At 43.1% G+C, this 72089-nt stretch overlaps 1 protein-coding gene across 1 annotated transcript; it reads right to left on the bottom strand.

Annotated features, from left to right (window-relative positions):
• Positions 1-38516: 38516 nt before the first annotated feature.
• On the bottom strand, positions 38517-39977 carry LOC147618322 (TLC domain-containing protein At5g14285-like). The gene has a single exon (XM_086774790.1). The coding sequence runs from the start codon at positions 39711-39713 to the stop codon at positions 38958-38960; it is 756 nt and encodes a 251-aa protein (XP_086630916.1). The 5' UTR covers positions 39714-39977; the 3' UTR covers positions 38517-38957.
• Positions 39978-72089: the final 32112 nt, after the last annotated feature.

Consider the following 72089-nt stretch of genomic DNA (forward strand, 5'->3'; position numbering starts at 1 on the left):
TCACCCATGAAGATTTTCTCATGGAATGTACAGGGGTTAGGCAAGTGAGACAGGTCGTGAGGAACCACTCCACATTGCACTTGGCCCGCTTGACATTTTGCTCATGCAATAGCACAAATTAGATGACAGCCAATGCAATCGTTCTCGCTCCTCCCAATCTATAGTCTTTCTCTTGGAGAAAGTGATACCTCCTCCCTGGCTATCCTTGGAGGACCCAATCATGTTGAAGTCGCCACCCATGTCTCAAGTGTCCGCTTGAAGGAGCCTGTGCCTCACTTGGATCTAGAAGACCGTCCCCTCATGAGGCCGTTAGGGGCATGTGTGGCTCTCCCTAACCAAGATCGCCCTAATGGAACAAGGAAGTCACTTGGGGTAAAAGCTAGCTTCTGACGAATATGGCAGAACCTGCCATAGTTCTTGAGGGGGCCTGTGGCAGCAGACCGAAAAGTGTGGCTACATCCTAGAATAATCTTCTTGCATTGCTGTGTGCGGCCTGCGGTGAGATTGTGCTCCCGGATCCCCCCACCAGATCTCTTTACAACTTCTCTTGGCCACGCTTCAGGAGTTGGAGAAGACCACCCCTCTCCCGACACCTTAGTGAGTGGAACTGGAGACCATGCAGGTGTTGAAAGGAGGTGCTGTCTCGGTGTATGAGAACGCCTCTATGGGCAGGAATCTAAGAAAGGCCAGCGGGAGGATGGGTGGTGATGTATGAAGGAAAGGCAGCAGAGGCTGCCACCACGCGGCGGCGCTGTGGGGGGTTGTTGATCCTGAGGTATATGCTCATAACAGTTCTGTGAGGTGGCAGGTGTCTCGGCTCACTGCCTAGGGCTGGTGATGGGGCCAGGACTCTGCCAACTTTGCTCTTGAAGGGGGGCGGGGGGGGGATTGATTCTGTTGCTGATGCTAATCCAGCTTGGAAAGGCACACCCTGCTTGGCAAGAAGTGTAGTTGCATATGGTCTTGAAGTTGGTCGTGGGCTGTTTTGCTGTAACAGATCCTGCACATAAGAGTGATGGTCTTGATGGTCTTGATCATAGTCACAAAAAAACCCGTTTCTAACTTTTGAAACCTCGAAACTTCGAAATAGTTGTTGCCCTCTTGGTCCAAACATGCCCTTGGAACTTGCCAACAGCCGGCTACAAGGGAAAATCATGTCCATGTACAACTTCCCTTGGTCTAAAAAACCTCAAAATTGAAAGAAAATCATGTCCATGTGCAACTCACATACATACCCTAAATTGATGATTCTCCTGTCCCATTAAAATACACTTTAGAGAACAACCTTCTAATGACCCACAACTTGCCCTTCTTGTGTATGGACCATGCTTAGAATGACATTCAGACTTGCTCTTATGAAGGTGTCTATAGGACTAGTTAGCCAACTTACCAACTAGGTCAAATGAACATGACCATAAAAGGATGTGCCCAGACTGTCCACACCTCTCTGGACCATGGGTGCCTAGTTGCCCACTATCCCGTGTCAGGGCAAAAGGAAGAAAGAACCAGATGTACGAGAGATCAGAGCAAATCAACACAGCATGAAATGGGTGAGTGTATGTATGATGGTGAATGAAATCATGTACAAGAGGCCCTTTGATGTGAGGTGACTCTAAGTAGTAGACCGGTGAAGTAGCAGAGACGAGGTTAGATCTGAAGCACAGTTGGTGGCTAAGGCTCGCGTCGATGTGAGGCGAAGGCACTCTGAGAGGTGGTCGGCGATGAAGGCTCGCGTCAGTGGATGCAGAGGCGCTCCGAGGTGATAGATGTTTGTAGTGGGTAGCGGAAGGTGAAGTGGTGCAGGCTTTGGTGATAAGGGTGCTGCAGTACTTGAGGGGTGGTAAATAGCAGAGAGGGCTGCTGTCTTGAGTCGTTTAGGCCCTGGTGACGAGGGTGCTACAATACCTGAGGGGTGGTGAAGAGCAGAGAGGATTGCCGTTCCAAGTGGTGCAGGCTCTGGTGACGAGGGTGCTACAATCCTGAGGGGTGGTGAGGAGTAGAGAGGGCTGTTGCCCGAGTCGATACCGAATGAAGATAAGCAAAGAGGGTTGCTGTCCCAACAATGTGATGATGATGAAGCAGAGAGCGGGTTGCTATCCCGAGGCGAGCTGCAGAAAAAAACGCTGATGTGATGGAGTAGAGAGTGGGTTGCTGTCTCAAGATGTGTTGAATGTAGCTGAGCAGAGAGTGGGCTGCTGTCCCAAGGTGACCTGCATGAGAAAAACGCTGAAGTGATGAGGATCCACGGTGCTGCAAAGGTAGGCTGGCAGTAGATCTAGAATATGATGTGGTGAATGCTGAATAGGAAATGATGCATATATATATGCTATTGTGCTACTGGTCGGTCCAGGAACAACTATCGGTCACAGTAGGAAGAGACCAAAAACCCAAATGAAATCAGATAAAATCCCCTTTTAGGGCTGGGAAAAATACCATTTTCACACCCCCCTCTCAGGCCAAATGGGGACCATGAGAGAAGATGACAAATACTAGGGTCCAACACTGATACACTCGCAGAAGGAATGTATCCCTCTCTGGAAGCGAAGTCTGAGAAGTTCCGAGAGGAAGATCGTGATGGCAAAGGTGTATAGGGTGAGTACATGTAGATGGGCTGATCGTCTCTCAATGTAAGACCTTGAACGGGGCTCTCCATTGAGTAAGAATCCCATTCCCTGTGTGGTCCAGATGATCAGAGAAAGGAGAATCAACTTCTGGTGAGAAAAGCTTGTCCTCCGAAATCGTGGGTAGACGATTTGTGCTGTGTGCTCTCGAGGTCTTCAATCCCTTGGCTCACGATAGCTCTGATACCATGTGAGGGCAAAAGGACGAAAGGACCGGATGTACGAGAGATCAGAGCAAATCAACACAACATGAAATGGGTGAGTGAGTGTATGTATGATGGTGAATGAATTCATGTACAAGATGCCCTTTGATGTGAGGTGACTCTAAGTAGTAGACCGGCGAAGAAGTAGAGACAAGGTCGGAGCTGAAGCATGGTCGGTGACGAAGGCTCGCGTCAATGTGAGACAAAGGCACTCCGAGAGGTGGTCGGTCCCAAGACTCGCGTCGGTGGATGCGGAGGCACTCCGAGGTGGTAGATGTCTGTAGTGGGCGGCGAAAGGCGAGGTGGTGCAGGCTTTGGTGACAAGGGTGTTGCAATACTTGAGGGGTGGTGAAGAGCAGAAAGGGCTGCCGTCCTGAGTGGTGCAAGCTCTGGTGATGAGGGTGCTGCAATACGTGAAGGGTGGTGAGGAGCAGAGAGGGTTGCCGTCCCGAGTTGATGTTGAATGAAGATAAGCAGAGAGGGATGATGTCCCAATGATGTGATGATGAGTAGAGAGGGCTACTGTCCCAACGATGTGATGATGATGAAGCAGAGAGTGTGGGCTGTTGTCCCGAGGTGAGCTGCAAAAAAAACGCTGATGTGATGAGCAGAGAGTGGGCTTCTGTCCCAAGATGCGCTGAATGAAGATGAGCAGAGAGTGGGTTGCTGTCCCAAGGTGAGCTGCATGAGAAAAACGCTGAAGTGATGAGGATCCACGCTACTGCATAGGTAGGCCAGCAGCAACAACAGAAGATCCAGAATATGATGTGCTGAATGCTGAATAGGAAACGATGCATATATATATGCTGTTGTGTTGCTGGTCGGTCCAGAGATAGCTGTTGGCCAGCAGCAAGAGACCAAAAACCCAAATAAAATCAGATAAAATTCCCTTTTAGGGCTAGGAAAAATACCATTTTCACACATCCCGGTGCACAAAACGTTGCCCTCTGGGTCCAAACATGCCCTTGGAACTTGTCAACGGGCGGCTGCAAGGGAAAATCATGTCCATGTCCAACTCCTCCTTTGTCTAAAAAACCTCAAAACCTCGAGTTTTTTTCATCATCATACTAGGTTTTTAGGTGGCTTTTATGTGTTTTTTTTAAGTATTTATAATTAATAAAAATATTGATTTTTCGAAACCTCAAAATATTGAGGCTGAGGCAAGAAACCTTTCAAAACAAAACCTCCAAAACCTCGAAATGTTTCTTGTGACTAAAGTCTCCATTGGCGTGGAAAAGAGTTGGGGGTCCAGTTCAGAAAAGGGTGGCCATCATGGAGATTATCGAAACCGCCTCCCCCCTTGCTGCGCGTTCTAGTCCCTGCCTCCCTCCACCCTATCTTCCTTCATGCAGCCTCCCCCCGCCCCCCCGGCCTCTGTGCCGATTCATGCAGCCCCTCCCTTTGCCATCTGCTTTTGCCTTCGCACTTCCCCCCTCCTGCCACCTCTTCTTCGTGCTCCCCCCTTTTTCCCCTTTTTAAACACCCCCCTTGCCGCCGCCTCGGCTTTTTCCTCCCGCTTCCAGTCTTCTCCCGTATCTCTCAATTGCACTTCATTTGGTGTTGGTTCACGGTTTCCGGTTCCACCCCTTCTGAGGACTCAAGCTCCATCTTGACCACTCTCCATTGTTGCCAGTTATCCAACAACGGATCTCCAGCTCCTGTCAATCAATGTTGCCGGTGTCTTCCCTGGTATGCAAGCTCGTTGGTAGCCACCTGGCCAGGGGCTTGATTCAAAACCTCCTGCAAGCCGCTTTGATCAGCGAGCAGGGCGGATCTCCGAGAACAGCTACATCTAGGTGGAGTTCAACTTTGCCTCTGGCGGGCGGGGCCTTGCTACAGAGTCCCATTGTGTTACACAGTGCTCATGCATATTTTGCTCGATGGCATCACGGTTTCTCACCCGATCCAGATCCCCTGGCGACTACATCAAGATTCTCAGTGATAGTTTGCTCCCCAGGTCTTTCCACAGTGTACCAGAACCTCCATGCACTCGGTAGTACCCTTGGAAAGGGCCTTGAGACCCCCCACACGACAGCTTTGATGGTCGCCAAGGGAGCAGGTGTCATGTGCAAGCATTGCCATGGACATTCCCTGGAGCTAGTCCAGAAGGGGGCAACCAGAAAAAGATCATTAGAACCAGGACTTGGAGCATAAAGTGCAGAAGTGGCAAGTGTGGACTAGGAGAAGGACATGAGGGATGCTGTCGGCTGAACCAAAGTGCTGTCGGCTGCACCAGAAGGAAGGCGGCTGCAGGCGCATCCATATCTATGATTTAAGACCAGTCGGCTGGCCGACCAGTAGTCGGCCAGCACTCCAATGGTCCAAGGGTCTATAAATAGGAATAGTTGTTTATTCACTCCACTAGGGAGTGGGTCCTTTTGTGTAGGATTGTTTTGGGTGATTACACCTTTTTATGAAGGCAGCCCATGGCTGTAGATTTAGGGTACCTTTTTGTACCATATGAATATATTGAATTTCCAGCTATCTCTGTCTCTCTACTTTCCCTTCAATCTGCGTTTCTGCATCAGCGTGTTCTAAGTGGTGTTTAGGGCTGAAAGAAGACTCTCAGAGCTTCCGCGTGTTACATTGGTATCAGAGCATCAGGCTCAGCAAGGCTAAACGTTGTTTCAGTCCCATATGATGGTGTACAGGTCCAAGGTATTGGAAAGTGCACGGATACGAAGCCCAAGGCAAGGAACACATGATTGGGAAGAGCTCCCAGGAGGTTTGTTGGTGGTGTTTCACAAAGCCAGAGGGGATGGTAGTCCTGTGAGCCATATAGGTTCTCGGGCAACAGTCCCAAGGGAGGATTATCCTCCAAGGGGTGGAGTGAGAGTGCCAGACTCATTTCTCAGGAATGAAGACCAAGATGGTGTTTAGAGTCAGGGCAGGAACGGATTGGGGACTGGATGGAACAGGTGCATAGATCTTATTTAGAGTCAAAGTGGTTTTGGAGACCGGGCCTGGTTTTCAATGAAAAGGGTTGCCAGAGATGGATGGATGATAGAGGGGTTCAGGGAACAAAATGGGATGATGACAGTCATGCAAGAACAGGTTAGAATCCCGTCATCAAGATTAGCAGAGGGGGATGTCATGTGCAAGCATTGCCATGGACGTTCTCTGGAGCTAGTCCAGAAGGGGGCAGCCAGAAAAAGATCATTAGAACCAAGACTTGGAGCATAAAGTGCACAAGTGGCAAGTGTGGACTAGGAGATGGACATGAGGGATGCTGTCGGCTGCATCAAAGAGGTCTGTCGGCTGAACCAAAGTGCTGTCGGCTATACCAGAAGGAAGGTGGTTGCAGGCGCATCCATATCTATGATTTATGACCAGTCGGCTGGCCGACCAGCAGTCGGCCAACATTCCAATGGTCCAAGGGCCTATAAATAGGCATAGTGCTCATTGAGTTGTTTATTCACTCCACTAGGGAGTGGATCCTTTTGTGTAGGACTGTTTTGGGTGATTACATCTTTTTATGAAGGCAGCCCATGGCTGTAGATTTAGGGTACCTTTTTGTACCATATGAATATACTGAATTTCTAGCTATCTCTCTCTCTCTACTCTTCCTTTTTGTCTGCGTTTTTGCATCAGCATGTTCTAAGTGGTGTTTAGGGTTGTAAGAAGACTCTCAGAGCTTCCGCGTGTTCCAGCGGGTATCCCATCCATCAGGGTGCCCCCTCCCCACCCCCCCTCCTCCCCCCGATAGTGGGTGAAGTTCTCTCGACTTGTTGGACAATGTTTCATATGCCATCCGATGGGAAACTTCACGAAGGCCTACCCATGCCAGGATTCCAGTGACGGTTGGCCACCCTCACACGACTCAACTTTGGACTGCTGCCCATACCACGGCGACCAGTCAAGTGATCGTTCTCGCCCTTCCGCTCCAGCCCAAGGCACTATCACCCCCATCCGCAATTAGGCTATCGACTTCTCTTATCATGTTGGTGACCTTCGCCTCACCAATACCATTAGCTAGTGCTAGCTGCTGGCCAGGATGGAGCTAGATGGCTCTGGCTACAAATTTGAGGATGAGGCGGACGGGATTGAGGTGCATCTCTTTGTCTTCCTTCATGTCACCTTCTCTGTCACTCAAGAGTACATGTACTTGTATTGCGAGGAGGTTTGCGATCAATCCGTGGGACGCTCCATTTTGTAGAACGATCTCTTTGTGGAAATATAGCTATTAGCTAAGTTTTATATCAAGAATGTTTAGATTTGTGCCTATTTCACTTAGTAGCGAGCTTCTAGCTCAGGTGGTGGATTCTGGTACGTTTCTCCTGGTGGACGGGCATAGTGGGTGGTCTTATCTCTTGGGAAGGCCCGTGTTGGTCTCCTCAACATTTATGTCCCCAATGGCTCCCAATGGGGCTACCGACTTCGCTACTTGTTGGAAGGAAACCTTGCCCTCCTCTCATGACACGTGGCAAGCTGGCTAGATTTATCCCATATGCTTGGCTTGGATAACTAATCCCTAGTACATAAGGCAGGATGCACCATTGGCCCCTCATCCCTCCACCTTTATGGTGGATGAAAGGGATTGAGGTGAGAGGGGGGCTTGGCCTCAGGTTGGCCTGCTCCTGCTGGGGTTTGTGCTTTGTGCATTGTTACATGCACTAAGGTTGATCGTGGTAACGCACAACATGGCCTTCTTTATACCTTTGTTCATAGTTGTTTCTCGTACCAGTACGAATGGGTTTGTACCGTACGGTACGAGTTCCCCCCCCCCTCCTCCTCCCCCTCCTCCCAAAAAATGTTTTTCCTTGAAAAAAAAAAATCCAAATGCTTTAAAAAAATATAGAAACCCTGCTTAACGAAGATGCCAAATGCTCACAATACTTCGCAACTTTCGTGTCCACTCAGTATTCCATATGGGGTTGTTGATAGACCTAAAAATCTGGCGAGGTAGACTGGTAGTGTACACTTGATTGGTACGATGACAAAGCACCAATTTTGGTCAAAAGCAAGAAAAAGTAGAAAAGTCAAACTTATTTGCTGTACTAATTCTTTCTATTTGCTACTTCCCTTAGTGCTAGGCTTCATTATGGCTGAGTCTACCTTGCATCTCCGGAGGTTTGACAGAAACTCAGTACGAAGGGCTTTGTGTGAATATATGCTCTTATGTGTGTGTGTGTGTGGAGTACCATGCCTTTTCGGGTGTACTTTTTCTTGTGAAACATAATTTGCAGCCAGTCATGGCATTTAATGACTTCCAAGGCAGATGGATGGTTATGCAGTGCTTTATTCAGGGTGAAATCATTGAATTTGCATCGATATATGCACCTCAATCCTCTCAGGCTAGAGGACAGATATGGCAACAAATGAAATTGTACCCTTGGAGACAGAAAGCATTCATATGTGGAGATTTCAATAATGCCCCTCAACCTGGTGATAATACATCCGGTCGTACACATATATAGGTTATTGAGAGGTCTTCGTGGGCAGATTTTGTAGCAACGCTTAATCTGATTGATATTTGGAAAGAATCTCAGCCTCTGATGCCTGGGTATACCTTCCAACATAATGCTCAATCCACTTACAAAGCTCGATTGGATCGATGGTATTAGCTTGATCCGTTTCATTATGATACTCTCACAACCAAATTGTGGCTAGATTATACATTTACATATTCAGATCATGTACCCTTATGGCTCAGAGTTCATCTGCATGACATGCCCGATGACAGATTGCCACTTCGAAGGTTGCTTATCATCAATAATAGTTACTTGGAGCATGATGCATTCAAAACACTGATACTTGAGGCCTGTCAGCCACTCTTTCCTCTATCTTTCATTGACTTGGATTATGCATGGACAGCTTTTATTGCTCGCATGCAATCAGTCATCCGTGATTATGGTAAACAATATCTGAAAGGTTGGAGACAGACTGTTGCTTATGCTAAGCAAACATGCCAATCGTTAATTGAGCTTAGTCATCTTCGCTCTCTAACTTTGGCTGAAGCCACTTCTTTATGTCAAGCTCGTCACTGTATTCAGGTAAATGATCATCGAAAGCTTGTCAAATGGGAGATACGGGCACGACAACAGGCGCTTTTGGACAAAGGCTGCTCTTCCAAATTTTTTTTCAAGAGTTTACATTCCAGAAAACAAGCTGCATCTATATGTCGCACTTTAATTTCAGATGACACGTGGACCTCCACCCGAGCACAATTGGCTGCGACTTGTGTTGCCCATTTCTCCTCTCAATTTGATGAGGATGATTCTCACGCCATGGAAGTGTATGATGCACGTCATCAGTTATTATAGCATGTATCCCCCATCCTTTCTGCTACTCAAGCGCAACAACTAGAAACAAAATTCTCTGAACAAGAACTGTCTGATGCAATCAGGTCTTGTGGCCGATGGAAAGCTCCAGGATGGGATGGCCTTACAGTTGAATTTTTTCTTGCATATTGGGACACCCTCAAATTACCTTTGCTGCGTATGGTAAACATTGCCTGGGAGACAAGGCAAATGCCAGCTTCCTGGAAAAAAGGATTAGTGAAGCTGTTGCCTAAAAAACACTTATGTCAGTCCTTGGCAGACTGGAGACCAATTACCCTTATGCCGGTGATTTACAAGATTATCAGTAAAATGGTTGTCGATCGCATTAAGGGTTACTTGAATGATGGACTTCATTCTGCACAGTATGGATTTATTCCTCGCAGGCACATTACAGATAACATTGCAAATGCTTATATCGGCATCGAATATGCCAAATACACGCAGCAGGATGTCTTATTATTGCAAGTGGATATTGCTAAGGCTTTTGATACTATTAAATGGGGGTTCATTCAAGAAACCATGCGTGCTCTGGGATTTGGAGAAAAAATGCAGAATATCATTTACTGGCTTTATGCTGATAGTCAGGCGGCTTGTATATTGTCAGGAGATCTCTCAGAATCATGGACTTTGCATCGTTCAGTTAGGCAGGGATGCCCTTTAAGTGCTCTTTTGTATGCTATAGCGACGCATCCCATGCTTCTTTATATGGATCATTTGGTTGATACTGGCAGTCTTCATGGATTGGACATTCAGAATAGACGTCAGTTGGTTGCTCAAGCTTATGCTGACGATTCTTTTTTTCTTCCTCGCAATACACATCAGGATCTCTCTACTTTGATGCAGGCTCTTTCTTTGTTTGCACTTGCGGCTGGCCTACAAATCAATTTTCAGAAATCTAAATTGTTGCCTTTGCATTCAAAACAGTGGCATAATTTGCTATGGCCAGGGGAAATAGTTCACTCCACTCATTTGATTCGGCATTTGGGATATCCTTTGGGATGGACAGTAACTCGCCGTCAACAAACAGATTGGGTCTTGGCAAAGCTCAAGAAAAAGTTGGAATACTGGAAACTTGCAACATGGCCTTTGCATGTTCGTTTACGGATTCTCCAATCCATCTTGGTTGCCTATATTCAGTTCTACCTTCCTCTCATCAGGTTTTCTCAGGGAGAGCTGAAATTATTTATGTCCACCATCTTGGAGATATTCTGGAGATCGAAGCAGGGGAAAAAGAGTGTGCGTTTGCTTTTGGCAAATCGTTTGTGTACCCCTAAAATGCATGGAGGCTTGAATATCCTTAATTTACAGGTGCATATTCTTGCCCACAGAGGTAAACTGATGCTTCAATTTCTGGAAGGCACTCAGCCTTGGACAGCGATGATCCGTCATTTATTACTTCATCTGACGACTTCGGCTTTTGGCCATTGGCAACCTACTCATTGGGAATTTATTCTTGGTTACATTACTGGCAAAATTAAGGGCTGTCCTCTCATTTCTGGCTTACTTGCTGATTGGAAGCTTGTCCTTTCAAATTTAAAATGGAATGGTCGTGACTCCTTACAAGGCAACTCTCTCCGCGCTGAGAGCATCCATTGGTCCAAAGCATTTTCAGTTCCCCTGGCGGTGCAAGAACCCCGGCGTTCATATTTTCTCCACTCAAAGGGTGTTACCTCTGTGGGAGATGTCATCCATCCTGATGGCTCCCCTCTTTCTTTTCCACAGGCTGCTGCACATTATGGCTTGGGACCTCACTATCCTCGTCTTTGGCGTGATATAATTCAGATGCTTCAGCCTTTTTTGCCGATTCCACAGTTGGAAATTCGAGATCGCCTACAGGATTGGACTATCTCCTCTTTTGATTCTTCATGCCATCCCTTGAGGCTATCTGATATTACAGTTGCTGGTCTGTATAAACATTTGTTGCCATTGCCTTGGGTTTCTGAACGGGCAAATCTCTCCTGGCATATGCATCGGTCGTCTTTGTGGTGGAAAAGACGATTGCGATCTCTTTGGCATTCGAAGCTTCCTCTTCGACAACAGCTTTTTTTGTGGCGCGTTCTTTTGGTTGTTATTCCCTCAGGACAGTTTCTGGCACGCAGACATATATCCTCATCCACTTGCCATAGATGCTCTGCTTCCAGGGAGACAGTCATTCATATTTTCTGGAACTGTCCTTCTTCTCGTCAGTTTTTCTTCCTATCATCCAGCTTCTGCGGGCTAGATTTCCAAATATGAAATTTGGAAAGTTTTTCTGGCTATTTGGTCTTCATTTGCCCAGACCAGAATTCACTCTTTTCTTCTCATGGGTGCGCTACTGGGCTTTATGGACACTATGGAAAGTTCGCAACCATGGAGTTTTCGGTGATGCGGCTTTTTCTCCTTTTTCTTTCTTTCGGTACTCCCTGCATCAATCTTTCTTCGATTGCATGCAGGTTGACCAAATAGATCATGATGTATATTTGTCTTATATTGACATCTTCAGTTGATGTACTTTGAGACTATCTACTTTGGATAGTCATCTTGTTGTAAATCTAATATACTTATGATTCCACAAAAAAAAAAAAGTGTGTGTATGTGGAGTGCGTGTGTGAGAGCATATCTTGATGCAGAGTTCTACACCCACTATTGGGCACTGATGACGTTAGTGGGGATGTCGTATTATCTAGTCCATACTATGCATAATGGAGTTCATAGTTATATAGTCTTGTGGATTGACTATCACGAGTACATAACATGCACGTTCTTAAAAGGTGAATTTGGGCATGTTCCTGGATTTATCTAGGTATATAAGTCAAACTAAGTTGACTGCGAGCCAAGGGCACCATTGGAAAGAGGAGACTGAGCCGAACCAAAAAGCTAAATGCCGCTTTTCCAAAAAGTAGCTCCAGGGCCAAAAAGCAAGGCCCTAAAGCTAGAAAAGCATAAATCAGGAACTTTGGCAAAAGATGAGCAATATTTTATTATTAAAGCAAAAGAGAAAAGCAAAGCATAAGGTATCGCCTTTGGTGGCAAAAAGCAAGGCCCTCCCCGAGTATAAAAGAAGCTAGAGCCCTCTTGTTTTGGGCATCAAGCTTGTGGAGATCAAAAAGACCCTCATCTTCATCATCTCGTTGCCGTTGCCGCCACCACTCAGCGTGGCCGCCGCCCAGCTCAACCAACTAGCCACCGCCCATCTCAGCCTCGCTGCCTCCCGCCACTGCGCTCATCTTTGAGATTCGAGATTTGGATTTGGACTTGGAACTTGGACTTGGAGTTTGGACTTGGGATTTGGACTTGGAACTTGGACTTGGGATTTGGACTGGGAGCTTAGACTTACAGAGTTTGGACTTGGGATTTGGACTTGGAGCTTAGACTTAGAGTTTGGACTTGGGATTTGGACTTGGAGTTTGGACTTGGGATTTGACTTGGAACTTGGACTTGGGATTTGGACCTGGAACTTGGACTTTGGATTTGGAGTTGGATTTGGATCTAGACTTGGATTTCTCTTGAAGAAAATTTCTTGGGGTGATAGAGCCATGTCGAGAGCAGAGGGATAAAAGAAAGTGAAGCAAATAGAAAACACAGATGTAGGCCCAGGTACAAGACCTGTAAATGCTAGAAACTGATGTTTATTATTGAAAACTGAGCACGAGGGAAGCCCGTAGGTGCTGTACAATGATAAGAAGCAGAAGCAGTTGCTAATGACCTCAACAGGATGCAAAGAATGAGATGAAATGGGGAAAAGGGGGAGAGCCCTTATATACTCCCCATGATAGCTAGTCGGCTAGCTGTAGCAGGCCGACAACACCACAATAGCATAAAAATGCTATAGAAGCATCAAAAAATAGAGAAAAATAGCTAAATAAATATGCACATGTAGGGCCTCATAAATGGCTAGTACAAGCATGAAAATGATGCAGTAGACCCTTTGGAGATGATATATAATCCAACACCTCCTCTTCAGCGTTAGAGGGGCGGTCCAATACGAATCTGCCGGTACTCTGTGGAATCCACCAAGGGTGTATCATCCTCCTTGGATAACTTGGCATTGGGATCCATGGGACAAGAGAGAGGTGTACAATCTGACAACCCATAAAGTGAGAGTAGCTTCTTCACATACTTCTGTTGAGAAATGAAGATACAGTCATCTTTCTGCCAAATCTCCAGTCCAAGAAAATAACGTAGAAGCCAAGATCAGTCATCTCAAATATCTCTAAAAGCTTGGACTGAACCTGTGTGACCAACCCAGTATCTGAGCTAGAAAGAATGAGGTCATCAACATACAAAACAATGACACAAATATCTCCATTAGAAAGAAGCACATAGAGATTGTTGTCAGCATATGTCCTCTCAAAGCCAAGAGATAATAAGAAGGCATCAATCTTCTGATACCAGTCACTCACGGGGTGCTTGTTTGAGACCATAAAGAGCCTTCTGTAGAAGATACACATGGGTGTCATGTCCTTGAATCACAAAACTAGGAGGTTGCTCAACATAAACTTCCTCCTCTAAATCTCCAGTCAGAAAAGCGGATTTGACATCCATCTGGAACACGGGCCATCTGAAGTGTGCAGCTAGAGCCAAAACAATCCTGATGGTGGTATACTTGGCTGTAGGAGCAAATGTCTCATCAAAGTCTTCACTTGCTGTCTAAGCATATCCTCGAGCAACAAGGCGGGCTTTGTACTTGTCCAAAGTAACATCTGCATGAAACTTGACTTTGAAAATCCATTTCACATCAATAACGTGACGATGCAAAGGCCGTGGCACCAAAGACCAAGTGTTATTCCTCTCAATAGAGGCCATCTCTGCTTCCATGGCTTGCCACCACTGCGACTGTGAAAGAGCCTCCTCTGGACTCTCTAGCACATCGATCTCCTGGAGAGAACTGATGAGAGCATAATTTGAGAGGTGAAAGCCCGAGATGAACGGCGAGGTCCAGAGGTGGTGGTAGAGATCTGGTTATGGAGCTGTGCATCAATGAGACCAGAATTTGTCATCATTCATGCATGATTGCATCTTTCAGGCTTCAGCATGCTTGACTTTGTATATTTCAGACTTTAGTTTACTTTTTTTGTATCAGCTCAGGATTCAATTTGTGATCACTTTGAGTGCCATTATTGAGTAGTTGCCATTATTGATGATGAAATCCAGATCTTGATTCTCGATGTTGCCAATTTATTTATGCCAATTGGTCATTGACTCAGTTGGGTGCCCACTGTAACTGGGTCATCCAGATTCTTTAGTTTTAGCTTGTAAACATGTTTTAATGTGTAAATGATGCATGTTTAATATTGTTTTGCAAGGAAGGCAACATATTTTTAACATATTATAAACCTGTATATAAATTTTGAGGCCTGTACCCCCCCTTTTTGTATGAAACGTTTTTGAAACTTCTGGAAAATAAATGAAACGTTTATGAAACACGTTTCATGAAACACCTGGCAACTTTGAGGGGGACATCCCCAAGACAACCGTCCATACGGAACGGGCCCACTATGAATTTGTTGTCATGCCTTTTGGCTTGACGAACGTCCCAGTCACATTCAACTGCATGATGAGGCGTGTGTTCAGGGACTTAATAGGAAAGTGTGTGTTCATTTTTCTAGACGACATACTAGTATTTTCAGCTACCGTTGAGCATCATGACATTGATGTGGAGAAATTCCTAAAGTTGCTGGAAAGCAACAAGCTTTACGTCAATGAGAAGTCGTCGGAATTTTATTTGTTCGAGGTTCACTACCTTGGATACATTATCAGTGCTGAGAGCATCCGACTTGATCCGGCCAAGGTGGCCGAGATTGTCAATTGGGAAGTACCACAGATTGCTTTTGACATCAAATCCTTTGTGGGTATATGCTAGGTATACTCCACCTACATAGACAAGACCTCTCGGTGCCGAGCGGATCTCACTAATCTGCTAAAGGGTATCAAGACTAGAAGGCAGCGGATTCGAATGACTCCACGGGCGTTGGAGGCATTTAAGAACCTCAAGGTGGCTTTGTCAGAAGTGCCTTGTCTAGCGCTTGGCTTGTGGGACGAGCTGTTCCAAGTGATCACTGATGCGAGTAACATCGCAATTAGAGGCGTATTACAACAGAATGGCTATCCAATAGCTTACATGTTTGGTAAGTTACTACCCGCAGAAAAGAATTACTCGGTCTACGATCGGGAACTCCTAGCAGTCATTTAGGCCTTAAAAAATTGGAAATAATTCCTTTATGGCCGAGACTTTGAGGTTCTCACTGACCATCAGGCTATGCTGGATTCAGACAATGCCAAGTGCACAGTGGAGTGACCAACAGCACCGCTAGAGCCAGATCTTCCAGCAATTTGGCAGCATGATTGAGTACCTTCCAGGAAAGGCCAACCTAGTGGCCGATGCTTTGAGCAGGAAGCGACAAGTGACTTTGATTTAGACCACTAGACTCGACCTCATTGGTACGGGACTAGATGACATGAAGCACACGTACGCGGATTCTGAGGAATTCAGTACACGGTGGGAATATGCATTGGATGCCACAGGACCATGCCTTTTTTTGATACATGATGGTTGGCTTTTCTACAAAGGCTGACTTTGTGTCATGAAGTCGTTCAGGGCAACTCTTCTCCATGATGACCATGATACCATCACTGGTGGTCATCGGGGCATGAATTCGACTTTGAAGAAGTTAGAAAGGCAATATTATCGGCCAAGAATGAGGTGAGATGTGTTTGCACATGTGCAACAGTGTGACATTTGTCGAAAAGTGAAAGTTCCTCGTGGGAGAAAGATAGGGTTGTTACAACCTTTATCAATTCCTAAGGGACCTTTCCAAGATATCTCGATGGATTTTGTCACGAATCTGCCTCCTAGTCCGGGTAAGCGTAGTACTCAGTGCTTGACTATTGTTGATAGATTTAGCAAATTTGTTATGCTTATCCCATGCATGGCCAATGTGACTACCAAAGATGTTGCCCATTTGTTCATTCGGCATTGATACCCGATTGGCGGGATCCCTAGGACCATAGTGTCAGACCGAGATGCCAAGTTTACCAATCATTTTTGGAGGGCATTGTTTGACAACTTTGGTACTAAATTGAGTTTTTCCAGTGCATTTCACCCACCACAGACTGATAGCCAGACAGAAATCTACAACCAGTTGGCCTTTGATGTGTTGAAGTGTTATGTCCATGATTAGCAAGGTAAGTGGGAATCGGATTGGCCTTTAGTTCAAGCTGTTTTGAATGATTCCTTTTCTTTAGCTATTGGCAAGACTCCATATGAAAACCGCATTTGGAAGACCATTCCAGTCACTATTGACCAGAACCTCGTCTTCAGTACCTGAAGCAAAGAGAATGACGGAGTCTTACCAGGAGATTTTGGAGTCAATGGATCATGAAGCAAAGGCTGAAACAAGTGGGAAAGCGATACCCTAAGCTATCATTCAAGAGCTTCGGACCTTTTCCCATCCAGAGAAAGATTAACGAGGTTTCAATGAGGTTGAAGCTACCTCCAGGATGGACTATGCATGATGTGTTTCATGTCATTTGGCTAAAACCGTATGCAAGTCCAATCCCTTCAGAAGTGAAAGACGAAGCGAAACCAGATATAGTTGACGAAGCTGAACTGATGGTTCCAGAACAGATCCTTTTGCACCGCTTCAAGCATGGCTCTGGCCGAAGGCAAACACAGTTCCTCACGAAGTTTCAGGACCGAGGGACCCACGAAGCGGTATGGCTTGACAAAGAGTTCTTCGTTGACTATCCGGCTTTATTGACGGACTATTTGGAGGCTATGTAACTTCCGTCAAGTTAAGCAGAAGGGGATGCCACGTGCATCCCGCACTTGGATGCCACGTAGACATATCTGAACAAGGTGCAGGACCTGGAGTGGAAAACTGGTCCCATGTGAGCCCAGTCCAGGACGAGTCAGCTAGGGTTCCACTCTATGCGTCCGAGGTCAGGTGTGCATTGTCCTGCACATGAAGCAGTGCCAGTCCGTACTGTGAGTCTCCCTTTGGAATGATGTTAGATGATCTGTGTATCTGGTCTGCGACCCTGTGCCGGACATCTGTAGAGCATGTAGGATTTGCATAAAGAGCTAGCCCATAAGGCTACCCTCGAACCGAGCCCAAGGCTCATGTAGTGGGGCATGACCATCGCATAGAGTTGGTTCTTGGTTCAAAGCCTCCCAGTAAGTCCCCCTTACCACCTTTCTAAGGCATTGGAGAGCAAGCTAGAGCAGCAGTTATCCCAGCTACTCCGGTCTGGATTTATCTGGCCTTCCTCCTCCCCATTTTCCGCTCCCATCCCGTTTGTCCAAGAGAAGGATAAGACCGCTAGCGACTCGATGGTGCTAAAATATTCTCTAAGATAGATCATAAGAGTGGCTACCATCAGGTTTGGATCTTTGAGGCCAACATTCCAAAAACTGCCTTCAGGACCAAGGGCAACCACTATGAATTTGTAGTGATGCCTTTTGGCCAATTGACTAGTGACGTTCAACAAGATGATGTCTCAGGTTTTTCGGGATCTCATTGGCAAATGCGTCTTTATCTTTCTAGATGATATCCTTATCTTCTCAAGGACTGCAGAGCAATATGAGCGAGATGTGGCAAAAGTTTTGCAACTCTTGCAGGACAACGAGTTGCTTATCAATTGCCAAGAAGAGTGAGTTTGGAGTACTGGAAATACATTACCTGGGGTACATCATTAGCTCATCAGGTATTAGCCTCTATCTTGAAAAGGCACAAGCCGTACTCAATTGGGATATTCCCAAGATAGCCCAGGAAATCCGCTCATTTGTGGGTCTTTGTCAGAACTAAAACACACATTTGGACAAGTTTTCTGACCTTGCAACACCTCTCATAGACTTGCTCAAGGGCGTGAAGACTCATCGCCAGAAACTGTTTGTTTTACGGGCAAGGCTTTAGAGGCATTCCAGGCATTGAAGAAAGTTGCCTCTGAGTCACCAGTCTTAAAGTTGGTATCATGGGATGATCCTTTTGAGGTGATTCAGTAACCTAGCCATTAGAGCTGTTCTACAGCAAGATGGTAGACCAGTGGCTTATTATAGCCACAAGTTGAATACATCCGAAAAGAATTACTCGGGTATATGACAAAGAGCTATTGGGGGTGATGACAATGCTTAAACATTGGAAACAATTCCTTTACAGGAGAGATTTCATAGTTAAGCCAGATCACCAGGCACTTAAATGGTTGCAAACCATGCCCAGTGCCCAATGGAGTGACAGGCAATCCAGATTGAGTCAATTGTTCCAACAGTTTGAGGGAATGATTGAATACATCCCTGGTGAGCATAACCCCATTGCCAATGCTCTCAGTCGTAAAGGCACAATTCAAACATTGCAAGAGTCCATTGTGTTGGAAATTCTAGGAAAAGACTTGAAAAGCATGAAGGCACAATATCCAAATTCGGAAGAATTCGTGTAACATGTGGAAGCTTCTGTTAGAAGTCATCTCCTGTCTAGATTTATACACCAGGGCCTTTGTTGTGGGTGTGCCCGCCCTTATGAGGTGTTTTCCCATTTTTCCCCACTCTCCGTATTTTTTCCCTATTTTTTCCCATTTTTCTGAGACTTGGGAGGGCTGCCAGAGGGTGCCAAGAGCAGTACAGTGCTGGCCGACTGGATGTTTATCAGTCGTGGGCACTCTTGCTACTGGCCGACTGGTTTTGATCAGTTTTGGGCACCAGATTGCTAGCCGACTGCATTTATGCAGTCGTGGGCTTTTCCTTATGCTGGCCGTAGGGGGGTATATATAGGTCCTCAGCCCCCATACCTCATTTGTATCATTCCTCGGGATCTTCTTGTGTATATAGAGCAGAGTTACACGCCTACATCTGTCTCTCTCTTGTGCTGTTTTTTCTGCCTGCGTTTTTGCTTTTGCTCCTGTGTTCCCAGATTTGGTCATCATCTCCACTGCATATTCTGACATGGTATCAGAGCCCTAGGCTCTAGATAGGTCTTGGGATTTGTGTGAGCAAGAGGGACTGTTTTGTGGCTGATTGGTGGACTGTTTTGGACTGTTTGGGAAGAGGAGAAGCAAGAGGAAGGCGGGCTGATTTGCTGGACAGCCACTTGCAAGTTTCATTTCTTCTTTGTTCCCACCTACCCACCCTTTTCAGAGTACATCCCCGCTATGGCAGATCTGTTTGAGATGGCCGAGAGACATGTGAAGATCCCGACACTCCCCACGTTCCCGGTGGACCGTCAGTTGGACAGGAGCAACTACGGCATATGGAAGGTGATGATGGAATCCGTTCTGGAGTCTTACGACCTCGCCGATTTCGTCGTTGTTGGTGTTCCACGGCCGGAAGTAGAGGAAGGGGAGTTACCGTCAACCCGAAAGGACCGGGAGGCTCAGACACAGATGTGGGATCGTGTCAACGCCAGGGTCCGTTCGTTTATTTTCCTCAACTGCACACCACAGGTAATCAACCATGTAAAGCGCACGACGCTGGCTAGAGGTATTTGGCAGCATTTGGCCTCACTTTACAACAGGGTATCGCCCATGAAGAGGATTTCCTTGGAAGTACAGATGCGGGTTATGAGCCTTGCAAAGTCGTCGACGATGCGGGAGCATATTAACAAGCTGCAGGCTCTTCAGCAGGAAGTTCTCCAAGCTGGGAAGGAGATATCGTCAGAGGACATGGCCATAACGTTGCTGTCACATTTGCCCTCTTCGTACTCAGCATTTTACTCCTCTTTGATTACCAGTGGGCAGGCTCAGCACCATCACGTGGGAGGAGCTTGTGCCCATGGTCCTGGACCAAGAGGAACGATTCACGAACCCTCCTCAGGGTGGAGGTTCGGAGGCCTTAACTGGCCAACGGTCGAAAGGCCATAACTCGGGCAAAGTGAAGGCTTCATCGAAGAAGTCTTCTGAGAAAAAGTCCGACGCTGACCGCGAGAAGCTGAAGGCAGAGAGGACCTGTAATGATTGTGGCGAGAAAGGCCACTACTGGAGGCAATGTCCCAAGCGGAAGACCGAGAAGGGTGAAGACTCCTCAGCAATCATGAAGACTCCGGCTTTTGTGCACCTGGAGGTGATGGACACCAATGCTTCATTTTCTTCAGGCAGGGAGGAGATTGGAGGACTCTCCGCAACGGATACTCGGGAGTGGATTCTCGATAGTGGTGCTTCCAGGCACATGACTCCTTCCCGTTCCGGTTTACAGGATCTCTGCAGGTGTTCTGGTCATATTCTTACTGGGGATACGTCCACTATCCCAGTTCACAGTGAGAGCAGGATGGAGATAGTTCCCAATGGCAGAGGGGGGAAGCATTCCTCCCAGGTGTTGTATGTTCCGGCACTTGGTTTTCATCTGTTGTCAGTGCATCAGGTTTGCAAGACTGGCGTACGGGTGGAGTTTGATGAGCATTTTGTTGCTCTCCAGGACAAAGCAACAGGCCAAGTGGTTTGGGAAGGCGGAGTGGAGAATGGAGTTTACAAGCTTTCAGCACTCTCTCCCCCAGGTCCTCAGGATTGTGATGAGTGCCAGTCTGGTAATGGCTACTCAAGTGTGGATACGTTGCAAGTGCGCGCTTTCCGAGACCAGGTGGTGGATAGCTTGCCAGTAGATGGCAGCAGTTGGCAGGAACTTTCCAGTACTGATGTTGGTAGTTCTTGTGTTTGTGAGTCAGAGGAAGCTGAACAGGTCACTTATGCTCTGATGTCTCGTAGTGTTCGGGACATAGAACTTCCAGTAGTTAAGGATGTTCTTTCCACGGGGACCTTTCGGAAAGCCAGGCAGGTGACAGGTGCTTACTTGTAGAAGGAGGTGGTTTCTCCAGGCTTTGTGGTTCCGGATTCAGAGGGGGTGGTTGACAGGTTTCAGAAGGCCTTGCGTGGTCTTCAGAAGGTTTCCAGGACTTGTTTGTGCACCGTAACAGGTGCTGATCCTTGTGAGCAGTATGATGTCTTTTTGACTCAGAAGCTGTATGGTTCATTGATCTGGTTGATAGACACCAGATTGGACGGGAGCTTCCTAATGAGGCAGTTGAGCTCATGGTTGCAGATGTCTCTTTGAGAGGCAGGATTGCGTTTCCTGTGGTTTCTGCAGCATGCGAAGGATCATGGACTCTTGTACACAGGAGGGGGATTGTTGGATGAAGTCCGACTCCACGGTTGGAGTGACTCGGTTTGGGGAGGAGATCTGGACACGAGGAGATCTATTTATGGCCCAAGAGCAGTTTTACGGAGCAGTTGGAGGTTACATTGCAGGTTTGGGCTTCCACAGGAGGAACCCATGGTCATCCAGAGGCACTTTGTTCGTGAACAGATCGTTGCTGATGACATCTTGCTGGGTTCGACGGAGGATAGTACGGTGGACCTCTTCACGAAGTCGCTCTCTCAGGACTTGCTCAGGCGGCACCCCAGCTCCCAGTGGTTGGTTACATAGCCAAGAGCTGAGAGGGGGTGTTAGAAGTCATCTCCTGTCTAGATTTATACACCAGGGCCTTTGTTGTGGGTGTGCCTGCCCTTATGAGGTGTTTTCCCATTTTTCCCCACTCTCCGTATTTTTCCCCTATTTTTTCCCATTTTTCTGAGGTTTGGGAGGGCTGCCAGAGGGTGCCAAGAGCAGTACAGTGCTGGCCGACTGGATGTTTATCAGTCGTGGGCACTCTTGCTACTGGCCGACTGGTTTTGATCAGTTTTGGGCACCAGATTGCTGGCCGACTGCATTTATGCAGTCGTGGGCTTTTCCTTATGCTGGCCGACTGCCCTCTAGGGGGGTATATATAGGTCCTCAGCCCCCATACCTCATTCGTATCATTCCTCGGGATCTTCTTGTGTATATAGAGCAGAGTTACATGCCTACATCTGTCTCTCTTGTGTTGTTTTTTCTGCCTGCGTTTTTGCTTTTGCTCTTGTGTTCCCAGATTTGGTCATCATCTCCGCTGCATATTCTGACAGCTTCGTGGTCGAATCAGTAACTTCAATGCTCAGAATTCAGCAATCTTTCAGGACGAATATAATGCACACAACTAAAGTAGATGTGCGAAAAATAGAGAGAGAGAGAGAGAGAGAGAGAGAGGGAGGGAGGGAGAAGAGAACACGGTATGCGTCCCAAATACCCTCTGTAGGGCCCCCACCACGAATGGTGTATTGCTTTATTAGAATGATGTAAATCAGAAAATAAAGAGAGAATCTTGACCAGCACTTTTCACCTTGATTGAAGCTTTCCCCTTGGCTATCCTAGCCCTTGGAAGCAGCAATCCCTTGTGAAGTATGAGATGCTTCTATTGATTTCTTGGCTGGGCTTTTATACTCTCTCAGGATGCTGGTCGGCCAGTAGCAAATTCTCCACGACTTGATTTAATAAGCATTAAATGCTCATAAAATCCCTCATTTTCACACCTCTCCAATGTTGTCCAGCCTGCGCATGCCTTGGCTGGGCAGCCAATTGCAACTAGTGTGGGGCTTCCCCACACACATCCGACTGGCTGGGCAGGGCCTTGGGCCCTGTCGGCTACCTAGCTAGAGCCCCTAGGGCGGGCTGACAGCCTGCCCAGCCCACACTAGCATAGGGCCCTCCTGGTCCCTTTGGGGTGGTTCTAAACCTCCCCCAAAAGGACCAAAAGAAAAATTCTCAAGGTCAATCAGGCAAATAAAAAGATCCCATGCCCAAGAAGACTCCTGAGGAAAAAGCTAAGGAGGGCATCACTGGTGGCTACCTCCAGCCGGATGAACAGACACGGTAAAAGGCAGAGAACCATTGTTTGCACTAAGTGGCAAGCTGAAAAGTCTGCCAAGGCATCCACTTCCACGGTAGCAACCGTAGCATCCCCATCCACACCTCCACCATCAGCCTTTAATGTCGTTCAGCTATTGCCCACTTTGAATTCGGTGCCACCCGTGGTATTTGATGATAAGCAGGAGGGTGAGGCTGGGGGACAGAAGAAGGCTCTCATTCATGCCTATGGCATTGCGACGAGGGGACGAGTTCATTGTTCTCTTTGACATGGGAAGTTCTAAGGATGCCATCTCTCCGCAGTTGCAAACCAAATGAGTTGTACCTTGGTTTCTTATCATTTAGATGTGGACGGGTTTACACCTAGTCTAAGTACACACACCTCTTAGAAAGCTTAACAGTTTGAGTTTCAGGTTCAGAAGGCAACATTCCAATGGGATTTCATTGTCTCCCGTCTTTTAGGGTGTGACATGATCCTCCAGATCCAGTGGTTCAGACAGTATGCACCCATTCCTAGTTGGAGGCAAGACACTTTCACTATTGCTGAAGGTTTTCATGAGCCCATCATGATTCGCGAGGATCAGAGCATTCATGGAATACCACCCATTTCCCACATTCAAGCCCAATGAGCCATAAGAAAAGGAGTAGAGTGTGCGTTGATTTATGCCCGCTCTCAGTCTAATGTAGTTTAGGCATCACCCACAGTAGAGCAGAGGTTGGCTGGTCTCCTGTCAATACAGCAACATTATTTTGCGAGACGACCTCCCACCCAATAGACATGAGGTCTTTGTTGTTCTGAGCCGCCTTTCCCTGGGTAGATGATTGCTCCTCAGGCTTATGACTGGACTGTACTTGCTTGGGCTTATCTTCGTTCAGCATCATTTGTTGATTTTGAGCAAGGGTTAGTGCTCGTGCATAAGTCTGAGGCTCAAAATTCTTGGCTGGGTACCTAATGTTTGTGTCTAAACCTCTAATGAATTGTTTTAGCTTGTCTTCTTCTGATATACCCATGGTAATGACCTTGTTGGAATAGGTCAAAACAGGAGAACCATTTTGAGTGAGTTTGTAAACTCGTCCTCAAGATTGGTCATATACTGCGGAGGAAGAAAACGGGCCTTGAGGTCAATCACAAAAGTAGTCCAATCAAAATGAAATTGGCTTGTGTGAAGTTGAGTCCAATGCTGCCACCAAGTAATAGCTTCCCAAGTGAGTTGAGGTGCTACTGTTGTAGATCTGTAATTTTAGCTAAAGGAAAATGTGCTTCGAATTAATGAATGAACTAAGTAACAACAGCATGGTCACTCTTACCATCATACTTACTAAAGTTTGGAGAAGTTTGTATGACGGTGGTGGTATGGGGGGTGGTGGAAGATGAGGTATTTGGAGCCATCTTGGGGAGGGATGCCAGAACCTGTGCCATCGTTTGCTAGTGTTGGATCTGCATAGCCTCCCAGTTGAGTCTTTGCTGGAACTCTCAGTCAGCTTCTTCTCGACGGCGCTATTCTTCCTCATACTTGCGTGTGGCTTCCTTATCCCTTTGTTCCTCCGCATGTCTCTATTCTTCTTTATTTTTCTCTTCTTCCTTCTTCACGTCTTTCGTTGTCTTTTCTTCTTTGTTCCTCTAGACCAAAGAACATTTTTGCTAGATCTGAGAGGCCTTCTTTGGGCTTCTCTTTTTCCGCGGCACGTTGTATCTTCAATGAGTTAATTTGCTCCATCATTATTCTTAGGAGCTCTTCTGTGCTTGGCAGAAGCGTACTTTCTTTTGGTGTGTACCTTTGGAGGCTTTGTCCCTCCATAACTTCCTGTTGGCTTTCTTCTTGGTGCGATGTCGACATCTCACGACATGGTGGAGGCCTAGGTGGTTTTTCAAGACCGCAGTATTACCATCCACCGGATGCTCTCACTTCTTTAGGTAGCCGAGTCGGGTCACCAACTTGATGATCTGATACCAATGTTACATGCATTGCGGTTGATCATGGTTGATCGTGGTAATACACAACAGGGCTTTTTTTATACCTTTATTTGGTGAGATCTTTAGCATCCATTCAATCACAGAGTAGAGAGAGAGAAGAGAAGAGAAGAGAAAGTAGATGACACAATATTGGGTCCCAATTACCCATTGAAGCAACACCCCCCCCCCCCCCCCCCCCTTGCAACAAGCAGGAGTATTTGCTTATATTGCTTCTTTGGAGAACTGCTCTACAGTGATTGAGAACATGCGATATGGCTGCCCAATGCAAGGACGAGGAAGACCATACGTCGGTTGAGTATCCACCAATCCAAGGGCACTGCAAAAGACTCTTCGAAAGTCCAGGATAGCTGTAGGACTGCACGTATGCTAGCTGATATGGAAAAGAAGCTTCAATATCTGCGTGGAGGGGAAGGAGAATATTTGCTGACTGATGCTTGAAATCTACTTGTAGACTTTGCTGATTATTGAATGATTTATGCTGAAAATTAGGCACGTGCCTATATATGCACACCTGATGCAGGTCGGCTAGATGATGCCGTCAGTCGGATCCTATTTGGACATAAAATGTTTATACAAACATTAAATGTAGGCGCTTTGCTTCTACTACTGCCTAGCCAGTTGGTTGACTGCCCATGGGCCTTGACATGCTGCTGTAAGCCCCTAATGCAGACACCGTTGCGGAATCGCTCATCTCATCCTCAATGTATTTGGAGAGAAAGGTCTAAAATTCACTTGATGATGACTTTTTGTCCTCGAAAACTGGAATGGACTCTGGGATGGGTTGTTCTCCTCCATCTTTATGAATCGCCTCCAAGCTTGGTAGTGTCTCATCCTCCAAAATCTACTCCTTTCTTGGGAACTCTGTCACCAATACCACTATTAGCATTCATGGTGCCAGGATGGAGCATGTGCAAAGAGAGAGATGGAGGTTCAACCCATGAAGAGTCGGTGCACGAAGATAGAGAGATAGTGAGAGTAAGAGGGAGAGAGAGCTAGAGATAGAGATGAAATAGCAAACAAGAGAAAAAGATTGCACGACTCAAATGATGCTCAATGTTTTTAGCATAGATTCTGAGGACAAGGAGTCGTCATCAAGTGAGTTTTAGACTTTTCTCTCCAAATCCATTGACAAGGAGGATGAGAAGAGTGATTCCGTACCATGGTAGCTGAGCATCCAGAGGCAAAGGGGCTAGTTCCAGTGCTGACAATTCCCAAGGTGGCAATGGCAGAGACATCAGTGTAGACAGCAAGTATAGTAGCCACTCTATTGGAGTTAGGACTAGTGTATGGAGAAGAGAGCGAGTTTGCCAGAAGATCCATACCGGGTTGAAGAGATGGAGCATCATTTGCACCTGTGCCCCAAGTTAGCAAGTGGGGATGTCACATGCACACTCTCACGAGTGTGACGTGGACATGCTTCTACCCATTGGCTAGCTAAGAGGTCGAGTATGTGGCCGGATTCAAGTGTTTGTAAGGGCTATTGTGCCAGTTCATTGTAATATTGTCCAAGTGCCCAATGAGCATCCAAATGTGGACACAATTATTGGGTTATTGTGTGAACACACTTAGTTGGACATTATTATAGGGTTGGTAGCCAACTCACCAACATTAGATGCTATAAATAGGATTTGTTCATATTCATTCATTGATAAAATCAATCATCATTGAGTCATTGAGAGCTCAGGAGCAGTGCTACCATTGAGTTTCTCTATTCAGCATTGTATAACTCCATGTTAGTAATACATGGTAGATTAGATCATCTCTCTTTAGAAGCACTTTGTTGTGCATGGGTTTAAGTCTCAGATTAGGCAACTCTGATTAGGCGCTAATTGCAATCAATCAATCATAGACACGCTTTTGCAAGCACCCATGTTACACAACACTGAGGAGGCCTGGGAGTCTTATGCTTTTCACTCGAGTGCCACTACCCTCCTTGATTTGGATAGGGCTCTCAAGAGGTTAGTCAAATTCTGCAGACCCACCCAGGACAGACTCCAAGCTTTCAGAGAGAAGGAGAGAGGCCTTTTCCGCAGCCTTGCCCCTCGTCAACATCTTGAGGAGCAGACCAAAGACAGTCCTTGGATTGGAGCACTCATTACAACAGCCTTGGAGGACAGGAGATTGGGGTACAAATATCATGCTAGAGATTCATTCTGGACCCAGACAGGGGATCAGGTCACAGGGGATTTCTTTTCGACCATTGGACCACACCATCAATGGGACCGCCTCAGGGGACCTGACAGGACCTCGGGTCTGGGCTATAGCCTCAGACTTTTACAAATCGCTTCTAACCGTGAATCCTAACCCCAGCACCACAAAGCATGGTAGAGCATATGGCAGCACACGAGGGTAGTTGTGCCAATAGCTGTGAGCACTTTCTTAGGTTCTCCCTTCTCCACCAATGAGTTGCAAGGAGCATTGCAGGCCCTGCCCTGTGGGAAGTGTCCAGGTGAGGGCTGCCTACCGGTTTCCCTCTTCCTGTGGCACTGGTATCTCATTAAGGCTGGCTTGTAGAGTGCCTTCAATGAGATCACGGCATGTGGAATTAAGCCAAAGCGGCTTTTAGAGGGGTTGATCCATTTCATCCCCAAGGAGGGGGGAACTGACTGGGGGTGCGCCAGTGGAGACCCATAACTCTCTTGGGTACTACACCTACAAAATCCTAGCGAAAGCCATCAATAGACGCTTGCAGCAGCCATACCTCCCGGTCTTCATCCATGGTACACAGACGAGTTTCATCCAGGATAGGACTATGTTGGATAACATTTTTACCTTCTAGGAGGCATAAATGTTAGTGTCAACGTCAACCAGGATCCGCCACAAGTCAATGACTTGGCGGTGTTGGGTAGGAGGGCAACTAGCTTGCACACACACACACACACACAAGCTCAAGCACAGAGAAACGTGAGTGTTGGAAAATATGTACTCAATAATGATATAATGAAAGTACAATGAGAGTACTAAAAAGCCTAGGGCCAAGTCCCAACACACAAGAGTGTGTTCACACGGGAAAAAACCTGTGTTTAGCCATAGGGAAAAAGTGCCCGTGAGTAAGCTGGGTTCACACTTGAACTAGCCGGGAGTGGCCGAGTGGACATGACCAACAAACCCCCCTCAAGTGAATGGTGTGAATGGGTAGCAGGGTGATAGAGCTGTGAATGTTGCCCTGCACTATGCTCCACAGTAAGAGTGATCAAGAGATCACAATGGAAAAGATGAACTGCAGTGCCAATGGGAAAAGCAAGCAGTATATGACGGGGAAGATGAGAAACCCCAATGTCATAGTGCTAAAGCTAGAGCACAGTAGTACATAAACGCATCACCGGAAATGCATGTCAAAGATCATGTGTACATCAATTGCATCAAATCAAGAGGCATCGCATAAGCTGCATTGGGAGAAGGTGTGTTATAATATCCTCTAGTAAGGAAAGTAAATATAATACCCCCCTCAAGGTAAGTATCCAAAATGCCAAACTGAATTGCATGTAATCCACATCAATGACAACAAGAGAGCAAAGCATAGCTCTGTAACGGCACTAGTGACAAGCATAAGAAGATGGAGCAGGTATACGCATGTGTAAAGGCAACAGGATCCAGAAGTCATGCCTGTGAGACATGCAATGTAAGCTGCAAGAGGTAAACTCATCAATGGAGGGTCCGATGAGGTAAAAATCAGCAATGGTTGGGCTGATAAAAATAAAAGTTCAGCAATGGGGGAAAGCTGAAATTGGGAGAAAAAGTGGGGGCTCGGGGCGGGCATTAGCCAATGCTATGAGAGGATGGGTAAACTCTCAGTGATGCCATGATCAGTGGCATGTATGGCAAGTGTAAAGTTGCATAATCCCACAATGAATAATATACATGTGACATGTCAAAACCATGAGGGAAAGCCAACACTGGCCAAGTGTGTAGAAGGCACTCCTATTAAACATCACATGTGAGAAAGTGACAATGTCAACACTGTAGAAACAATCCCGCTGCAAGGGAAAGCAGCATAAAAGGCATCTCCAGTAGACATCACATAAGAGAAAGCATCTAGCATAGACAAGCATAAGGGTTAACAAGCATAAGTTACCATGAGGCATCACCAATTGCATGTGGGCAAGTAAAATCTGTTAGAAGTCATCTCTTGTCTTTATGTAGACACCAGGGCCTTTGTTGTGGGTGTGCCCGCCCTTGTAGGTGTTGTTATCATTTTTCCTCACTCCCCGTATTTTTTTCCCATTTTTCCTATTTGCATGATAATGCAAATCTGTCTAAGTGTCCACAATGGCATATGTATATTGCAGCAAACCACAAATGTATACATGTGCCATTGAAAACACGATCAATTGACACATGTAAGATCTGCAAGTGTGCAAATCCCAGCAAAATCAAAGGTAAATGGGTTGAATGCTACAAAAATGGGCTCAATGTAGAAAAGCTCCAATTTTTAGGTAGCCAATTAGACCAAATCTGAACCGGCACTTGTAAATCTGCACTTGTAAATCTGCTAAAGTTTCCAAATGTGCAATTGTCACTTGTACCAATGCTGTAATGCCCCAATGCCAAGTGAATGTGCCTGTAACACCCAAAATGCCTACAAATGTCTACAATAGACCTGCAAATAGTGTCAATTTCTACAAAATCCTGAAATTTCTAGTGCAATTACGCACCAAATCTACTGAAATCAATGCCAGTGTGTGCCAATGTTGCAATTGCAGGCTCAATGGTGAAAAGCCCCAAATTTTAATTGACAAAATGTGCAATTTCAGGTCAAAATCTGCAAATCCCACAAACCTGTAAATCTGTAAACATGTGGGGGCTGAAGTGTTTGAAAAATTTCAAATGCCCCAAATTTTGCACGCTATCAATGCTCGCTAGGTACACAGTTAGGCATGTACAGGCCGGGCAGGTATAGTCGGCGGCGCACAGCAAGTCGTTGGCGGCGCACAGTGAAGTACGGCGGCGCAGCAAAGTACAGTGGCAGCAACTGTGACGACGGCACCTGCAATAAATGTGCAGCTAGCAAGCAAAGCTAGTACAACAGCGCTGAAGTGGGCAGATGCAAACCTGCAGCGCAAGTGACGTATGACAACACGCAGATCTGTACACAGCAGAGAGAGTACACGCAGATCTAGAGAGAGTGTGCACGAGCAGGAGAGATCATGTGCTCAGTGTAGTAGGCTCAAGCTTGAGCAAGAAGGGAAAACCCTAGCTCTGATACCAATGTTGGGTAGGAGGGGCAGCTAGCCTGCACACACACACACACACACACACAAGCTCAAGCACAAAGAAATGTGAGTGCTAGAAAAGATGTACTCAATAATGATATAATGAAAGTACAATGAGAGTACTAAAAAGCCTAGGGCTAAGTTCCCAAGACACAAGTGTGTGTTCACATGGGGAAAAAACCTATGTCCAGCCACAGGGAAAAAGTGCTTGTGAGTAAGTTAGGTTCACACCTGAACTAGCCAGGAGTGGCCGGATGGACATGACCAACAGGCGGTACTCATTACTAGATTTCAAGAAATTCTGTCGTGATTGTGACTTGATCTTTGTAACATGTGGAAGCTCAGTGGATAGAATCGGTAACTTCAATGTTCAGAAATTCAGCAATCTTTCATGACGAAGATAATGCACAGCATAGAGAGAGAGACGTGAAGAAATAGAGAGAAAGAGAGAGGGAGTCGGACACAGTATTGGGTCCCGAATACCCTCTGTAGGGCCCCCACCACAAATGGTGTATTTGCTTTATTAGAATGATGCAAATTCTGCAAATAAAAATCTGGTTTTCTTGACTTGCACTCTTCACCTTGGCTGACAGCTCCCCTTGGCTATCCTGGCCCTTAGAATTCAGCAACCCTTTGTGAATTATGAGATGCTAGACTGGATTTATGCTTTGGCTATATATAGCCCTGTCGACGACTGGCTCTTACAGGGGTCGGCCTGCTGATATTTTCCCCACGACCAGGTCTCTAGGCATTGAATGCCTTTCATTCATGCACTTTCACACTGAAGTGGCTGCTGGTCCTTTGCGCATGCTGCTGGCTGCTGTCCAGACTTGCACAGGCTGCTGGGCAGCCTCTATGCCCTGGTGGCCAAGGCCTCTAGGGCCTGTCGGCTGGTTGGCCAAGCCCCATGGGCTGGCCGACAGCCTAAGCCCTTCAATGGGCTGGTGGGCAAAGCCATGGGCCTTGTTGGCCCCTTGGGGTGGCCTAAGGCCTACCCCATGCCCAATGCAAGGGATTCCATCCCTTTTCTAAGGTAACCCTAAGGGCTTGCCCCTTTCTACATGCAACCCACCATGGGCCTTGTTGGCCCCTTGGGGTGGCCTAAGGCCTACCCCATGCCCAATGCAAGGGATTCTATCCCGACACTTAGAATACGTGAGATCATTCTAGAGGGAGACTCACAGTAAGGACTGACATTGCTTCATGTGCAAGACAATGCACACGTGATCAAGACCATGTATGGGACTTGTAGGTTGCGTGGGGTGTGTGTGTGTGGGAGCATACATTGATACCAAGTTCTACACCCACTATTGGGCACTGATGACGTTAGTGGGGATGTCGTAGTATCTAGTCCATACATGATACTATGCATGATGGAGTTGATGGTTTATTGTCTTGTGGATGACTACCGTGAGGTTATAAATTGCACTTTCTTATAAGGTGAATTTGGGCATGTTTTTGGATTCATCTAGGCATATATATAAAAATTGATGCAACCAAGAATACAGGGTTGCGGGGTCGAGTTTACCATTATACTTAAAGAAGTTCATCCTCTCATGAGGATGACTCGAGGAAGCTGGTGTCGCTCTTGCGCCTAAGGCTGCAAGAAATCTTTCATGCTCCACGTGTCGCCTGACGTCTTCTTGTAAAGCAGCACGGGATGTTGTCAAAGTCTTCCATCAATTGAATCTCCAATGCTCGCATTTGCAACTTGAGTGTCGAACTTAGCTGTGGTCGTAATCCTTCAGAAGGGTTGTCAGGAAGAGAATCTGCTATTGGGGTGTGGGAAAGAAAACAAGAGAGAGGAGGAGACGGAGAAAAAGGGGTTGGAAAACGGGTTCTTTCTTCCAGGGCCAAGATCTATGCCTTCTACTCATCCAATTTGCTGCTCTAGTTTGCGATTGCTTGCATCATTGTTTGGAACATGTCGTGCACACTCATGTCTGCCGCCCTCGAAGGACTGCTTGGTGCTCCTTGTTCCGAAGTTCTTTGCTCTCTCTCTTCGTCGAAGCTCGCCATAGCAAGAATATGCACTTCTTGTTTCCGGAATGCAATAAAACCATCCACTATGCGTGTGGGAGACTTTCCGGAGGCTAAAAACCAACCGTCCTTCTAGGGACAGGAGTCACACCGAAAGGAGTGGTCCTCCAGAGTCTAGAAACCAACCACACAAGCAAGAATTAAAAATTTCTTTCCTTTTTTTTTCCTAGTTTTCTGGCTGAATCTTCACACTTGAAGAAGGCTCTAATACCAATGTAACATGCGGAAGCTCGGTGGATAGAATCGATAGAGAGAGAGAGGGGAGTCGGACACAGTATTGGGCCCCGAAAACCCTCTGTAGGGACCCACCACGAATGGTGTATTTGCTTTATTAGAATGATGCAAATTGTGCAAATAAAAATATGGTTCTTGACCTGCACTCTTCACCTTGGTTGAGAGCTCCCCTTGGCTGTCATGGCCTTTGGAATTCAGCAAGCCTTTGTGAATTATGAGATGCTAGATTGGATTTATTGCTCACACGAGGGAAAAGGAGATGACACAGAGGCGGGAGTGTTAGACATCATCATCCCCATGCTGCTGGCTTCCTTTGTGGTGTCCTATTTTAGCCTTTAGGGCTAACCATGTTAGCTAGAGGGGCTGGTCACCCCTCACATCATATTCCCATTCTTCCTCATTTTATGGAGTCTTGGCTTGTTCCCTAGTAGTGAGAGAGCTGGTCGGCTGCCCCTACTTTGGCATATATATAGCCTCACCATTCCCTCCTCACACTTGACTTGGGTATTTGCCACTTGCATGCCTTAGTGTCTTTGCATATTGGCTTGCTATAGTCCCTCACATACGATTTCCCCTCTTGCTCGGGACTTGTACCAGCTTGTGCTTCTTGTTTGGTGATACTGAGAGTAGGTATATACTTGCGTTTCTGTCCATCTCTCTCTCTCTCACTCTCTCTCGTGTTTCCACTTTCCCATCTTCCATTGTGCATTCTTTCATGGTATCTGAGCCATAGTATTAGGAAATGGCCATTTCGTAGCCCAAAAACACAGAAACGCTGTTTCCCGAGAGTCGTCGTTTCCGTTTCCGTTTCTTCGTTTCCTAATCTTCAATAAAAAAACACCCATTGATTTGTCTCATCTAGTGCTTGCTTAGTGATTTTCTAAAAATTTTACTCACTATTTATTTCAAATTATGATGGTGTACTCAAACTTTTCCCTAGTTATTAATTTTCTCATTATTTTTATATTATGCATCATACATCCACCGTTTCCGTTTCCTAGTTTGAGCCGTTGTCGTTTCTAGAGGCCGGCCGTTGCCGTTTCCGTTTCATGCAACTATGATCATAGCGCCGGTGACTTGTAGTGTTAGTTGCTCTCTCCTCTTTCCTGTGTTTTTTTTCTCAAATCTGCTGCTGGTCAATTTGCCCTCTTCCTTGTGCTACACTGTTGTAGTTTTGTTGTCAATCTTCATCAGCATCTGTCCCAAGGACTCCTGTAGTGCTGTCGGTGTGCTCTGTGCAAGGCAACAGCAGTGTATGTGCTGCGTTTTCCTCCTAGAGCCTTGTTTGCTGATGCTGATTGGTTGATCTGAGGCTTTGTGGTACCTTTCACTTTTGTTTTTGCAAATTCTTCCCTATCTACTGGCCCTTTCACCTCTGCGTTTTCAGATTTGCAGCCCTGTTTTGCTGCGTTTTCTGGACTGTTCTTGCTAGTAGATCTACCTTCACCTGGGCTTCATCAGTCGGACCCGAAGGTACCTTCTCTTCAGCATTTTGCCTCATATGAGGTGTGGAAGCTAGTTGGCCTGCCTGTATTTTCAGGTTTGCAGCCCCCTAGTTGTCACGTGCATCCCGCACTTGGATGCCACGTAGACATTTCTGTACAGAAGGTGCAGGACCTGGGATGGTGAACTCGTCCCATGTGAGCCCAGTCCGGGACGAGTCAGCCAGGGATCCATCTCAGTCGTCCGAGGTCAGGTGTGCATTGTCCTGCACATGAGTCCAAGGTCAGGTGTGCACTGTCCTGCACATGAAGCAGTGCCAGTCCGCGCTGTGAGTCTCCCTCTAGAATGATGTCAGATGTTCTGTGTATCTGGTTTGCAACTGGATGCCAGGCCTCTGTAGGCATGTAGTTTTGCATGTAGAGATGGGGCCAGCCCAAAGGGCTACCCCAAGACCATTGATGTGGGCATGGGGGAGGTGTAGACCCGCCCCCAAGGGGCCAGGAGGGCCCCGGCTGTGCCCACCAGCCATGTGACAGGCTGGAAGGGGCTGTCGGCCAGCCTTAGGGCCTTGGGACAGCCAGCCGACTGGGCAACAAGGTCTAGAATGGCTGTCAGCCAAGTGTGGGACAGCCCACACAGGCTGCCCAGCAGTACAGTACCCTTGCGCAGGGCTGTCCAGCAGTCAGGGGTACTCTTCTTGGTTCATGCGCAAGATGCCCAGTCCATTGAATGGTGTGAAACCATTTATTTACACTTTTTCCAAAGACCTAGTCGTGAGGCTCTTTAGTAGCTGGCCGACTGCATATAGTAGAGGGTATAAATACCCAAGACATAGATCATTTCATTTATCTCATAATTCACCAAGTGCTCCAAGCAAACAAGGGCCAGGACAGCCAAGAACATTGCTAAAGCAAAGGGGTGAAGGACTGAAGGTCAAGGGCAGGTTTTCCAGCCAAGAAAAGGTCAAGTACTTTGTATTTGTTTTCAGATTTACATCATTCTAATAAAGCAAATACACCATCCGTGGTGGGGGCCCTACAGAGGGTAATTGGGACCCAATACTGTGTCCTCTCCATCTCCCCTTTCTCTCCCTATTTTCTGCACATCGTCTTTCAGTTTGTGCGTTAATTCCGTCGCGAAAAGAGTGCTGATTTCTGAGTTTTGAAGTACCGATCCTTCTCCGAAGCTTCCGCACATTACACTAGTTGGCTGCGTTTTCTTCTCCAGTGGACACCTATCACTTGCAGAGGGGGTCTTGTGTGGATTGTGGCTTTGGTGACAGTTTGGTACCTGAGGAGGACACTCAATTTCTGATTTCAGTTAGCGCTTTGCTGATTTTTGGAGCATCTATACTTGCGTTTTGTTCTTGGCCTACACAGTTCCCCGGTTTCTTCATGTTCCTCTTCTGTTGGTGGTGTGCTGTTTTTTGCTGGACAACTGTGTTTTGGCTGCGTTTTCCTTCCCAAAGGAGTTTTCTACACTCAGAGGGGACCCATCTCCAGCTACTTCACTTGAGGATCAGTTTTCGAGAGCTATTTTGTATTTGTGGAGACTTTTTGTGACAGGAGTTTACAGATTTTGGAGGAGAGTAGTTCTTTCTTGACGAGAGGAGTGATCTTTTCAGAGATCTTGAGTAGAGTTTATTTTGTTTGAGCCTATGTTCTTTGTAATGTTTACAGAGAAAGGAGGTTGTTTTGCCTGTGAGGTGTGATCCTTTCACAGGGATCATTTGTTTGTTGTTGATTCTTGTGATCTGATTCTATGGAGGAGTCTTCTACTCTCAGTGATGCTTTTGAGGACTTTGTTACCACTACAGTTTATATTCCTGCTTCCCTTCCTCATTGTGAGGAGTCTACCTTTGCCTCTCTTTGTGATGCTTCTGAGGCTGCCCCTCCCCTTGCTAGTTCTGCATTTGGTTTGATGCGGTGTGCAGGGTGGTTGTTTTGGAGGATGGACTTTTGGACCCAGTGGGAAGCTTTGGATCTATGGTTGTTTGTCGTGCCTGGGGCATAGTGGCACTTCCGGAGTTTTTTGGATTTGGATCAGAATTAGGTTGGGCTTGTATCAGTCCGACGACATCATTTTTCAGAGGGGGATGTGGAGTCCTTTCATCTTGCAATGCCCACCTCAGGGGAGTGTGCTTGTGTACAACATTGGGCAACTCATGAGTTTGAGCAAATGGACTTAGGGTTCCAGTGAGCAACGTGCTTCTCCTAGGATTTGATTATCTACAGGATTTGATCTTGGTTGGTTATGAGGTTTTACAGACCTTCTCTAGGCTGGAAACACGACATTCGACTTCGGGTAGTGTTCTTACACTTGGGAGTGGAACCATTATTTGGAGCAACATGATGCAGTCTACATGGTTGTTTTCTTCCAAAGGAGCGGTGTACCTGGCAGCATGTATTTTGCTTTTGTGGCTGAGTTGCTGAGTAGATTGCTTGTGGAGCTTTCTTGGTACCTGTTGTTGCAAGTCTTTCATCTATGATCGAGGATGGTGTCTCTGGCTTCTTGGAGTTCACTCAGCATCCAGTGCTGAGAGGGGGTGTTAGACATCATCATCCCCTTGCTGCTGGCTTCCTTGTAGTGTCCTATTTTAGCCTTTAGGGCTGACCATGTTGGCTAGAGGGGTTGGTCACCCCTCATATCATATTCCCATTTATGGAGTCTTGGCTTTTTCCCTGGTTGCGAGAGAGCTGGTCGGCTGCCCCTACTTTGGCATATATATATAGCCGGACCATTCCCTCCTCACACTTGACTTGGGTATTTGCCACTTGCATGGCGTCTGCATATTGGCTTGTTGCAGTCCCTAACATACGAGGTCATCTTCCCCTCTTGCTTGGGACTTGTAGCAGCTTGTGCTTCTTGTTTGGTGATATTGAGAGCAAGTATATACCTGCGTTTCTCTCCATCTCACTCTCTCGCATGTGTTTCCACTTTTCCATCTTCTACTGTGCATTCTTTCAGGGAGAAGGCAGAGAGTAGGGACTGCAAGAGGGACTTGAAGGAGGTGAGACGAAATGGAGGTGCACGAGAGAAGGGGTAGCAGGGAGGAAAACAGAAAAAACAGGGGCGCTTTGGCAGCAGGGAAAAGGCTGAAGGCGGTGGAAGAATGGCACTTTTGGGGCCATGGGGTTGTGGACAGCCCATGGGCACCCGGACCAAAAAGGGGAATGGGGACAGTGGGCCAAAAGTGGATGGGGAATGGGACCTTAGAAAAGTGTGTACCGTTCCCAGCCAACCCTATCCCACCAAAGCCTCGGATCATCTTCAGCCATACCCAAGTGCTTTTGAGCAAGTTCTACCTCAGCCCATCAAGTAAGAGTTGATCTCTCAGCCAAGGGGCAGCCTGGGGAGGAAAACACACAAGCAAGGCGGCCAGAAGGCATCCAGTTTCAGCCAGCATCATCAAGCAATAACACACATCTGCAGGCGGCTCAAGGACAGCCAAACACAGCCATAATAGACCAGCCAGGTGCAGGGCAGTAACAGGCCAGCAAACGCACCACTGTTGGGTGTACCAAATCAGGTCTTTTCTGGTCCATACAGTCCAAGTCAAGTGCAGTCCAGTGGACAGCAGGTTTCAGCATTGAATGTCATCTTTCTCTTGCAATATATCAAGAAAATACACCGACCAGCCGCCGTGGGGGCCCTTGAAAAGGTAGCTGGGACCCAATATTCTGTCCTTGCGTATCTTCTAAGCCCTAATCTGTGCATTCAGTTTTCAGCAAGTGTTAAGCATCAATATCTTATTGTTAAAATGCTTCCGCAATCAAGTGCATGTTACATCCTTGGAGGACAAATTTGCAGCTAGCCTTCTGCGAGCTGCGAGCCTGGGCTTTCCTCCAGCCAGCCCTCTTCTAGGCTCCTCCCTCTACCAAGAAGGAGCGTTTACTGAGTGGACACCAGCTTGGGGCTCACACTCACATCCAGTGGGGCTAGATTTGTGCAGTCCAGCCCAGTCCTTTTGGTGATTGCAGACAGCTTTCTCTATCTGTACAGACTGAGCCCCTCTATGGGCTCCGGGGAGGATAACAGGAGGGATGATGTTTCAAATGCCATGAAACATTCTTGCAAAAGACAAAAGCCATGAAACAATATGTACCATGAGAGGGAGGGGTTGCTTCTTCAAGTAGTCAAAGTAAGCTTTTAATGTGCTACTTTTACTCTTGTTGCTTCCTTGGCGGCACAAACATTTCTTGGATTTACAGTGTTTCACGACTAAGGATATGTAAGGGCGCGCTTGAGTTACCCAAGGACTTGACAAAGGTGGGAATTTTCAGATTCATTGATGATTAGAGCCACTTAACATTATGAACTTCATGCACAAGTGCAAAATCATGTGTGCTTGGGACTAACATTAGTACAATTAATGGTTACCACCTGCATCACAACCACAACAAATTGAATAGGCATGATGTTTAAGTTTGAGATAAGCTTGTGGTTGAGTCATGGGTATGGTAGTGATTGGTAGTGGAGATGAACTCTATTTCCTTTATGATCAAGCTTGAGACAAGGATGCATTACGGTTTTGCGTGTCCTGTCAAGGCATATATTAAATATGGTACATAACATGCATCTTGATATCCTTTCAATTTCGCCCATCCCAATATTGTGGGTCTTGAGAAGCATTGCCTTCCTAAAAATGCCAAGGGAACCATACCCCTTATTAAGTGGAACCTCTGTAGCCTTATGCTGGGTGAAATGGTGCTGAATGGACCATTCCCAGATATGTAGAAATTCTCACACACACAACTGGAATCTGGAGGAAAATCTCTTCAACAAGACACATCATTTATTCGTCTTTACAAAATGATTAACCACAAACTGAACAATAATGACTCCAGATGTGTTGTATTGCAATCAGTACACAGCAAGTTATGTCATATTTAAAAAGGCCTTCACCTACAACTAAGCACTGCTCTGTCGCGTCTTAAAAACTTGCAGGGAGACTTATAAGAAAACTAACCAATAAATAATATGATACTGACTCCTGAGACTTGAAAAATTCAATACAAGCTGGCTGTCTTCCTTGATTATCCTGTAAAATTTTACATTAAAAGCTGCAGAGTCTTGTCGGGAACGCCTTTTGAATCAATGAGACTTTGCCACCTTCGAAAATGCAGTCTTTTTTACAAGCATTGAATCTTCTGAGGCCTACCCACAAGCTCTGCATCCACATGACACTGCCTGCCATGCTGATGACAACCGTCCCCATCTTTGAAAAGTTTTCACAAAAAGCTACAGTATTGTCAGAACGCCTTGTGAATCAATGAGACTTCGCAGCCTTCGAAAATGCAGTCTTTTTCCGGGCATTCAATCGTCTGAGGCCTACCCACAGGCTCTGCATCCACATGACACTGCCCGCCATGCCCACTACAACCATCCCCATCCACAAAGCCGCAAGCCAGAAAGGAATAATATGGTTTGTTTGATTTGAGAGGTAGAATTTACAAAGATTCCATGTAAGGTAAGGCCCAACAATGCCCCGGGTGAAGGTGAAGAAGATGGTAAAGGCGAGGGATGTGGATTCATATATTCTTTTTGCTTGGGGAGAGATCTCTCTCCCCAGGCGTGCCACTGTCCACACGCTTTGAAGAGGAGTGGTTACCTCTCCAAGACCCATCAAGGCCATGACAGAAATGGCACCATGTTTGGTGTAGTACTTGCAAGAAAACATGTAGATGGATGTGGCCAGGTGATGCATGATAAACTTGTAATCTTCAGGGACAAAGAGCAAGTAGTGCAGGAGGTCTACCACAAAGTAAGCAATGCTGAATTCCATCACAGCGTTCTCTAGGGATGTGTTGGGCGCGTCAAGCTTCCATGGGCGGTGGAGAAGATCATATGCAGAGAGGATGCTAGTGATGGCACCATGGACCATTGACATGGAGCAGCTCGCAGCTTCGAATCTGGCCTTGTGCTTCCATCGAGAGAAGAGGCAAAAGTAGCCCACTGCATAGATGACGATGAACAGGGGGATGCTTGCAGGCAGCACACCATTTTGCAAAAGAAGAAGCTCCATGAAATGGGTTGTGATTGATCTTCCAAAACACAGACGAACTCAGCGATGCGATAATGCTCAGGTTTGATCTCTCAATCGTTTAAGAAGCGCGCACAGAGGCAAAAGCAGCTGGGTTGAAAGGCGACGGCATGGCAATGCGGTTCAGGAAGCGCAGATGCCTATCTTAATCCGGCTTCACGAAGGCATATTCCTCTGTGCGCCGTGCTTATAGCCACAGTTGGAGGACTCTCTCTCTCTCTCTCCCCCCCTTCAAAAGGGTTCATTAAACCGGTGCGCCCACCTCTTCGTGGCTGTGAACCGGAGTCCGGACACCCCCTGTGTGGTCCCGTCACCCCAGTCCCCATGTGAACCGGACACCACCTTCACCGTATCATTAATGGTATCAAAAACGTACACACTTTCTCGTAAACAATAAATTATTATATATGTACATGTATAGATATATATATTTATATATATATAGTTTTAACCACACTTTCATGCTTTTCTCCCAACATTAGATGCAACAATTAGAAGACTTCTTGCCCTTCCTTAGAATAATACTTTTGTTCTTGTAAACATAGTGCCATAGATTTGTGAGTTTCATTTGTGTAATTGGATTCTCATGTATATCGTATCTCAATGCAAACTTTTATTTTCGGTGTTGCACGCCAAGTATAAGAAAAAAAAGGCCCCTTCCATGGTTTACATGATTCTAAGAAGGTATTCTATTGTTGCCAGTAGAGGTTTGCTTGATTATGTTGGCATTAGTGGTGTTGGGTGTATCACTTCCATCCCTCCACACCTCCATCCATAGTCGTGTGTCCATGCACAACAAGCCCGCCTTTTTATGCCTTTGTGCATGGTAGCACCAATCTCCCATGGCCCACAAACTTGCGTCCCACACCTTATATGGTTATGTCCTCATCTTTAAAGCTCCCATGCTAGGCTCACTAGGCGCCTCACCTCCTCGGCCTAGGTGCACTACCTAGGTGCAACAAGGTCCACATCCAAGCCTACAAGCACTAGCCTACTGTCTCAAGCTTGCCCTTATCACCGCCTTCCCCTAGGTATTGCATAGTCTCACCCACATACACAACCTCCCTCTTCGCACCCCCTTAAGTTGACACCCTTCCTCTGTGTAGCCCCCATCTCTCACTCTCACCACTTCATGGATAGCACAAAAATAGCCATGTTATTTGTTTTGTCTCCTCGCTATTATTGTCCAAGTGGTTAGAGTCACTTAATTACCTTTTTTTTTATATAACCTATCACATGGAGCAACAACAAGAGGCCGCCAACATTTATTTTTTTACTTGATTGTTATGCCTATGTGAAGACGAGATAACTAAATTTGAACAAGCTATTTATAATTTCATTTGTTTAACCATTTCTTAGAAATTTTGAGTAATGAATTCTTCTTCTCCTCTAGATTTGAGATGGTTTTTCATAAGTTGAACCGAATCTAAGTTAAAGCGAACTTATATTTCCTTGTACCTTGTTTAGTCACCCCATGAGAATTGAAGGCCACCCCTTTACCTTAAGGAAGGTCGTCTCCTTTCATTCCTCCTTTCACGATAGAAAAGTTTCTATCTAGGTTGCAAGTGATCCCTTTGAAATGTCCAATGCTTTGGCCACCCTTTGCTCAATTTAAACATATAAAGTTGGCAATTGCAAACTTGGATTATTTACACATCTAAGAATGAGGAAGTAGGGCATCTCTTATAGAGGAAACCCTATGGAACAAAAAATCATAAACCCATTTACACTGGTAAGGTTATTTTGAAATGGATGAGATTCTTTTTTAGGAGCAATTTTTTATAGGAGTGGGTAGTAGGATTTCCTCTTATAATTTTGAAATGGATGAGATTTCCTCTTATAAGAGGATGAGATCAATTTTTTATAGGAGTGGGTAGTAGGATTTCCTCTTATAATTTTGAAATGGATGAGATTTCCTCTTATAAGAGGATGAGATAGGGGGACCAGATATAGACTAGATCACGAACTTGCAAAAGGAAAAATGTGTGAGCTACAATAGTGAAGAGGTTGGACAAGTGCAAGATGCTAGAAAAAAACAATTTTCCTAATAAGAAAATCATACACATTAATTAACTGGTTTTAAATCTAAAATTTTTAAAAGTTCACAATATCGTCATTATTTACATGTTTTTTTTTCAATCTCAACCATGGAAAATACACTAAATGATGTGTTTTTTCTAGTAGTGAAGTGCACTAGTCTTTAGTGAGTCTTTAGTGCTCTTGGTTGGCTCCTAAGCTCCTCACCACATTTGAGCTCAACAAAAATCCTTTCAAAGGGCCTAGATCCAAAGTCTAGCATGAATTTAAAAAATTCAAAGGGTTTCATTTTTTAGCACATATTCTTATAAGAGGAAATCTCATCCATTTCAAAATTATAAGAGGAAATCCTACTACCCACTCCTATAAAAAATTGCTCCTAAAAAAGAATCTCATCCATTTCAAAATAACCTTACCAGTGCAAATGGGTTTATGATTTTTTGTTCCATAAGAGGCTTGCCTTTGTTGGACTTGGGGGGGAGAGAGAGAGAGAGAGAGAGAGAGAAGCTTTTAATGTTGTAGGAACAATCCCAAGAGACCGATAGCGATCTATCTGATGAGAAGTGAGATTCGAACACAGGACGTGTTGAATATCACCTCCATGAACTAACCACTTCTGCCACATTTGGGCAATACAAGGGTTAGAGAGAGAGAGAGAGAGAGAGAGAGAGAGAGAGAGAGAGAGAGTAAATTTAGATTTTTAAAACTACCTATACATGAGGAAATTTGGAATAAAGGATATACTAATTATTATTTTTTTGTTTGGATTTGAAAAGAAGCTTGACTTTGGCCAAAAAGTTGTACATCACTAAATCTTGACAAAAAACCATTCAATGCAAATTTATAATTCTATCCATGTGGATTTGTAAGAGAAACTAAACCATGTGATTAACACTAAGGTAAAATGGACCCTAAGTATAGATTAACTAAATTAGAGGTGACTTGGATTGCATGTTATAAATGTAAAGTGGAACTTTTGCACACGATGACAAAAGTATTACAAGTATTGCATATTTTAACTTCTTTAATTTGGGTATTGTTATCATTGTGTTCCATCACTACATGGGGGAAGACATTCATGGCCTTGTTAAAAAGTTAACACAATCTCAAAAATTTGGGGGATCTCCCTCGCTAAGCTGGTGGAGGATAGGGAATCTTCCCCCTTCATCTCCCCACTCATTCTAAGTCTAGTTAAGAGCCAATGGAATGCACATGAAATGTGTAAAGGCTCTAAAAAAAGAAAAAGTCTACAAGAATAAGTTGATCTAATTGCGTATAACAAATGCATAGATTTAGAAAAAAGATGATAGTATAACATAAGACATGCAATTTTACAACCAATTAAAAGACATTCTATCTAATCACTACATGTAATTTTACATTGCATGCATTAGGTTGGGGGAAGTGAACTAAACTTATTAAATAATGTTTGAAGAAGTCTAGTTGGAGGTGGGTATCAAGATCTTAGAATTGTAATGACACATTTAAATATCCTAACCTTTGGATTGATTGGTGGGTATCAAGGAGTTCTTTCTTTCTTAGAGGTCATTATAGTTGTCATTGAAAGACATTTTATGTCATCACTACATGTTTCTTGCAAGATCAACAAGAGTTAATGGAGGAAAAAATGATGACAACATAGTGTAACAAATTACAAACACTTTTCCTATGAATTTTTGACCTAGTGGGGTATGACTACCCATTTTTTAACACAAATAGTGTTGTCTAGCAAGATCAACATGGAGGAAACAAATGATGACAACATAGTGTAACAAATGACATCTACTTTTTCTCCATCAAGAGTTGATGGAAAAAAATGATGACAACATACTTTAACAAATTATAAGTATGAATCTTTGTTTCATAAATGCTACTAAGAAAAATTTCTTGCATGTTGTAACTCTCTTTTTAAATTTTGTATAATTCTTACCTTATGCAATATGCCTTTTGGAAGGTCAATGGTGGTTAAAAGTAAACAAGAAAACTCATGCATCTTTCAAATTAGGACCAGTGCCATTTAATGTGAATGTGGAAAGTTTGTATATCTTTGTTGGACTTCAACTTTGAGTGGTACATAAGAGTAGTGCCCCCCCCCCCACCCCACACACACACACACAATAGACAACTTGAGATAGTTTTTCTTTTGCATTTAAATTTCCTCCTCGTCAATGGATGTAGATCTAAAAACCTCAACTAATTGGATGTGTTTTCCTATGTTTAGTCATTCTATTCTAGGTTTTTTTAACCAACAAGCATGAATGATAGAAGTGGACTTCCTAAAGTCTTACGTGAGGTTCTAAATAGGATATATTTTTTGTGGAAATTGGCATGCCTTTGAACCTCCTTTGAACAACCATAGTGGAAAAAGGAGGCTTAAAATAAATGAGGAAATTCATGATCATCTTAACTTAGGTGAGATCAGTGGCATTTTAAGGTGAATAAGAAAGTTGAGTTGGTGAAATTCAATGTTCAGGGGTACATGTAAGTATTAAGTTGAATGCGTTTGAGTTGGTGAAATTCAATGTTGAGGGTTACATTTAATGTTCTTTAAGGTGAATGTGAACGTTGAGTTGGTGGAATTTAATGTTGAGGGGAACATACTACATAAGGAAGATTAAAAATCCCTCCATCAATGCACGATGCAAGACATTTTTACAATGTAACATGAGAAAGATTCAAGGGTTCCCTTTTTTACTCATGATGAGAAAGATTCAAGGATTCCCATTTTTTATGTAATGTAACATGAGAAAGATTCAAGGGTTCCCATTTTTACTCATCTATATTTATCTTCAACTTGTAAAAATCTCTCTCTCTCTCTCTCTCTCTCTCTCTCTCTCTCTCTCTCTCTCCAATTATCATCATGATCTTCCTACTTATAAAAGAGCTCAATTATGCACCAATAAAACTTTATACAATCAAACATCTCTAAATGAGCTTCTATGTTGTTGGTAACAGATAGTGAATAATTCTATCATGCATCGTAAACATGATTGAGTGTCCTTCAAGAACACATTAAAGCCTTTGCATATAATGTAATGTTAAAAATTTATTAGAAAAGCTCTAGGAAATCACTTGCAAGGCAAGAAAATGTCATGTTTATTTGTGGTCTAGACGAAGCTCCAAATAATTATTATTTATATGGAAAAAATATGTTATATTTATATATTTAACGAGAAAGGTTACTTGACAGAGTAATTTGAATGATTACTTTGCATCATAGTTCTAGAAAAAAAATATTTTTCCTTAAATATTTAAAACTCAACCCTAGACTTGGGGCTCATATCAATTTAAAGCATTTAGAGCAATTTTCTCCCGACATGTTTTTATTCACCTCAAAACTCCAGTTGATGAACCATGATTTTAGTATGGAGAGGCTTAAATCACATCATGCATTACATATCAACAGGAGATAATGACAACCATTTTTATCAAAAATCATAAACCCTAAACCATCACAGTATTAGTCAACTTCAATGGGCATCATAGCCTCTTTCCCAAAAACAAGATGGTAAGGTGAAAACTCAGTAAACTGATTTGACCACTGTCCCCTGTAAGCCCATGGTGCTGAGGAAACATGCAAATCCCACACGCTTGGGATGCTCATCCAAACACTTTGTCAGCATAGTGCACAAATCTCCATTGAATTTTTCTACTAACCTATTGCACTATGGATAGTAAGGAGTAGAGAACCTATGTGTGATATGTAACTTTTGCATGAGCTTCTGTACAACCTCTCCTCTGAATCTAGGCCCCTGCTCTATTAACAGCTCCAATGGCATGCCAAATCTAGTACATATGTCTTCAAAAAAAATTTGGCCACCTCTTTAGTAGTTTCATTCTTCACACATCTAGCTTTAGTCCATCTGGTCAGATAATCTACTCCAGTCAAAATATAGGTCTTGCCCCTAGTAGTAGTGGGCAGAGGACCAATTGCATCCAACCCCCACTTCTCAAAATCCCCATATGATACAATACTCTTTCTCAATTCATATTGCAAAACCTTCCTACCTTTTTTTGACAAGGCTCGCAGCTCTGATACCAGTGATACACATCTCTTCTTAGACTAGGCCATACATACCCAACTGTTAAAATCTTCCTCAGTGTCAACCTCAGGGCAAAATGCCCTCCACAAATCTATTCATGAAAGGAGACCATAATGTCAAAGATCTCCTCCTTGTTTGGAACTCTCCTCAAAATCAAGTCCTTGCCTTTCATATACAGTTGATCATTCAAAAGAGTGTACTGTAAAGATTTCCATATCAAACCATATTTCTATCTTTTGGACAAATTTGCAGGTACAAGACTTGTGTGTAAAAAATCTTCAATTTTATGTAGATTTTCTATTCCAACATAGGTGGGATGGGCTAGAGTGATAGCATGCACCTCCAGATCCTTGCCCAACCCCTCTTTTGCTAATGCATCTGCAACTTGATTCTGCTCTCTCTTCACATGCTATATCTGCACTTCTTGAAATCTATGCAACATCCTCCTTATTTGAAAGTTCCATTCCTTTAATTTAAGGTTTTTAGCTTTCCAAATAGCTTGAAGCTCTATCTACTGACCAACAAGCTATCTCCTTTAATAATTGATTCTGTTCTTGATACATTGCTAAATACTCCAAGGTAGCATACTCAGCCCTCATTTGTTGACCTGCACCTACAACTTAATCCCTTCTTGAAATACTTCTTTGCCTTCTGGATCCAACAAGACTATACCTCCACTAGCCACTCCCAAGCGTCTCTTGAAAGCCCCATCAAAAAACAAAGTGAAAGCATCCTGACAAGCTTGTTTCAGGGTCCTTCCATCTGGTCACCTTCAAGTACCGTCTGGTCACCTTTAATTACTGTCTGGTCACCTTCAATTACCGTCTCTTCCATCTAGTCACCTTCAATTACTATCTCTTCGTTCGATGCTACTGGATTTTGCCTATATGTTAGAAAATCAGCTAGTGTAGTCCTTGTGCTGTCCTCCACCATGCGAGTAAACTGGAACTCTTATAGTTCAATTAACCACTTGGACAATATTTTAGAAGGTATGTCTGATTGGATCAGATGAGGAAGCAGAGAATAATGGGTCAGAATAGTAAAAGGTTTTTGCAGTGAATAGGACTAAATTTCCTCAGAGCAAACACCATAGCATTTTCCACTGTATATAAAAAAAATCATCAATACGCAGTCTGATGAAGGACCCTAGGTAGGGCTTAAACACCATATTCATAAACCTTTGAAAGGTTGCAGGGGCATTTGTTAGCCTAAAGGGAATAACCCTGTAAGCAAAACAACCCCAGGGGGTAATAAAGGTGGTTTTCCTCTGATCATCTGGAGCAATCTGAAAGTATCCTGAATATCCATCACATACACTATATCTTTCATGTCCAGCTACACTATCCAGAATCTCATCTTGAAAAGGAAATGGTAAATGATCTCTTTTGGTTATTGCATTTAGAGGTTTAAAATCAACACAGACTCTCCATTTACCATTCTTCTTTGGGGTAATCACTACTGGAGAAGCCCATTCTTATATTAACTGGGTATATAAACCCTACTTTCAATAACAGTTTATCCACTTCTTCTCTCAACAAATGCTGTTGTACAATCCCAATCTTCTCAACCTCTATATAATTGGCTTAGCCTCTAGCTTCAGTTGGATCTAATGCTGCAAGGTCTGAAAATTTTTGCAACATACTTGTCTACTTTTTTCTCTCAGCATTAGTTAGATCCTTGGCCAACATTCTTTGCAACACTTCCTCTCCACCTAGTTGTACTTCAACTTCAGGCTTCAACTTTTGCCCTTCCTCTGTACATAGCTGTACTGACATACACATAAGGTCAGAATCAGGCTCCAACACTTGGACCTCTTCCCATCATCATCTGAATTGACATCCTTTGTTGTTGTTGAATCCTTTGTAGAGCTGATCTCTTCATCTTCTTCTTTTGATTGACTACTTTTTGGAATCAACTTCCTTCCTTTGGCCATATCATATCTGACTTGTCTTTTCACTAGCTGTTCCAGACCTAAAATTAGATGTCCTCTCCACCAGTCTTGCCCTGCCCTCATGGCAATTAGCCATGGCCTTCCAAGAATCCATGGGTATGCCTCAGTTTTTTGCTAGCATCACATGAACATCTAATTTAACTTCAAATCCCAAGACATTTACCTGCAGCTTCTTAACAATTCCCAAACACCTGCTGACTTTTGCACTATTTGCCATTTTGACTCTAAATTCTGATGGGGCTCCAACCTTTAGTCTTAAATCCTCCATTGTCTGTTAGGTCATTACACGAACTTGTGCACCACCATCAATATATACTTTGTGGATTCTATGCTTGTTTACTCAAGCCTCCATTATCTACTGGGTCATCACACAGACTTGTGCACCACTATCAATATATACTTTGGGGATTTTGTGCTTGTTTACTCAAGCATCCATAATTGGTAACAAATTGTTGAGATATCAAGCTCATCTAGTGAGGCGGTGGACATTGATGACCCACCTGGGGGATAGGCCCCACACTTACACCACTGGCATGGTTGGTGAATCATGGGCGATATGCGGCTAGTGGGATGACAGGCTGTGTGATAACCATTCTAGAGACTGGCATAGTTATAGCACCAGCTCATTTAGTTGGGTTCACACTATAGAGAACCCTAGTATGTATTTGGTTGAGTACCTTTTCATATGGTGTGTACTCTTATCTTTGTATATGGTGTGTTGAGTGTTGTGTGAAGAAGAAGATTTTCAGTCTCTCACCTTGTGTGTTCTCTTTTAGGGTTTTGTGAGTGTGTGTGTGCTTGCAAGAGCTCAAGCTCTCTTTCAGCCTCTCACCTTGTGTGTTCTCTTTTAGGGTTTTGTGAGTGTGTGTGTGCTTGCAAGAGCTCAAGCTCTCTTCTCCCGTGCAAGGTGTGTTGAGTGTTGTGAAGAAGAAGAAGATTTTCAGCCTCTCACCTTGTGTGTTCTCTTTTAGGGTTTTGTGAGTGTGTGTGTGCTTGTGCAAGAGCTTAATCTCTCTTCTCCCCTGCATCTTTTCATGGTATCAGAGCCTAGTGCTAAGGGCTGAGCTACAAGCAAGAGAAGCACAGGAAGTGGTACGAGGATAAGAGCTTCAACTACTCTTCCCTATTTGTGTTGGTGACTACACCCTTGTCTTGGGAGCTCTACGGGAGGCACCGGCAAATGATCTCTAATTGAGGAGCTTTCTTCACGGGAGTAAAGCTATAGGGCAACTACACTGTCCTATTAGACTACATTTTTTGGGCTGAAAACACGTTTTGGGCACGTTAGGACCTCCTTCTAATGGGAAAGGGTTATTGGGACTATATAGAAGGTGAGCATGAAGAGGCACCGGAGACACCAGAGATTAATCCGGCTACTGTAGATGTGAAAGAGTTCAAGGATTGGGACCAAGAAGCCAGAAAAGTTATGTATTGGCTCTCTATCAGTATACAAGACACCATGATTGGGCACATACAGGATGCCAAGTCCCTCAAGGAGGCGTGGGACACCTTGGTAGTAAAGCTCTATGAAATGAATACCAAGGCACAAAAGATACAGTTGAAGAATGAACTTCATGTGGAGAAAAAGAGTATGTCTATGCATGACTATGCATTGAAGATCAAGGGTATTGTGTGGAATCCCTTACATCTATTGGTGTTTCAATAGATGATGATGATAAGGTGGAAGTCTGTCTATGTGGTCTCGGGCCACCATACAAGGCATTCAAGACGTCTATTCAGACTTGGAAAAATATTCCCAATTTCACAGATTTGGTGTCTATGTTGATGATTATAGAAGAGAAGAGCTTGGGTGAAGACCAACAGTCTTCACAAAACAAAAACAATTCAGAGCAACATGCCACAAGTTTAGGAAGAGGACGAAGTAGAGGAGGCCGTGGACACGGCCAAGGAGATGGCCGAACAGGTAATCAGAATTATGGCCAGCAGCAGTAGCAACAACAACAGTCCCAGAATTCACAACAACAACAATACGCACGTGGAAGAGGCCAATTCAGAGGCAGGTGGAAGAGGCCAATTCAGAGGCAGGTGGAAGAAGAGGCCAATTCAGAGGCAGGGGGAGTCAAAGAGGTCGTGGAAATTGGCAAAGGTAGTATAATGATACACGTGGATGCTTTTATTGTGGTAAGCCTGGACATGTGCAGGCAGATTGTTATAAGAAGCAAGTTGACATGCAAAATGGGAAATTGCAGCAAAACAACTATGCATCCTCGAGTAGAAACAATGAGGATGATGAAAGGTTGTTTGTTATGTAGCATGTCGTTTTAATGCCATGTCTGAAAATGTTGAAGCAGCACATAAAGATGATGTATGGTACGTTGATTCAAGTGCTTAAAACCACCACATGACAAGTCATGGGGAGTGGTTCAAGGAGATAAACTTTGAAAGACCAGGTTTTGTGGAAACAGGGGATGACACTGCTCATCCAATTGCCCATGTTGGAGATGTGCCATTGTCTATGCAGGATAGCAAAGTGAAGTACCTTGCAGATGTACTTCACGTCCTGAACATAATACACATAACAAAGAATCTGGTTTTAGTTGGCCAGATGATTGAGTAGGGTTTGCAGGTTCGGTTTAACCTTGATGGTTATTATGTTGAAGACTTTAAAGACAAGTGCAGGTTGGTTGCAAAAGGCAACAGAGGGGGCAGAATGTTTACATTTAATGTAAACATGCCTGAAGTGAGTGCTGCGATGGTTGCAAATGCTTCAGGAATTGTTGCAGACACAGACATTTGGCATAAAAGAATTGGACATGTGAATGTGCAGAGAATGAAGTCTATGCTAGACTAAAGGAATTGTGACAGGGCTGCCAAAGTTTAAAGTTGAAGGTATGTAGAAAATATGTGAAGCATGCCAATTTGGAAAGCAAACAAAGCATGTATTTCCACATGACAAAAATGTGAGCAAAAATACACTAGATGTTTTGCATTCAGATGTATGGAATTCTACGAAGACCATGTCTATGGGAGGCTGCAGGTATTATGTGACATTTATTGATGACCACACAAGGAAAGTGTGTGGGTATACTTCATGAAGGAGAAGGGTGAGGTGTTCACTCATTTTTAGAATTTCAGAGTTATGGTTGAAAAGCAAAGAGGGAAAAATATAAAGTGCCTAAGGTCAGATGGAGGGGGGAGAGTACTTCTCCAATGAATTCTCTGAATTCTGAAGAAAAATGGTATTCAGAGACAGTTTACATGCAGATACACTCCGCAACAAAATGGAGTTGTTGAGCGAAAAAACAGGCACATTGCTGAGATTGCACGAGCATTGATGGGAGAGAAGAATATGCTATATAGCTATTGGGCTGAGGCTGTTTTTATAGCAGTTTACATCATGAATAGGACTCCAACTGCATCCATACATGATGTAACTCCAGAGGAGAGGTTTACTGGCAAAAAACCTGATTTGTCTCATCTTGGATGCATTGCATATGTGCATGTGTCAGATGAGCTGAGAACGAAGATGGATCCAAAAGCTGAAAAATGTGTGTTTATTGGGTATTCCCTTGAGCAAAAGGGATACAGGTGTTATAACCTTGCTACACGTGAGTTGAGGATAAGCAGGGATGTTGTTTTTGATGAGATGAGCAGCTGGTATGCTACTGAAAAAGAAGCTATTGGGACTGATGTGAGTGGAAATGTGGTTGCCCAAAATGCAAGTCAGCAATCATAGTCTTTGAGTGGACCAGGAGAGTCCTCATCTAGTGGTTCAGTTGTTGATAGGCCAGGCAGGTTGCATCATGATACCAGTCTTGCAAATGTGATTAGTATATCACATAAAGGCAAAGAGAAAGTGATTGAGCCCCTTAGTATGCCTGACATTTCTGCAGGGCATTCTCATGTTGATGGAGAGTCTAGTGGAGCCTTGAGGGATGAGGATCTTGGGATACCAGCTATGAGAACACCTGGTGTAAAGAAGGCTATGGAAGCCATGAATGCAAAGCTACGAAGATCTGGGAGATTGAAGAATCCTGTGTAGAGGTTTACCTATGATGGTTATGTGGCACATCACTATGCATACATGGCAAAAGTTGTGCAGAGGTTTACCTATGATGGTTATGTGGCACATCACTATGCATACATGGCAAAAGTTGTGCAGGTTATAGAGCCCACATGCATTGATGAGGCTATTGGAAATGTGTGTTGGGAGAAAGCTATGGATGAGGAGATGGATGCACTATATGGAAATGAGACTTGGAATTTAGTACAATTGCCTGAAGGCAAGAAAGCCATTGGATGTAAGTGGGTGTACAAAGTAAAACATAACAGTGATGGAAGCATAAGCAAGTACAAGGCTAGATTGGTAGCCAAAGGATATACGCAGACATATGGCATTGATTATGAGGAAACTTTCAACCCAGTTGCCAAGATGGCAACAGTGAGAGTTATGATAGTAGTGGCTGCGTCAAAGCAATGGTCTTTATATCAGATGGATGTAAAGAATGCATTCTTGCATGGGGATTTGCAAAGAAGAGGTGTATATGTTGCAGCCACCTAGTTATGAGGATGTGAGTCACCCCGAGCATGTTTGCAAGTTGAAGAAGGCCTTGTATGGCTTAAAACAAGCACCAAGAGCATGGTCTGACAAGATTTCTGAATATCTTGTCACTATTGGCTTTCATGTAGCTAATGCAAATTTCTTGCTATATGTTAGACACAATGATAGAGGGGTTGTGCTTGTTGTCATCTATGTAGATGATCAGGTCATCTATGTAGATGACCTGATCATTACGGGGGGACCATGAAGCAGAGATCTTTGATGTAAAGATCTTGCGTAGACAGAAGTTTGAGATGAAGGATCTGGGGGAGCTCAGATATTTCTTGGGCATTGAGGTGATTAAGTCACCACATGGTATTGGATTACTACAGAGACAGTATGGCTTGGACATGTTGTCCAAGTATGGTATGACAGGCTGTAAGCCTATCTCAGTGCCATTGGATCAGAATGGCAAATTGAATGCAGATTCAGGAGAGATTTTAGAGGATCCTACTATGTATAGGCGCATAGTAGGAAGCTTGATCTACATGACGATCACCAGGCTAGATTTGAGCTATGCTGTTGGGTTGGTGAGTCAGTTTATGCAGGTTCCTCGGAAGCTGCATTTGGATGCATTGAGACGCATACTGAGGTATGTGAGGTCTACTTTGCATTGTGGACTATTTTATGAAACTGGGAGACAGAGATATGTGTACATGGGTACACAGGTGCTGATTGGGCTAGTAGTATCTCAGATAGAAGATCTACTAGTGGCTTCATGTTTTCTTTGGGGAGTGCTACTGTGACTTGGAGCAGCAACAAGAAGCAGCCTATGGTTACTCTATCCAGTACACAGAGGCCGAGTACAGAGGTGCTGCTATGGCAGCATGTGAGGTAGCTTGGTTGAGAAAGCTGCAGATTCGGGTCTATTGGTGGATAGACAAGTTGTCATTTTCTATGACAACATTAGCAGTATACAGTTGGCCAAGAACCCAATTTTTCATGCTCGCACAAAGCATATAGAGGTCCACTACCATTTTGTCAGAGAGAAGGTTTTGGCAAGAGACGTTGACCTTGTTTATGTCAGCACACAGGATCATGTCGTTGACATCTTCACCAAAGCATTGGGTAGAGAGAAGCTCCATAGATTCAGGGCTTCGCTTGGTGTACATGAGATGGAGTTGAGCTCAAGGGGGAGTGTTGAGATATCGAGCTCATCTAGCGAGGTAGTGGACACTGATGACGTGCCTGGGGAATAGGCCCCACACTTACACCATTGGCATGGTTGGTGAGATCATGGGTGATATGCGGCCAGTGGGATGACAAGCTGTACGACAACCATTCTAGAGAGTGGCAATTTTCAACCTCACCTTGTGTGTGCTCTTTTAGGGTTTTGTGAGTGTGTGTGTGCTTGTTGCAAGAGCTCAAGCTCTCTTCTCCTCGGCATCTTTTCACAAATAATCCGTCTCCCTTCACATGCACTATATTACTCTGGCCACCCTTCTCTTTTCTAGGTCATATCATGCTGACCATCTTGCTCCATTTCATTTTAAGTTTAGGGCACAACTAGGCCATGTAAGGCTACGACCCTTCTGCTGAAGGTCTTTCATCAAACTAGGCCATGTAAGGCTACGACCCTTCTGCTGAAGGTCTTTCATCAAATCATACTCTTCCTCATGGACTTTGAAAGGAAAATCCTGCATGTCAATGCATCTTATATGGACCTGTTCTTTTTCTTACCTTCCTTGGGCTAATCCTCTACTTGCTTTCCTTTCTTCCTTCTGGATGGACTTGGTTCATCCTCCACTTCTTCCCCTCTAGTTTTTTTGTTGGATAAAATATCTTCTTCTTCATCAACTCCAATCAAATTCACTTCTCCTTGTCTAGGTCCATTTACTAGCTGCTGTTGAACTTGTGGCATAGGCTGATTAGGCATCTCCTTTGCCCTCCTGACACCTCCCTCCTAGGTGCCAAAGGATACACAACACCTCCCATTATCTTGGGATATGGGCACTGAGGAGATATATGCCCCCTTTCCATACAATTAAAACATTGAATATTCATGTTTGGGCCTCCTCTTCCCACCATGCGCCTCTCTCATAACATCTCTATCTCCTATCCTAGGAACATTTCTACCCCCTTGGAACACATTCAAATTCAATTGTTCCATCTGTGCTGAGTCAGATGACTAATACCCTGCATCACCTACTATCAGAAACTATCGGGGCTACTGGAGTAGCTCCTTCTACTCCTCTCCCCAAGCACAGCTGGCCTTCCTTCAGTTTGAGCTTCCCTTAGTTTTTGGGCCAACCTCTTTAACTTCCACTCCTTTTCTCTGGCTATCCTCAAAGCCTCTTCAAAGGTTCCGGGTCTCTTCAACTCCACTTTCTCCTTCAAATCAGTAGAATAGGCTGATACTTTGTTCTCACAAACGTATCACATCTTACCCACTCGAAACGGTCCACAAATCTGTCAAATACATTAGACATATTATGCCTTAACTTATGAATTTCTTATCTTAGAGTATCTAGGGATTCTCCCTGCTTATAATGTTGCACCAAGGCCCCTTTGACGTCTTCATATGCATGACCTTGAATTTCTTATCTTAGAGTATCTAGGGATTCTCCCTGCTTATAATGTAGCACCAAGGCCCCTTTGACGTCTTCATATGCATGACCTTGATTTAGCTTAGCTCTCCATGTCTGTAGCCGCCGTTTGGCATCTCCCTTCAGCAACGTTGACAACAATGTTAACTTATCCTCATCTCTATCCTTCCTAAAAGTAAAAGCTACCATCCTCATCTCTGTCCTTCCTAAAAGTAAAAGCTACCATCCTCATCTCTATCCTTCCCAAAAGTAAAAGCTACCAATTCCATCCCGGCGAACAATGTTAACTTATCCTCATCTCTATCCTTCCCAAAATTGAACATTGACAACAATGTTAACTGATCTTCATCTCTATCTTTCCCAAAGTAAAAGCTGCCAATTCCATCCTCGCCAAAAACTCCTTTGGATCCTACTAGATATTGGGTAAGTTTACACCCAAGTAACAAGCAAGCCATTGACACACTTCTTTTCGTGTGAGTAGCCCGACCATAAACTTCAAAATGGGCATAATAGGAAGCAAGCTATTTGTGCCAAACCTTTGCTGGCTGCTGCAGAATATACTTGGCTTCCTCAAGGGGAAAGAAACTGGCAGCATCTTCTTATCTCCTCGAAAAAGCTCTAGCATTGACCCTTCACATAAATTTATAGCTTTGACAATACCTTCTATACATGATAAAGAAACTGCCTTGTTACCATTGTTAACCAACCAAAACATTGGTCATGCTTGAATGCTACCTAACCTCGACCATCACCAAACCTTATCTCATAGAAGAAGCCCCTAACAAGATACATCATCATTTCTTGGTCTGTGATGTCCACCCATACAATTCACAATGTTATGAATATACAAAATGCCAAGATGCATTTCAAGGCACAACCCCCTTTACTCTGATGAACAAACATGCTATACTACCTACCCCAAGTACAAACCAACCACCATTGCTTGACACACAAATACCAGAGTTCTATACATATATACATGTTTTTTTAGTTTGTTTTTCCACAAAACAACGTCAGTCCATCCTGTCATGTGTGGAATGCTCACACAATAACATGCACTTGAGGCTCCAAAAAAATGCAACAATGGCATCCTATGGGGAAACTAGCCTACTCTAGTGTGAACCCATATTTTTGGATAGACTGGTGCCTTATCCATTGGCCTATATAATCATAATGAGGTATAATGTATCTACTTGAGAAAAAGTGACTTCATGTGACTATCGTAAGAGCATAAACCAACTTCCCCCAAAGTATAACATTGATCTCTTTTGACATGCCCACTTTTTCTAAAGGTATTTAGACATATTATTACTAAAAAACTCTCCCAAACTAACCCTTAGAAGGCTAATGCACCCTTCACGATGATGTATAACAATGCCAAATAATCCAGACTTTGTAGACCCTTTGCCATCTCCATCAAACCACATAGTCCACCTATCTACTACCTCTTCATCAGGGCAAAAAGGAGAAAAGGCATTCAGATGCCTTTTTAATTCAGATGCATAGTGAGAAGATGAATCAAATCCAATATGGCTTGAGTGTATTAATGTTGGTTTTAGTGGGAAGCCATGTCCCATCCATTTATGCTAATTGGACCTTATTATTTGGTTTCACCTCAACTATACGATAAGGATTTGACCATACATGACAAATATTTCCTAGGAGCAACTCATGGGGTAGACATCATAAAGTAATATTAATTGGTGCTTATGAGTTTTGGCTTTTCTAGTTTGTTGTTTTGTTTATCTCTTTTTGGAAACCTCTTCATGTAAGTAAGCTCTCAACCTCCACTCATCTAAATGATTCAAAGTGTTTAATCTCTCTTAAAAAGACTCTTCTAAAGGGAGGTTATTCTTATATTAAAGCTTAACAATTCATGCTCAATGGGAAGTACACACTCTTGTCCATAAACCAATGAAATAAGGGTAAAGCTAGAAGTGTCCCTATATGTAGTATTATAAGCCTAAACAACAGCACATAACTTATCATCCCAATCCCACTTGTGTGATGTAATGGTTTTTCTTAAGATAGTGATTAATGTCTTATTTTAGTGCTTTCAAATTACCCATTAGTAGAAGGTTTGTATGGTGTGGTTTTATCATGACGAGTATTTAAATAATCAGTGAGACCTTCAATAACTTCATTAAGGAGATGTGTCTTTGGATGGACCTCCAAAACGACAAAATGATTTACTCAATCAAGAAATTAACAGTGGTTTGTGTATCATCTTTTCTAATAGCTCATGCCTCAGAGCATTTGGTGAAGTAATCACTGGCTACTATGATGTAGTTTTTTTTTGTCTCCTAGATGTAGATGCCGTGGTTCCCACATAATCTATCCCCCATTTTTCAAGAGGTGAAGTGACCATAATAGGGATATTAGGTCTATGACGATTTTCAAGACGTGTAGCCCATCGACACATGTCACACCTCTTACACCACTCATGAGCATCCTTAAAGATAGTAGGGTTTTCCAGCAAAATGTCCCTCACAATGAATCATGACATTCCCAGCTTAATATGTGTGAAATCTCCTCTTGTGTGAAATCTCCTCTTGTGCAACACATCGTCTAAATACTCCTTCCATCCCCTTTCTATACAGTTTCCCATCAATAAATAGAAAACTTTTGTGCATGTGTAGCTAATCTTTTTCTTTCTGCTTTATTCAACTCATTGGGAAACTCCAAGTAGAAAGATAAGAGGCTATTTTGTCATACCACTCTTGAGATTTCTCAATACAAAACAAGTCAACCACCGGTCACTAGGTGCTTCTTTTTCAACATCTGAGAGGAGCTAAGAAATCCACCAATTTTTAAAGAGCCGGGGGTTTTGTTTTCAACTCATAACCAATGGCTTGTAACTCCACTACCCACTTCATGATTCTTTCAAGGGGCTCTAACTTCTTTAATAAAAGCTTGAGGAAATCTTTCGGTACATAGATGATAGTATGCTGCATAGTAAGATAAGGTTGAAACTTTCTAGATGCCTCTATAATGGCTAAACATGCTCTCTCCACCCAAGTGTATATAGTTTCCATATCCTTCAACTTTTGGCTATGGTAAGCTATGGGGTGATCCCTCTTATCATATTTTTGAGCTAAGATGACATGTCATGAACAAGATGAGTAAAGGTGAAATGGTCTTATAACATGAGGAGGTTTCATAATTGGAGCTTTGGGTGAAGGCATCTTTAAGGGTATCAAATGACTTTTGATGTCCCTCTACCTAATCAAACTTTATTTCAACCCTCAAGAGAGTATTCAATGGAAAGAGAACAGGAGCCATATCTTTAATGAATTGACTATAGTGTTTAGATGCCCCAAGGAAACCCCTCAATTGTCTCACTATTTTTGGTGCTAGTGTTTGGATAAGAGCCTCAAACTTGAAAGGGTCAATTGCTATGCCATTCTTGTTAATGAGATGTCCCACAACAAGATACCATACTCTATCCCAAAGACACATTTTTGTGGGTCTAAGGCAATAGATTTCCCTCTACACCACTCAAAGACATACTCCAAGGCTCTCAAGTGTTTGTGTCTTTGAGTTCCCAACCCAAGGTCATCCATGAAAATCTTAATAAACTTAGCCAAGTCATCCCAAAAAGATTCATGCATGAAGCACTGGTACGTGGCTGGTGCATTACATAACCCAAATGGCATGACATAATATGCATATGTCCTAAAGGTGGTCTTTAGTTTATCCTCATTGGCTAATAGCTATTTGGTTATACCTAGAAACATAATCCATGAATTAATAGAGCTCCCTTCTAGCTAAGGAATCAAGAATTTGATCTATAAAAGGAAGGAGATAGCGGTCTTTCACAGTACCTGTTATATGCACATTATGTGTGCATATACTAGGAGGCCAACCCACATTAGGCTTGTGAGCATGGGAGCATGGGAACAAGCTCTAGTGGAGCATGGGTTAGGACTAACCTTAAGGGTTAAGGTTAGGGTTAGGCATCCAAGGGTGTCTCTGGAAAATCATCAAATTGGAAAAATTATCTTCCAATGATGGAATTTGCCTATAGTTTTAAACATACGGCTATTGGTTTTAGGCTGTTCATGCTTATGTACGGTGGGTATCAACCCAGGGCACCTATTGATGTCAGTCTTAAGGACATCGAGCTTGATGCATCAAGGGATTTCTTGCGAGATATTGGTTTTAGGCTGTTCATGCTTATGTATGGTGGGTATCAACCCAGGGCACCTATTGATGTCAGTCTTGATGTCAGTCTTAAGGACATCGAGCTTGATGCATCAAGGGATTTTTTGCGAGATATGTCAGAAATGTTGACCAAAGCTCAGGAGTGCTCAGGATAGAGTATGATTTTATGCTGATAGGGGATGTTCATCTCGGTCTTTTGAACCAGGAGCATTGGTTTATTGTAATGTTCTTAAAGATTCTCAGACTTTATCAATAGAAAAATGCTTGAATTTATCTCCTAGATATTGTGGTCCATTTTCGAGTTATACATCGGATTGGCACGGTTGTGTTTGAACTTAAAACTACCTCCACATGTTATAGTTCATCCAGTCTTTCATATCAATAGATTGAAAGGGAAACTGGGAGGTGAGGATAAAAGAGTTACTCCTTAAGAACTCGTTGAAGTCGAAGATTTATCCTATGTTCCACATGAACCTGACAAAGGTACTTGAATTCAGGGAATGGAAACTTTGTAGTTGACTAATCCCTGAGGTTAAATTTAGGGGAAAGATAGGGCAATAGAGGATTCGACTTGGGAGTCGGTTGAGATTGTTCAGCGCAGCTCTTCTTCTTTTCATTGCAAGAGTGCAATGTTTTGAGAGAGGGGAAGTATGTTATATGCACATTATGTGTGCATATACTAGGAGGCTAACCCACATTAGGCTTGTGAGCATGGGAGCATGGGGAACAAGCTCTAGTGGAGCACGGGTTAGGACTAACTTAAGGGTTAAGGTTAGGGTCACGCATCATGCAAGGGTCACACATGGGAAATCGAGAGTCAAGAGTCACTTGAGGGCCTCCTATATAATAGGGACATGGGGCACACTCAAGAGGGGCTTGGAGACTTGGAGGCTTGGGCTTGTGAGGCCAAGGCTATGTTATGCTCTCTTGTGTAGAGGATAATATTTACTCACTTACCATTTCACACTATAGCTACATGCTATTGGATTGGAGTTATACCTCTTGATGGTATGGGACATCAAGGTAGAGGTATGATGTATTTAATTTATAATTCATGTGTGCATCCCTTGGGCTCGGGGGTGGTTGGGTGGTTGAGTTTATGCCTGATTTATGCATGTTTATGCATAACAATTATCTAGAGAGATCTTAGGGTTTTAACAGTACCCTTATTCAATTGTTTATAGTTTGCACAAATGCATAATTGTTTCTTTTCTTAGACACAACTACTATAGGGGAGAACCACTCAGTGTTATCTATGAAAGATGAACCCTATTGATAATAATATTTTTAGCTCATTGTACACCCTAAGTTGATAATGCTAGGCAGGTGTCTTTGTCTTTGTCTCATACGTTGGACATTTGGCTTTAAAGGTATACGGTGGATAACGGTTGAATCCCCCCCTTAACTCAGAATTTTCCCAAGAGAAAATATCTTGATACCTCTTACAAAGCTCAATTATACCCTCTAGGCTAGGGTCTACGGATGCACTCATAATGATTGTTTTGTCAGGATGTTTAATGGGAACCTTAATAGTGTCAGCATATCTAGTTAAGGATGTTTTTTCCTCCTCCTCACCAAAGCTAATCTCTGTGTGATCATGGTAGGTAGTGTAAACATCAAGGGAATTGGATGAAACCTCACTCTCTTCATCACTAGCTAAATCATATGAATATTCTCCCTTCTCAAATTATGGAGCTCAAGGATATGCACGAAGATTAATTCTGTCTTTCCCTCTCCCAAAGATAATCTGACCTCTAGGGATATCTACCACACAATCACTCTTTCTGAGCCAAGGACACCCTAATAACACTTGATGTAGGCTAGACCCTGGGCATAGTCTAATGACATAAAAGTCCACCACTACTATTGTTCTACCTGCAACAGTGATTGGTAACCCTTATCTCTCATAATACACACTCTTCCATTATATGAAATTAATATTTTCCTCTTGCTAAACCTTTCTGTAGTATTTTCTATAATGCATGCTAGTGAGTGTAAGTGAGTGATTTAAGGTGAGAGAAGGGAGTATTATCTATGTAGTGCAATGCAACGGTGTGACAATGCTCATGGGGAGAAGTCAAATGGTAAGCTACCTAGGGTCTTGAGATTGTAAAACCTCAAGGGTTACAAGCTAGGACATCGAAAAGATCACCAATGACATGTTGAGGTGAGTGGTTCCCTTGAAGCTATCTCTTAGCCTTAACATTTTTGGAGCCACTACCAAGGAGCGAGAAATCCCTTTGCTTTATCATTTGTTTTTATCTAATCTATAATTTACCGATTTCTCACACTCTTCAATAGTGGATTGCCATGAACAAGAGTGGGATTTGATGGAGATTTGTGTGAAAATGGTGTGATTTTGGCTCTCTTTTATGTGTTACAATAGAGCTCAGATGTTTAATTTTTGCATGTTTACTAGGTTTTTTACTGTAGTTGATTATACATTAGAATTCATATTAGGTAGCTTAATTAATAAAATCTTTTTATAAAAAAAACTCTTAATTTTTTCTAATTTTTACTAATACATTGGTTTTTTTAATTAGTGATAGCACGACGTACAGACAAATCACAGTGTATGAGCGGCATGATTCTGCAATGTTAAAGCATGACTAATCTACATCAAATAAGAATGGAAATACCAAATTCATGTACAAACAAGCCATGAAGCAATGGTTTCCAAATCTCAAAATTGGGCATGTGCCCGTAAAGGTCCGACATATAATTAATGGCGTTTTCCTACCCCAAAAGTGTGTGGTAGTGAGCTAGGATGTGCTCCCTATTGTTGTAATGCATAAATATATTATGAGATGAAGTAAATTATAAAAATAGGCTAAATAAAATCTTTGGGCACTTGCTCGGCCCCACAGGTTTAGTGTGTGTGAACACTTATGGCCATTATATATATGTGTGTGAACACTTATGGCCATTGTATAAAAGGTAATTTCTCTCATAATGCAAATACACTCCCCCATTGTGCAACTAAGCTTTCGTTCTTATTAAACCTCTCTCTAATGTTATCTATAAGGCATGCTAGAGAGTGATTTAAGGTGAGAGGAGGGATCAGTGTTCATAGTGCAACATGATAGGGTGACAACACTTACACGAGAAGGAAAATGGTAAGCTACACATGGTGGGTGTTGAGCTTGGATAACTCAATGGTTACAAGATCGGCCCACATCGAAAACATCCCCTTGACACGTTGAGGTGAGTGGTTCCTTCGAAGCTATCTCTTAGCCATAACATTTTTTAGCACCATTGTGCCATAGAGAAATCCCTCACTTTAGCATTTGTTTCTCTCTAATCTACAGTTTACCCATTTCTCATACTTTTCAATAGTCGAGTACCACAAAGGAGAATGTGAGTTGATGGGGAGATTTGTTTAGAAATGGTGTGGTTTTTCTCATGTCAACTAGGTTTTTTTGTTATAGTTGATTACATTAGCATGTCAGCATTCATATATGGTAGCTTAATCAATCAACAATTTCATAAAAAAGAAAACAAAACTCTTGATTTTTGCTAATTTTCACTACTAATACATTGTTTTTTTAATTAGTGAAGTCAAGAGACAAAAACCATAAAAAAATTAGAGTTTAGAGGGTGGATTGGGCTCCATTGAACACATATTTATGATCTTCATGCTTAGGAGACCCATAATTGACAATTTGGTCAAGAAAAAATATAAAAAACTCCCCAAAAAGTGAGTTTAAAATTTCCTACAAAATCACAATTTTGGATAGCAAAATCACGGCCATAATCATGCCCGTGATTATCTTCTTGAGATTTTTGTCATCGTAATTTTTGAGATTACAAGACTAAAAAGTCAAACCTTATTTTATCCTAAGCAGGGTGATTTTGTAGTCACATGACAAAAATAGACATGATTTTGCAGTCAACGGCATACAAACAAATCACATACGGCCAATCAACATTGTCTACTATAAATAAAGGATGAAACTACTCAATGTGAGTATACTTTTACTACCCCACTGGTGGAAACCTCATCATAGACACCTTCCAAGTACGTCTCTAGATGGGGGGACCATGGTGTGTGTATGCCTGATCCATGGTGTGACCCATCACTTGGAATTCCTTAAATCTTAGCCTCACCAATAGCAACCAATGATTTGGCTCAAATAGAGTTTGACCCTTTACAACAATAAATGGCTCCACAACCTCGCAAGTCAACTGAATTCTTTCAATCATATCTAAATGTTTTGATTGTTTTGCCAGCTTCAACAAGAGTCTCAAGACTCACCCCTTTTGTACTTCATTGTATATTAGCTTAACCAATGGTCAAAGAGCACCTAATTGTTCTTAAAAAAGCACATGGGAAGTAAAGTAGAATATGTCACTATAAAATCCTCTGAAAATCTGCAAAAGGGAAACATTAAACAAAAAAATAATGCTTATAGAGCTTGCTTGTCAATGCTCCTCCAGACCTCTACCTCTCTTCTTTCGTTTGCTAATAGCCATAGAATCCCCACTAAACTCAATATATATTGTAACCTTGCATGTGATTCAAAATAAAACAATAAAAAAGAGAACCACAAGGCACAGGCTTCAACCTGAATTAGGATCCCATCTGCTATTAACATTTTCATTCATTAACTAGCTTCTTCATTCCTCTAGAGCATCAAATACATGCAACATTTACTTATTAACACTAAGCATACATCTACCCCTCGATAGCATCTTCAATCCGATCATGAGGGCACGATCAATATCAAGGGGGGGATGTTAACTCATCTTAGAGTAAAAAAGGTTTACCATACTAATTATATGCTAAAGCATGAATAATCTACATCAAATATCAAGAATAGACATACCAAACTCAGGTATAAAACAAGAAATGAAGCAATGGTATGTAAATCTCAAATTTGGACGGGTGCCCTTAAAGTTTCAATGGATAATTAATGGTGTTTCAATGGATAATTAATGGTGTTTCTCACTCCAAGAGCATGTGACAGTGATCTTGGATGTGCTCCTAAGTGTTTTAATGCATCAGCATACTATGAGGTAATGCAATGTACAAGAAATAGGCCAAATATAAGCTTTGGGCACCCTTCTCGGCCATAGTTTAAGTGTGTGTGAACACTTATGGCCATTTTATAAAAGGCAATTTCTCTCATAATGCAAACACAATCTCCCATTATGTGATTGATATTTTCCTCTCGCTAAACCTCTCTAATCTTCTCTCTAATGCATGCTAGTGAGAGTGTGTGTGAGTGGTTTGAGGTGATAGGAGGGAGTAGTGCATGTAGTGTAATGCGATGTATGACAATGCTCACGCCGGGAGAAGGCGAATGGTAAGCTACCCATGGTGAGTGTTGAGCTTGGAGACCTCAAGGATTATAAGCTCGGCCACATCATCGAGAAACGAAAAAATCCCCACATGCAATGTTGAGGTTAGTGGTTCCCTCAAAGTTATGTCGTCGTAGCCTTAACAAAGGGGATTTGGCATTGATTTGTATTGATCTATTGTGGGAGGTTGACATGAACCCAAATAATTGATCTGCTGTGAGAGGTTGACATAAACCCAAATAATTGATTGTAAAAATATTAAATACCAAGCATAAATAGAATAAACAATTACTCAAGACACAAGATTAGGTCCAATTTTCCCCCACACAAGAATGAGTCCATGCTTCCTCTTGATGTTCTGAAATATATTTCTTGGGATAACTTTTGGGGCTCAAAAGTAGTCATTTTACAAATATTTTGACTTCTTCAAGAGTAGCTTGCTTCAAAAGTAGCTTTCTTTATTTAGCGTTCAATCTAATCTACTTCAAAAATAGATGTAAACCTAAAACCATATAAATGTGCACATATCTTGTAAAATCAAATACTCACACAAGGGAGCTTTCACATGTCCCAAATAATATATACATCTTCAATAAATATGGTTAGCGTACCCAAAATGAATTAATGGTGCTTATTGTCACAAAATCGAATTTGATTTGTCGACACTCAAAATTGGTCATCTTAGTATATTTCTGACCCACGCCTCCATTATCCAATCCAATGATCTACACTTACATAAACTAAGCCAATCAATTAACTAATTAATTAATTAAAAATATAAACAATGATACGAAACTCATAACATCAAGGCAATGCAATCAATACTCCCATGCATGTATGAATTCACCCATGTATGTATGTGTAAAGTAAGCCCCTATCGCCTGGATTTAATCTAAACCCATCTAGGAGAATTCATAAGAGTGGGAAATGTGGGAATATATATTCCATGAATTAACTCTCCAATTCATAAATAATAGAAAACATCAAAATATATATTCTGTGAATTAACTCCTCATAACATGTAATGGGATGACAAGAAACTATCCTCAGTTGTCACAAAATCATAAATAATCATCATGGGCTAGTATGAACATAAAACGTAATCAAGGATGGATAGGCGATGAGGACATGACGAGGTAGCCATTGAGAATATTTGGCGGGGTGTTCTTTATACTTGGCTAAATATCGATGATAAATATTACCTTTTCTTTAAGTATGAGTGATATGTGAATAGAAAGTTGGAGCAAAAAGTTATCATCATCTCCAAGTAGTGGTTTATCATCATGTCCAAGTAGTGGTTTATGTAGTAAAAAATAAAAGTGTGATTATATAATCCTCAAATGACATGTGTATGCATTGTAAAAAATATCTTTTTACGGGGTAAGTGCAATTGAAGGAAATATAAGTTAAAAAAAAGTGTTCATGGAATACGATGATGTCATCTTTAATTATGTATCCACCCTGCGAGTGATTCTGTGTTGCTCCATAAGTTGATAAAACTAAATATTAGGAGGAAATATGTGAGTGTCACCAATGGGGATCATGATAAAACATGCTTCATGATCGTTCATCCAAATCTTTAACCATTCGTCTTTGAGTTTATCATTTGAAAATTTGTGACAATGCATCAAATAAGTGTGAATTATGTTCAGTTACAGAAGCAAGCCCAATACATTTTGCCATAAGTCAATGAAGTTTTGATGGTCGTCGACAAGGATTATGGGGAGATGGAAGTCATTGTGTTGCATACTAAATATTTTGGTAAATGGAAAGTCTCAAGTATTTTAGTCTCAAGTATTTTAGTCTTAAAAAGAATAATAAATGATGTTACCTTGATTTAAATTGGCACACATAAGTGGTTGAAAACATGGCCAATATGTCACAAAGGCTCTGAGAAAATTTTTAAAATTTATTCAGTATTTTTCTATAATGTTCTAGTAAATTTAGGAAATTTTCGGGCATAAAAAGAAAAATTTTGGGCAAAAAGAATGATTTTTTGAAGGAAAAAAGAAAATTGGAAATTTTGGAAAATAGATGAGAAATGAAAGTCTATAGAGTTGAGGGTAGAGGATGCTAAAAAAACGAGAATTTTTAAGTGCTTGAAAGCTTTTTAGAAAAGCTTATTGAAAGAACCTTGCCCCCTCCGTGCAATGAATTTGGGGGTGCTAGCAGCGGAAGTAGCAGTTCATGCACAGGGCAAAGCCTCTCACTCGGGGCCTCGCCCACCACCACGGATATCCGGACAAGAGACTAATCCCTCGGTTCTTCCAAAAAGCGAACTCGAAAAAAACTTCCCTCACGGTCTTCATCACTAACCAAATTGATCCGACTGAACCCCTAAGTCTCATGGTCTAGATCAAGGAATCCAATGCTTTTTTCCTCATTAAGAGGCACAGCCGTTGATTCTTTTCCATAGAACCAGGGTTATCCAAGATTTACTTCAACTATCGTAATTTAACAGAATTGAGTCTCATTTTAAGGATCCATCAATCCTGCCGCCTAACCCCATCCAATCCCATCGGTTAGCCAACCGCCCAACCATTGTAGTGATAGGATCCATTAGGGAATTCAGTTATGTTTTACCCCAGGTACCAGGGAAAAGAGTTCCCAGGCCCCCTAGCCGGCACTTCAAGCAAACTTCAAGATAGTCACACCACTTACACACCCAATATGAAATTGCTTGTTTCACAGATTCAGCTGTCTTTAAAACAATCTTTTAATGAAACCATAGTATCACTGATCATAATCCTCCAAAATATCCAACTTGAATTCTAATTTCCAATCATTCCTTCATGGCATCATTGGCAACCAGAACGCTCACCACCTGTTCACTCATCAGGGATCTTTTCAATAGTTTCTAGCTCTCATAGTACCCGGAAATATAATCACATAAGAAAATCGAGATGGACTCTCCGTTGAAGATCAACAAGATCAACCAACAAATCCATATAAAAGAGCCATGGACTCATCTGTTGAAGACCAGCAAGGGTGATCAACCAGATCCATGCTCGAGTTCAAAAACAACTCTAACACCTTGTTCCATTTTTCTTCTCCGATGCACGCATGGGTATCTTCGACGACTCAGAGCCCGAGCACCGTATGGTCAGCACCCTTTAAAATCCTTTGCAGGTCACCTATGAAAAGATGTAGGGGAGAAGAGAGATTGAGCTCTTGCAAGCACACACACACTCACAAAACCCTAAAAGAGCACACAAGGTGAGAGGCTGAAAATCTTCTTCTTCTTCACACAACACTCAATACACCATATACAAAGATAGGAGTACACACCATATGAAAAGATACTCAAAAGGTTTATTTTTAATTCAAAAGTGTTATTTTCCTTAAAATTAAATTTATGCCTAAATAGATGCAAAAAAGGATTTTTATAAAAGTGTTATTCCTACTAAAGTTGTCTTTGTGCCTAATTAGATGCGTGAAGAATCTTTTTATCAAAAATTAGAATTCTCTTACATTCTATAATAGAATGTAAATTAGAATTCTCTTACATTCTCTTACATTCTATAAATAGATGTGATGAGATGTGATAGGAATCAGATAGATGTAAATGGATGGATGGAAGTGATATAAATCAGATAAATGAAATTGGATGAATGGATGAGATGTCCTATGAATTAGGATGTGAATGAATGGTATAGGATGTGAAGGAATGTGATGGCATGTGAATCGTGATATGAATGAATGATAAGGGATGTGAATGGATGATGTAGTTTGATGTGTGAATGGTGTAGATTGATGTATGGATGTGGATGTGGATGCGGATGTGGCTGTGGATGTATGAATGTGGATGTGGATGTGGATGTATGAATGTGGATGTGAAAATGGATGTGGATGTGGATGTGGATGTATGGATGTATGGGATGTGGATGTGGATGTATGGATGTGGATGTGGATGTGGATGTATGGATGTAGATATGGAATGTGGATGTGTATGTATGAATGTGGATATGGATGTGGATGTATGAATGTGGATGTGGATGTGGATGTGGATGTATAGATGTGGATGTGGATGTATGGATGTACAAATGTGGATGTGTATGAGAAATAATGAATGCGAATGTGTATGTGAAATGATGTGATGATGATATGAATGAATCTGATGTGATGAGATGGAAATTGATGTGATTGGATGAGAATGGGTACACATATAAATTGAATGTGGAATAAGTAATGTGGATTGATGAGGGATAATGTGGAAAGACGAGAGTTCATTATAGAAACTGTATTTGTGACCTATTTGTAAATGACTGTTTTATGTCAAGAATGCTGGGGAAGCATTTTAACCATCTTGTGAGACTAAGGTCGTGGAAACCTAACTGATAAATGCAACTGATGGACGGAGAGTCAATGGAGGACGTCTCGCGTAGCAAGGTCGGCCGAGGTCTTGACCAGCCTCGGTTCGATTTAAATGGTGAGCTTCCGGTATGCTGGATGAGGGACCAAGGAAGCAGCCTATGAGTGAAGCGCTAGGTGACCTACGAAGGATCCTAGAGGGTACTGACCATACGGTGCTCAAGCTCTGGGCCACCGAAGATACCCACACGTGCGTCGTGGAAGATATTGAATCAAGGAGTAAGAGTTGTTTTCTGAAACCGGGCATGGATCTGGTTGATTGACCTTGCTGGTCCTCAACGGCGGATGAGTCCATGACTCTTTTATATGGATCTGTTGGTTGATCTTGCTGATCTTCCACGGAGATTCCATTTTGTTATGTGAATATATTACCGGTTACTATGAGCTAGGAACTATCGAAAAGGCCCCTGTGTGAACAGGTGGTGAGCGTTCTAGTTGCCAATGATGCCATAAGTACACCGATGAAGGAATAATTGGAAATAAGGATTCAACCAGAGATTTTGAGGATTGTGAGATCAGTGACACAATGGTTTCATTAAAGGATTGTTTTAAAGATAGCTGATGCTGAGAAAAAGGCAATTTCATATTGGGTGTGTAAGTGGTTTGGCTAGTTTTATGTTTGCATGAACATCTGGCTAGGGGGCCTAGGAACTCTTTTCCCTGGTACCCGGGACAAAACCTAACTAAATTCCTAATTAGATCCCATCACTACAGTGGTCGGGCAGTTGGCTAACCCATGGGACTGGATGGGGTTAGGCTGAACTGATGGATCCGTAAATCGAGACTCAATTTCTGTTTAGTTCGATAGATGACGTAAATCCCGGATAAAAATTATTCTATGGAAAAGAATCAACGGCGGCTGTGCCTCTTAATGAGGAAAAAAGCGTTGGTCTCTATGATCCAAGTACAATCTTTTTCCCTGATCTGACTATGGGACTTACGGGTTCGGTCAGATGAGCTCAGTTAGTTAAGGCTTTTGACTACGTTAGGGAAAGGTTATCCTGGTGGAATCGCCCGTGCTTTTCAGAAAAAGGAAGTTTTTCGGGTTCGGTTTTGGAAAAACCGATGGATTAGTCTCTTGTCCGGATATCCGTGGGTGAGGCCCCGAGTGTGGGACCCTGCCCCGTGCAAGAAGTGTGCTACTTCTGCTACTAGCACCCCTAAAATTGTTGTGCGGTGGGGACATGGATCTTACATATCTCAATCGAAGTAGAATTCTTCACTCACGGGTCCTTTGACCTTCCTAGACTCTTAAGCTGCTCTAATCACAAAGAGACCACACCAAAGACTCACCGCCCCGCTGACTCCAACAGACTGTATTCTAATAGTTTTGTGTAATTCGAGCCAATCGACCCAGCTGAAGCTGAAATTCTCTTCTCTGTGTCCATTGACTCTCTTAAGCCCTCAAGAAACTCAAAGCCCACAAGGATCCAACCTTGTGAACACCTAACTGACAACAATTGTTGCTCTTCTAACTTCGGGATACTTTCTCCTTCAATTATGTGTGATTGCTGCTTGCTGACGCTGATGGTTAGACTTAACTCAAAACTTTCCTCTTTAATACAAAGATACTAAAAACTCTTTTGAACACCCATGACTAACCTTTGTTGGGCCTCAGTTTGACCTATGCTGACACATAGCTGGTCAAGCTGCCTCTTTTAAAACTTGTTGGCTCAAACACAAGCTAACTAACACAGATTTGATTTAACTGTCAAGTCAACTCTTTATTCATAGGATCTTCTTCACAACAAACTCCATAAAAAATAGCATAACTAAAACCAAAACATAAAATTTCATCAATTTAACATAAATAAACTTCCATGTGTATGTACAACTGAGCAAATCTCAACATCATTGAGATTTGGGGATAGAACAAATAAGAGATAAGCACCACAAAAACCAAAGGACTTCTTCACAATTGTCTCATATCAAAACCTTTTATTCTCGACTTCACACAAGGAACCAGAAGCAACCACCATAATATCATTTGGGCATTTTCTTTCTGCACAAAAAAACCTATCAATGTCTTCTCTCTGTTTTCACTTTTCTTTCATAATTTTGATCTCTAATCTAAAGTTGATCCATGAAGTAGCTGATAAGAAATCTCTCCCAATGCTCCCTTGGCCCTAGAGGAAGCTAATGAGCTTCTGGTATGTTGGTATGTTGAGAACAAATGACATAGGTGATTGTGCAACAATTCAACAAATTTTTAGGTTTTTAGAATCAAAACTTACATTGATGATTTGAGTTAGAGAGTTTTCTTAGAGAGAGATCTTCCTTTTGAGTTTTTTTCACATGAGTCTATAGTGTCAAGCCTATAAATTAGATCATATATGAATATCATCTTTCTTAAATTTTGAATTTCTCTCTATAAGTATTTGAATTAGTTTCTGATTTGACTAGTCCTTTTCATGTGATATTAAATGGGCTTTTTAAGTGGTGAAGAGAGAGGAGTTGCCTTGGATAGGGCTTATTTTTCATTTCTGAAAAGGGTTTTCAGTTTGATTTAATCCTAGCCACCTAGTGTTAAGCTACTAAGGTCTCTTTCTAGCACTCTGGGAGAGCTATCATGATGAGTTAAAGATGCCTTGCCTTACTTGTGGTTTGAGAGGCTTCGATGACTTGAATATTCGTGCCTAGGGAGGTGTTAGGTTTAGGACTTGGGCTGCTAGTAGCTTAGTTAGCTAGGGCTGTAGAGGCCATCTCTAGAAAAAAGTGAACCACAGTGCTGTCTTCCATGCATAGAGCTATACATATAAGCTTATACACAACTCTATACATGGAGCTATACATAGCTCTATAGATATATGTATGAAGATATGAATACCTCTATGTATATAGCTATATATACTTAGCTCTAAGCTTTATGCACACATTTGCATGCATAAGACCTATGCATAAGCTTAAGCATAGATCCATATGCGTATATAGGTCTAAGTATACATCCATATACATACAACTTATGCCTAGCTCTATGCATAAGCTCATAAAAAAAGGTACAAAGAAATAAAAACTTTAATTACCCATATTAATAAAGTTAAAATATATAAACTTTAGTGGACTTATCTCAAGGGGATTCGAAGGACAAGAAGCACAAAAGGCACTATTTAGTTAATGGAGAGATAGAAGACTCTCTACACTTGTAGCAAGAGTAGCATGATCTGTTGTGTAGCTCAATCCAATGGGATTTGCATCCCTTTCAGAGCTAGGGATTCAACCCGTACCAGTGCACAGAAGCTTATCCACGAATGGAGAGAATGCTATGAACACCACTACCTTGACATAGACTTTACACACAAGCTCAATCTTGCCATAGCTCATTCACTCATCATCCCACTCATTCATGCATCCAATACAAGAAGAAAGCTAAGCTAATGCATACAC

The sequence above is a fragment of the Cibotium barometz genome, chromosome 35 (assembly GCF_041138505.1).
Source record: "Cibotium barometz isolate CiBa-2024 chromosome 35, ASM4113850v1, whole genome shotgun sequence".
In the NCBI taxonomy this organism is placed as follows: domain Eukaryota; kingdom Viridiplantae; phylum Streptophyta; class Polypodiopsida; order Cyatheales; family Cibotiaceae; genus Cibotium; species Cibotium barometz.

Coding starts and splice junctions, on each gene's coding strand:
- LOC147618322 (XM_086774790.1), bottom strand. CDS start 39,713: ATGGAGCTTCTTCTTTTGCAAAATGGTGTGCTGCCTGCAAGCATCCCC.